Source organism: Hypomesus nipponensis, chromosome 25 (assembly GCF_054491055.1).
Source record: "Hypomesus nipponensis isolate SF chromosome 25, ASM5449105v1, whole genome shotgun sequence".
Taxonomy (NCBI): domain Eukaryota; kingdom Metazoa; phylum Chordata; class Actinopteri; order Osmeriformes; family Osmeridae; genus Hypomesus; species Hypomesus nipponensis.
In genome coordinates, this window is record NC_140385.1 from 3607444 (window position 1) to 3674377 (window position 66934).

A 66934-nucleotide genomic window follows, 5' to 3' on the forward strand; every position below is an offset into this window, starting at 1 on the left:
CAGGATTGCCCTGCTCTGTAGTCATTAGGTTCGTCATTGGCCCAAGATGTGAAGGAGGAGTTGCTCCCATCTGACCACTGCCATGGGTCTCTGTACAGGCCGATCCAGGCATTGACATCTGCAGGTTTGATATCCTCAATCTGCTGGTTCTCAGTCTGGCTCCTCACACTGGCCAGGTCTGTGTGGTGCTGCCTGCAGTAACTCTGAGCTTCTGTCCAGTTCATGTTTTGATCAATGTAGACAAACGTCACTCCTGTAACAGTATAATGTATATTTAGGTGCAAATTAACACTAGAGAACTAGTGAGTGATCGATTAAAAACTTTTGGAAAAGTACAAAATATGCCAGGTTGAACATGGTATAATGTAAGCAACACAAAAACAACTAATTCAATTGGTGTGTCAGATTTATAGTAAGTGTGCAAATGATCAAGCATTGACAATACTCAATGGTATTTAGGGCCCCAAAACAGTCGGGGGACCCAAAATCTAATTTAGCTTAGGGCCCCATAAAGGTATGAATATACCACAACCTCTCTTGTCTTGTTGCCTCAATGTTATTCTACATTAACATTTCAGAACACCTTCTTGTCAAGAATGGAATAGATAATCACTCTACAGAATGTCGGAACTTCCAGCTGTAACTAAATTAAGCAATAAGCCCCAAGAGGCCGTGGTTTACGCTGATTTTAGAACAGGTAAGGGGAGTTGTTGCCGAAAACCCCCTTGTTCTAAAATCAGCGTAAACCACGGACTCGCGGGGCTTATTGCTTTTCTAAAACTTTTACTACAAATATTTTATATGGTTTCATCAATAAAAACAATTAGAAACAAAATTGTTTATTAATAAACCGTCATTCTTTGAAATATTCGATGCGCAGTAATATGGAATGTTAAAGAATGTTATGAGGACAACCTGTGGGGTTATGCTGGATTTTACAACGGCATGGAATGCGATCTAGCCAATCACAATCAAGGATGGGAACAACGCAAGTTTTAGAACAACACAATTAGAACTCTCTCCAGCATCCCTGGCATTCTGATTCTGATTCTCTCATGTGCTTACCTTGGTTGCAGATCGCAGGGGCTCCCAAGCTGCAGTCGTCATCGTACCACTTGCCATCATTGTGATGCCCTACACAGAACTGATTACCTTTGTGGTTATTGGGCTGTCCTTCAGCCCAGTTAGTGAAGACAGTCTCTCCCTCTCTGTAGAACGGACTACGTCCCTGAGACCAGCTCCAGGTGTTGATGCCACCATACAGACCAATCCAGGCCATTCCTGTGTAACCACTGGAAGCTCCATAGACTCTATTCATGTCCTCCATGTTGTCTATGGTGGCCAGGTCAGTGTATTTCTCTCTGCAGTATCTCTGGGCTTCAGTCCAGGTCTTTGGTTCGTTAACAAGGCGGTACTGATGAGGAAGGCATGAGGGGAGGGTACACAGTCCTGTTGACGTGATACAATGAAAGCGCACAAGCAAAAGGTGTATTTTGAGTTAGACCAAGGTAAACATAATCTAGTTGTTTTCCTATGACAACATTTCCAATGCATCTGCCAAACTGTATGTGTCACACCAAAAGCAATTCTTTACATTTTCAAATGTAAGCTTGAATTTTCCCATTAGCTAATGAGATGAGTCCATTTGTGATATTTTAACCAGGATGGCATTATGACCCAGCCTCCCTAAAGTGCTTTAGGCCTAATCTAAGAAAACACACTCTTTGCCTCATTCTTCCCACACACTTCCACGCTGTGTTATTATTTGACACAAACATTTGCAAGCTGGTGTGGAAGAAGTTGGGATTTCCTGTGTGCTTACATTCACTAATCAATAGAACTAGTCATTGGATACTAGTTGGTATGTTCTCATGTAACTTAAGCTTGCTATTAAAATAGTAGATTGTGTCTATGTGTTAGACTGTTGTAACGTCATTACTGCCTGACTGTCACTATCTATGTTTACATTCTTGTGCCCTATAAAAGATGGTCCTCCGGCCTTCAGAGCGGAGAGAGACTTGATTGAGACCTAAACCTGGTGTTGTGTTGTCATTTATTGTCAGAGGTCTGGTTTTCTCTCCCAATCTGCAGATTGATAATACTTATTAAAATCCAGAACTCAACTGAACTTAATCACTCCGTTTATGGAGACGGACAAAACACTTTCTTCATCACTGGCTTGCATGGGTGAATTTTCTTGGTCATGTAATGGAGTCGTTTGGACGAAGTAATTCAGACAAATTAAGGATCTAGTTTGTTGGATGTTGGTTTTGCTCTTAGGCAAACCCTTTAGGTCTTCCATGGTTTTATGACGTTTAAGTTCCTCACTGAGCCATAAACACGTAGCTACTGACCTGAGAGGAGAAGGATGCAGAATGTTCCCCCCTCCATATCTGTCCACAAAGAGGAGATTTGTTGGCAAAATAGTATCATGGATGCTTAGTCAACATGTATTTGCACGTAAGAAATTAAAGTAATCTGTAGATAGCAATGTATGTACAGCGTTTGGTCTTACCTGGACAGAAGAAAGATGATTTGTTATGTCCTCTCTCTCTCCCTCTGTTTCTTTCGATCTGATCTGTCTTTCTCTCTCCCTCTCTAAAAATCTGGTTCTGACTATTTTTGTTTCCTATGAACTAGATTTTCTTTTCTACAATCGGACATGCAAAATGTAGGACTTTAGAAACCAGACTTTTGCATATTTCTCAAATCACATATGGAAATGACCAGAATTGCATCATACCGCACTGCTCACCCTTGTCTTAGAATGACATGGAGGTCGTAGGTGACTTAATTGTGTCTGCGGTAGATCAGTGACCCGTGTGATATTCTGAATACAATAAAAAACGTTACCTAGATAAGTTTTAATTGTATTATTGGTTCAAAGATTAGACATAGAAACATACTGTTATGACAGTTTGTAACTGTGGTGTTTTGAATATCCATCATAGTATGGCAAAAGACCAGCATGTGGTTAACCAATGCTGTGGTGAAAATGCGTTCCCTTTGGTCATGGGTTACAGGTAAATGGTAAAGAATAAAGTCTGAAAGTAAATCATATAAGGTAAAGTGTCACATTCCTAAATAATTGCTGGAACTGAGCTTGACATACAGAAAGAGCTTACAGTAACTACAGTTTTTAACTTTTGTGTTTCACATCTCTTGGAGTATGACATTATCAGACAAGCATGTGGTTCAGCGATGGTACAGTGAGAATATGTTCACTGAGGTCATAGACTGGAGCAGAATGCAAACGACATGGAAACGAACTGTTTTCACTGATGCAAACGATGTTAAACACAGCATGGAAAGTCCACAAATCGATCAATAAGTCAGCAAATCAATACGTATGTATCTTGTGAATACATTCTTCCTTTCCTCCTTTTCAATAATTTTCTCATAATACTCTAGAATATTACAGCATTTTAAAGACAGAACAACTTTATATGCGTTGTTAAGTCTAAAATCTCCTTGTGTCTCAATGGTGGTCATTAATTGTTAGACTTAATGCAACAGTTTGGGAATTGAAGTGAACATTGAAAATACACTGGCCCAAATTCCAAAGGATTAAATTGATTTTATTTGTCAGATATTAACTGAAACAAAATAGGAAAATTAATATGAGTAATAAAAAAGTTTTTTAGAATGACGGTTTCTGACAAATGTACTATTCTGTGGCTGCTCAGCCTCTCTCCCACAACAACACATTACAACGTTATCTGTCCTCTTCCTACAAATTTAGAGCTCCCTCTTGGTCAGAACTGGTTTCCTGTCCCGTTTCTTCCTCTTCCTCTGAGAACTCTCTTCTTCCTCCTTGTGGAAGACCTTTCCATCTAGCTGCTTTTTCCACCTCAGCTGGAAGTCTTCAGTCAGCCCCTTCTCTCTCAGCTTCACCTGGACCTGAGGAGGAGAGAAAGTCTGTACTAAGAATATGTACTCTCCTCTTTAAAGTGAAGATCAACATGAATCAACAAGTCTCACCCGTTGTAAGATGGCCTCCATCACAGCAGGATCCTCTAGGTCCACACCAGAGTTCTCTCTGGTCAGACTCATTCTCACCACCTGCTGCTGCACTGGGACTTGAGACACACAGACAACTGATTATTTTTGACAACATATTGGAACATTTAACAGCACAACTTCACATTCAAATACTTAACCACAGTGTAAAAGAAGGACATAGGCCTACAAGAAAAAAACAGTTGGTGTCATATTTACTTAAAAGAAAAAATTGAACTCACTATTGCAGATAAAGGGTAATGTCTTTTCACAGGGCCAGTCTGCGGATTTGCCAGCGTTAACAATCTCTGATGCTACACAGAATTCATTCCCTAAGTTATTATTAGGTTCAGTAATTTTCCAGTATCTGAAGGTGGATTTGCTACCATCTGACCACTTCCAGGAATCTCTGTACAGGCCGATCCAGGCATTGACATCTGCAGGTTTGATATCCTCAATCTGCTGGTTCTCAGTCTGGCTCCTCACACTGGCCAGGTCTGTGTGGTGCTGCCTGCAGTAACTCTGAGCTTCTGTCCAGGTCATTAATTGATTGATGTAGACAAAAGCTGCACCTGTGTGAAATATTGAGGTTTTGATGAGAATTTACAGACGACACAAGTTGTGTCTCTTTTTGGTTGCAGTGTTTTCCTCAATATTGCTTCTGGGTGGCAGTTCCTTCCTGCAATGCTACACAGAGTCAATAGTTATGTGGGTGAGAGGCCCACAACCTCTGCAGATTCTGTGCACTTTGTCACACTGGACAGCCTCTGTTAAATCAATAAAAACACGTTAATAACACAGATGTGCTTACCTTGGTTACAGAGGAAGGGTCTTCTAACCGAACAGGAAGAGTCAAACCACTTGGAAAGACTTCCAATCCCAGCACACAATTCTGAAGCTATATTTGTGGGTTCATTAACCTCCCAGTTCCTGAAGTCAGCCTGTCCCTCTCCATAGTACTGACTGTCTTCCAGAGACCACCTCCAGCTGTTGATGTCATTATACAGACCTATCCAGACTTCCCTCAGAGGACTAGCTATATTGACTAGCTTGTTCTTGTCCTGCATGTTGTCTATGGTGGCCAGGTCAGTGTATTTCTCTCTGCAGTATCTTTGGGCTTCAGTCCAGGTCTTTGGGATGTTAACAAGGTGGTACTGATGAGGAAGGCATGAGGAGAGGGCACACAGTCCTGTTGATGTATAGTAACAGTGCATTACTAAATAGTCGTAATTAAAAAACGTGCGGTTTAATTATAATAGCACATTTTCCTATAGATGTTGGAGTTTCACCAAACATAATAGATTGACTTTCAAAAAATGTGAACCAATGGAAGGAAACTGATGTTGTTTGTAATCTGTAGCACATCACAAAAGCACATGATATGATCGAATGTAATATCTTTGTACTTGCTACAAATGGTCAATAAACCCTTAACGTAATAAATGACCAGCGTGAAAGGCAGATCTTTTTCTATTTTCACATGATACACACACCCCCCCACACACGCACACACACACACACGCACACACACACACGCACACACACACGCACACACACACACACACACAGATACTAACCTGAGAGTAGAATGATGTGAAATGTGTTTGCTTCCATACCTGTCTATAAAAAGTGGATGTGTTTTTAAATGTATTTGTATTCAGCATTTGATTGGATGATTAATAAACCAGTACTGTACTTGTAGGAATAATCAATAAGATTGAATTCAGAGTGTCTTACTGTACAAGGATTCAATCATAATAATCTAAACAATTATCATTACATTACCAGACAAGATTTGTTGGATTAAGAAATCAAATCAAAAGTAATTTCAAGATAATGTGCAGATTTAAAATTCTCTGTTTTAAATAATTCATAAAGTATCCAGAAGTTCATATCTATAACAACATATTCACCAGTATGAATCCTACCTGGACTGAACAATGTTGAATCTTTCAAATGTTTTCTCTTTCTGTCTTGCTCTTTATCTTCCTCTTTCAATGTCTGGTTCTGATTGTCTGGTTTGCGCTTCACTGCATTTTCTTTTCTACAAATGGAAATGCAAATCCCATACATTAATCCCCTTTACTTCCAACTCTGTCTCTCTCTCTCTCTCTCTCTCTCTCTCTCTCTCTCTCTCTCTCTCTCTCTCTCTCTCTCTATCTTTTCCTCTCACTAACATCGAAGTTTTCCTTGATCCTTTATTCTTTTCAGCCAAAATGTCATACATAAAGTGTAATAACATTGCTTTCATCAAAAGCACAGCTGACAGATGGTACATATCTAGTGCTTCTCTGTAGTACGCCAAACAATTTTGGCGGTGTTGTCTCTTACGAGAGGAGACAGTTGTACAACAGAAACTTAACAACAACAAACACAGAAAATACACATTAGCAGGTGTCACTCAGAACTGATACGTGCTTTCGGTGCCCTCAGGCCAGACGAACAGGCCAAGCTTGAAGAAGTATGAGAGACATCCTCGGATGGACGGCAGGGGTCAGGAGGTGTTGATGAATGCGGAGGTCGAAGACGGGTATTCTATTGAATTTTTTCATTGTAATGTTGTTGTATTCTTTATTTTTCTGCTGCTTTTAATGTTTTTTTGTACCTCTGTACAGTGTCCTTGAGTGCCGACAAAGGTAAAATGCATTATTATTATTGTTGAGTAGCAAGGTTTGAATGGTAGCCTAAATCATATATTTAAAGGTACAGTGGTAAAGAAATGGTAAAGAAATGGTACAGTGAGAATATGTTCACTGAGGTCACGGACTGCAGCAGAATGCAAACCACATGGAAACAACGTGTCTAAGCTGATGCAAACTGGATGCTAAACACTGTAAAGGGTTGTTTCTTTAGGAGAACATAAACAAACATCGTCACCACCTCTGTTCTTGACAGAAACGTGTTTATTCTGGACTCTAAACAGTCTTTCTTCTTCTTAATCCTTTCATCTTTTTGAAGAATTCTATTAGTGACTACCTCCAGGTGTAGATATTCTCAGAGATCCTGAGATGCTGTCTCTTTCTCTCTCTCTCCCTCCCCTGTCTCTCTCTCTCCCTGTTTCTCTCTCCTTCCCCTGTCTCTCTCTCTCCCTGTTTCTCTCTCCTTCCCCTGTCTCTCTCTCTCCCTGTTTCTCTCTCTCTCCCTGTCTCTCTCTCTCACATCCCCCCCTCTCTCTCTCCACTTCACTCTCTCTCCCTCTCTCTCCCCCCTCTCCCCCACTCTCTCCCTGTCTCTCTCTCCCCCCACTCTCTCTCTCCCTCCCCTCTCTCTCTCTCTCTCTCTCTCTCTCTCTCTGTCTCTCCCCCCCTCTCCCCCACTCTCTCCCTGTCTCTCTCTCCCCCCACTCTCTCTCTCTCTCTCTCTCTCTCCCCCCTCTCCCCAGGAGGCGTCTCTCTGCCTCCACACCCACACCAGGGAGGTGTCTGAGGAGAACCAGCGTCTGCGGTCCAGTACCACCTGCAGACACAAGGTGGCGCCAAGACATACAGGCACTGACTCCTGAAGGGGGATCGTTTCATACGGTTTGGGATGCTTGTCCTCTTGTGAAGATCAGCCCTGGGTTCAAAGAGCAGAAATAGCAGGAAGTCATTAAACTGGTTAAAGCTGGTCCACTTCTCTGACTCTCCTTCTTACCCTCTCGTTATCTGTCTCCACTTCTCCTTGTCCTCCTTGTCCACTTACAAAAGTGTCACTCGCTACTGCTTTTCATATATTAACATGAACATAAAAATCTAAAACTGATGTCAAAATCCTGATAGTCATTTAGGTTGGGTTATGGTTACGCTAAACCGAAACTCTTACATACCATGAATGGATGTCTTGAGGGCCAGAATAGTATGTTGAGAAGCAGAGAAATGAAAGGAATAAAACACTCTGTTTGGTTGATTTTTTTCTTTCCTCTAATGTGTGATTCACCATGACAGGATTATAGGACACTTTATAAAACTTGGGGCAGGAAATGTAGGTGTTGCAGCAATGGAAAAGACAGGTAGAGATAGTAAAATCACTTATGAAAGCAAGGATTCAGAAACACAAATACAAAAAAAATTATAATAAAAATGTTTACTTTTGTTACAGTATTTTACAATACTTTATTTTCAATGTTTTAGTTTCAATACTGTAACAAGTTTCCTAAACTCTTGACACAGTTAGTACAACATCCGTCGTTGGCTATACAGTTAACACATTTCTTGTTGCTTTGACACAAAATGCAGAGTAAACACACATTTAAAATACTTAAACTTATTTTACACACAAGCTCAACCAAGACCAAAACAATTTACTGCCCAATTTACCAATGCTGTCACACTGTATATCCGAACAGATATCATCGTGTTCTAAACCTAACTTATCGGCTAAAGTCTGGTAACATCGTGTTCTAAACCTAACTTATCGGCTAAAGTCTTGGTTGCACTGCCTCTAGTGGTGAATGTGCAGCATTGCATTGAGAGAGAAAGAAAAAAACAGAGAGTGGGTGAGTTGGAGAGAGGGGGAGGAGGAGAGAGGGGGGGAGAGGGAGGGGACACTAAAAGAGGGATAGAAGGAAGAACCGGAGAAAGACAAAAAACTATAGAAGTGAGTCATTTGCAACCAAACGGAGGGGAGACAGCTGTCTCACATTGTAATTTTGGGTTAAGAGATCTGGACCGGCTAACCGTATTATATTCTGGGGGGGGGGGGGGGGGGGGGGGGGGGAGGGGGAATGATTGAATGTTTTATGATAATTTCGGACAGCGTGCGTGGTTACCTGCCGTAGCGTAGCACATTTATATTTAATTTATATTTTTGTATCAACATATTGGTGGGGACATTTTGACCAGATTTGAATATTGGTCGGATGTGTCAAATACATTAAAAACTGCAACACCTGAGCTGGAAAGGGTGGCAAAACACGTGAAAACTAACCAACCTTCAATTATAACCACCCTATAATAACATATATTATAAATATACAATATTATAGTAATTCCAAAATTCCAAAAAAGTAATTCCATAAATACATATATGTACTCTAAACTGTAAGTGTGTAGCAAATAAGTTATTAAGGATATTCAGTAAGAAATTAACCATAAAGTGTAATGGTCAATCATTAGTGTTTCCCAGAGAAGTTTTAACTAAACGGTTGGAACTGAGTTTAGACACAAGTACATACAGTCTTTACAGTATATTAATGTTTTGTAAATATTCTTTTTAGTATGTCCTTACACAAGCATGAGGTTAACCACTGCTAGGTTCAGAGAATATGTTCATATTAAAATCCTTGAAGTATGACATTGTACAATCAGTGGTTAACCAATGAGAACATGTTTGGTTTTGTTTGCTTGGTTTTGGGTCTGCAGAACAATGCAAACGAATGGAAATAAACTCTTGCACTGATGCAAACTACTGTAGAGTCTAGTATCTTAATGAGCGCACAAAGGTAATACTTGCTGTCCTTCACTCAGCCTTGTTTATTCAAGAATTGTACAAGTAACATGCGAACTTTCTTCAAATCCAATCAATCAACCAACCAATCATTTAATCAAGCAATCGATTAATCAAAATGTAAATGAATCAAGGAGTGACAAATTTAACAGTTTAATACAGACATTTGTTGCAAAGCTTATCAGTGTGTATACTCTCTGTAAAACAAAACAGGTAAAAAATAAAAATAAAAAATGCGTTGAAAAACTGTAAATAACAATCCTGACGTAACTGGATTCAGGATGTGTGTTCGACTTCATGCAGCGGCGGCTGAAGCTGAGAATGCCATTGGCTGCTTCAAGTCAGCCGGGCTGCATGAAGTCAAACACACCAAAAGTTCCCCTATCTAGGGACGTCACATGACATCCCATCTGTCTATCACATGTGTCACTTCACTCTTGTCAGCTGACCGGTGAGATGACCAATGGGGCTGTGTTTTTACCGTCGTCGCTCACGCTGGGGCTGAGAAAGGGGTGGAGCTTCTCCCCCCTGAAGGAGTAGCCGTCGTAAGAGTAGATGTGAGCCCCGGCCTCCACGTCGTAGAAGGACACCAGCCCCTCCTCATAGTCCACAAACACCCCCACCTTCTGGGGCTTCTCCTTCAGACTGAGGAGCACCGATGGAGACTCCAGCGCCCGGTACTCATCCCCGCTCCTCAGCCTCACCGTCCAGTAGCCGTTATCTGGAGTGGACGTGATCATCCCTTTCCGTTTGACGGACTCGCGTACGACGCCCAGGTCCCAGAAGGTCTTCCCGCCCACGTCGACCTGGAAGTAAAACCTTCCGGACAGGAAGCCCTGCGTTCCCAGGACGCAGAGGACGGGGTCGAACCTCTGCGGGTTGTCGGGAAGAATCTGGAGTAGGTCCCCGCGTCCCACCTGCTTCCCATCTGCTGATAGGACGAGGTTGGGGTGGGCGGTGTTCGGGTCCAATCTCACGTCCACTGGAGAGGCAGAGGACGATTGACGTTGAAATCGGTCTCAAATCAACGAATAGATCGACGGATAGATCGATACAGTGATTAATAAATCGAGACCTTTGCAGGACGACATTACCTGAATACTTCTGAACGCTCTTCAACTCTAGTTAGACGAGAGGAGGGAACAGACATCAGCATGATATCTTCAAGAATACACAGAGTAGTAATAACATGCAGGTCTAAATTGTCCTATGTCAAATATAGTTACAAATTATATATATTATATATAATTATCCAAATTATAGTCACACCACAACAGTAGTAGTCTTACAGCTGAGAAACAAACATCACAATTCTCCAGTGAAGATGGATACTCAGAACATCTTCAAACTACATACATGATCAAACTAATATTATACATGTTCATACTTTCCACGTGTGCTAAATGCACGTTGACGTCAATAAAAGCAGCCACTGAGAGTCTAAAATGCAAACGTAACCAAAAACACAACACTCCAAACAGAGAGAACAAGTCTTACCTTTCTTTCTCAGGGTCTCCAACTGCTTTTTCACCACCTCCTCCAACTGAGTCACCTTTTTCCGCATCATCCCCACAAACTGGTGGGAGTGGACGCTGACCTCAGACCAGTCCTTGGTGGGTGGACGGCTGGAGAGAGACGGGAATCTCTAACATCAGGAAAGGAAAGAAACACACTTAGTCAGACAGAGAATGTACGTGAACCCATTTCATTCAGCGTCTTTCCTCGACAAACGAGACGCATGGTGGGTCCAGACCCGGAGTAGGAGGAGGTGGTCCTCAGTGTGTGAGAGCTCCTCCAGCTCAGACTTCCTCCTCCGAAGCTCAGCGATCTCCTGCTCCAGGTCTTGGACGAGGCCTCTGGCCTTTGTCTCCGCTGCGCTCTGCTTCTCCTCCACCTCCCGATTGAGCTCCGCCTGGCCTTTCCCCGTCTCGTTGATCAGAGCGGCGAAAAGACGGGCGCCTTCCGTCATCTCTTCCTTCGCGCTTTTCTGACGAGGGAGAAGAAACGCTTCAGGAGGACTCAAACGCTTCAGAAATGTGCCTCTTCGACTTGGCGAGAAGGTGAAAAAGCCTGTGTCGAGCCTGAATCTACGTTCAACTCAACTGCCGCTTTGAAATTTGAGGAGGTTTCTCAACGCGTGTTAGACTGCAAAGTTAAACAAAGATCCACTGTGTGTTTAAAAACAGGAGGAGAACTCACCCTGCTGGTCTCCATTGAGGATTTGATCTCCTCCACCTTCATGACTCTGGTGTGAATCATCTGCTGAATTCCTTCCTCAGTCTCCTTCATCTGGATCTGAATAGCATTACAGAGCAGTTAGATTACAGAGCAGTTAGATTACAGAGCAGTTAGATTATAGAGCAGTTCTCTGCAGCCTCTTGATCTGTATTCAAATGTTCCAACCCTGAGCTGCACCACTCCCCATAATTATGACGGTATCATGGAGGACCACTGGGGTTAAATGGATGCTAACAATACGTAAATCCAGTTGTGACTTCAATCAAGTCACCAGTTGCCATGTCGAGACCTTATCGCAATTATGCTTTAACCGATAACAATTTAATTTCAAGTGTCTCCTACACAGTAACTCCAATTTGATACAGGTGCAGCTGTGTTGTTACATGCTAATTTATGTAAATATTTAAGCAGGTTAGTTGTACCAGGTGAATAAGGTTGTGTCGATTTGAATCGGGGTTAAATGACAAGCAGAACCCTACCTTCCTCCTCCCACACTCTTCCTCCAGAGAGACGGCCTGGTGGTCCCGGTGGTTCGTCTCCGTGCAGAAACGACACACGCTCGTCTGGTCGCTCGTGCAGAACATCTCCAGGAGCCTCTGGTGCTTCTTACACATCCTGTCCTCCAGGTCCTCCACAGGGTCGACCAGCTGGTGAACCTTCAGCGTGGCCACTCTCTGGTGAGGCTCCAGGTGGGTCTCACAGTAGGAGATCAGACACACCAGGCAGGACTTCAGGGCTCGGAGCTTCGTCCCGGTGCAGACGTCACACGCCACCTCCCCCGGTTCGGCGGCAGCGGCGGCGGGAGCAGCCAGCTCTGAGGTGCTGCCTCTCATCCTCTTGAACTGGTCGCTGATTTCCTTGAAGGCGTCGTTGACGCTGATCTCAGGCCTGGATGGAAAGGTTCTCTCGCAGCTGGGGCATTTCCACGTCTCACAGTCGTCCCACACACTGTTAACGCAGGCCAGGCAGAAGTTGTGTCCGCAGGGGGTGGTGACCGGGTCTGTGAACACCTCCAGGCAGATGGAACACTGGAACTGTTTCACTGACAGCAGGCCGATGGGGGAAGTCATTTTCTGTAACACAGGAAGATGGGGGAGAAGATGACAGTCAGTATAGCGGAAGTTCTTGTAGGTCCTGAATGTCGGTTTGGATATAAACTTCTGCTAAATCAATGTGTTTCGTTGTTAGAGGAAGTAGCTTGTGAGAGAGAGCACGCTTAACGTAAACGATCTGACAAGGGGATTTTACATGTATTTTTACATGGTTGTAATAATGTACATAAAGCGGTCAGATTTGTCAAACACACTGTCTGAATTGCATTGCCCTGGTAGCTCACCTGTTAAGTGCATGTATTGTACAAGCTCAGGCCTAACCACGGGGCAACATGATCGAATCTAGCCTAGGCCATTTCCCGAACAATCAATCTCTCTCTCAATAGCTTCAATGACCTCAATTACATAAACTTTCTATCACCCCTCTTGTCTTTCTTGTACTGCTAATCTGGCTGACCAGGCACACCCTTCCTCACCACTGGAATAGAACCAGAACAGCCTTAACCTAACATTCCAAATTAGAACTCCTTTGTGAGTCACCCAGAAGCTCAATGTTCTACAGGTGTTTCCTAGCTCAGTTAAACACAACCTCGCGGGCTGTACAAAAAGACTGTGTTGTGACTTGACAGTTACACAAGCTACTGTCGAGGCACTTTGGCTTAGCTTACATTCAAGGAAGTTTTCTCAAAGACTTGGTTGAAAGATTGGGTGTTGTCATCGTAAATGCTTTAAGACTACATCTGCCATACAACTGAAGAACTGATCTTCCGTCTATCTTCGAGAACCTTTCGAGTAACGTTAAGGACAAAGGACAATATTTTACATTACTGTTACATTCACAACGTCTTTACAACGACACTTTACATTACTGTTACATTTTGTGTTAATGTTGGTGTCCTTTGCACTAACAACCTTGTTACTGTAGGTATTGTTGTGTGGTTACATGGTAGTTAATGTAATCTTAATGTGTTTCTATGACTGCCACCTTTGGTTTTCCACCTTTGGTCTGACACTTCTTACAGAGTAACAGCTCATAATAACTGAATATTAGTGCTGTCAGTTTAACGCGTTATTAACGGCGTTAACGCAAACCCAAATTGACGGCGTCAATTATTTTATCGCGCGATTAACGCTCTTTTTGGCCTAGCAAACGTTGTAGTTTTTTTCACATGCTGTTGCAACAACTACCGACGTTAGAAAAACTACAACACCACACCGGATCTAGCTAGACCGGAAACAAAACAACAGGCACGCCAAACACTCGTTTGGCTTGCGAGCTGGCTAAAGAGTGGTAGCAGAGCCCGTTTACGGATATTAGACATTCTCTGGTAGTAGGCTAACGTTACGTTTTGAGTGGATGACGAGCGCGAGATGCCGAAATGGATGCCAATAAGATTCTGAATGGAAAGTTTGCTTTTAAAAAGTTGCCAAATGGTTCTATTGACAAGACCAGTGATCTGTGTGTTTTGTCGTTGTAAACTGAGCTATCATCGCAGCACGTCCAGTCTGAAATACCACTTGATAGCCAAGCACACAGCTGATGCGAATTCTCTGCCACCTCTTCAGAGCCATGCGATTGCAATGTTGTTTTCAATAAAAAAAATATTTGCACAAAGCAATCCAAACCACTTTTCTATGTTGATAAGAGCATTAACATTTGAAAAAAGATTGGGACAAAAAGAATTCAGGGACATTTAGAATAGATAAAAATGTGCGATTAATTGTGATTAATCGCGAGTTAACTATGACATTAATGCGATTAATCGCGATTAAATATTTTAATCGTTTGACAGCACTACTGAATATCCTATGGTCCTATGGTATTTCCTGTGAGAAATCTATGCATTATAACAACTGTACATCTAACTGTTTTGTGATCAAAAACAAAATGTAATCAATCTTAGTGATAGTTTCTCACCATACTGGCAGGCAAATGGACTTGTTTTAAGCATAAGCAAGCTCATAAATAATATTCTGGCACTTAAATCTGACAGGGCATTTTGGCAGTGTGAGTATCAATGCTGTACGCTGTAAAAGTATCTGTTACTCACGTTGTGTGGTTAGGTGGTGGGCGCCAGGGTCTTCGTCAAACAAGCCTTTCCTGGTTCGCTGCCGGGCAGACGGCTGTCTCTGTCATGGACCAGGTGGAACTATTACCTGGTAGAGCTGTACGACTAGTGATACAGGAAAGGGAGGGTGTGTTTGGTGAGGCTAGCTGTCAAACAGGTCAGTGTCCTGTCACCATGGTTAATCATTACTGTTAGTTGTTACGGTTGTTAGACAGTTAGCCCCGCCCCCCTTATCTGTGTCGTGGGTCTCTGAGCTGCATGGGAGTCTGTCTCCAGCTAAATGACTGAACTAAATGACTGAACTAAATGACTAAGCTAAATGATAGAGCTAAATGACTGAGCTAAATGGCAGAGCTAAATGGCAGAGCTAAATGACTGAGCTAAATGACTGAGCTAAATGACTGAGCTAAATGACTGAGCTAAATGACTGAGCTAAATGACTGAGCTAAATGACTGAATGACTAAGTGTCTCCATGCACACCTGTGCACCGGTCTCAATGGGGCAGTGTTCAACACCTGGTGCGCAGTTATCATGCAAAACTTTTATGAGTCATGAGTGTGTGTGTGGGTGTGTCTGTGTGTGTCTGTGTGTGCGTGTACAGTTGCGACCTGAGTAATCTTGTGTATCAGCATTCCTTGGGTCAGGTGACTGTTGATTTACACCTGGAAGCCAAGGTTACATCCTGGATGGAAGGGACGCACCCTCGTAAGAATCACAAGCTATTCTATCGCATGTCATGTGACATGCGTGTGACTACAGGGTGCCTCTGGGAACTAACCAGAGAAACACCTAGTAACTGTTTTCATGAAACATTTCAAGTTTCCAACCACATAATCAAACTTGAGATCGTCAAACGTAATCAGGCCGATGTTAAGCTTGTGGTCTTTGGATAATGGTAATAAAAATGTAATAATCTGTCAGAGCCAATCACAGCATGTGCCAGGTTAAGGAACATATAAACAACCAATGAGATTCATGAGATCACATATGCTCATCTCATAGGCCACCACTAGAGGGCAAAATCAGTTCAGGTCATTTGTCTTGCAACCACATCCCTGTTCACCCAACCTTCCTCACACATTCTCAACCAACCAGTTGAAAATGACAAGGAAGAGTGGATTAAAAAGCAGGTTTGGAAAAAGGTTTAGCAAAATTTAGATCTAGCTTTTATTTTCTCTCGCACCTTGTGTGGTTCCTCAAGTGTCCCCAATGATGAGAACAACTTCCTCATCCCGTGTTGGTTACAAGCACATAACCACTAGTTTGAATGTCGGTTCTGGAGGTTAGCAGGGTAACTGAGGATGCATGGGCGCTTGAACAGATGGAACAGTTGGCTGTAATGAATCGTACTGTAAAGAATCATACTGTAATGAATCATACTGTAATGAATCATACTGTAATGAATCATACTGTAAAGAATCATACTGTATGTTCTCTGTGGTCCATATTCTCAGGAATCATGTCGAACTACATCGTTTTTGTTCATTGTTGTATTTTGCATTTATGCCGTGTAGAGTATAGCTCAGTGGTTAGAGCACGACTCAGTATCAAGATATCGCAGGTTCACATGACACTTCGGATAAAAGCGTCTGCTAAATGAATTCACGATTATGCCGTAGTAGGCTATCGAGTTTCGAATATTTTCAAAAACATACAGGCCGTTAGGCTACAGAGAGCACAGGAGGTCATGCAGGCTTTGTTTGGCGATCAACGTCCTCGGATGTTCTCACAGGAGGGTAAACACCCCGAGTCAGGAGGTGCTTCTCTGATTTGTTATTCAAAATCCATCCGGAGCTTCTGTCTGTCTGCAGCCTCTGGGCTCCGAGGGAGGAAGTGTGTTAAGGGTCAGGGTTAAAGGGTCGCGCGACTGAAGAGTGTTTAGCCTCTAAGGACATCAGTTTGTCTCGAGAGACGTCGCAGTCCTATTTATGGGTGAAATTGATTGATCAGATTGTATGACAATTAAAATGGACAGGTTGCGGTAATACTGTAACTAGATGTGGTATCGAAATGAACTTAATTGGAATAAGGTAACAAATATTTGATTGACTGCAAATAAATCTGGATGGTTTATTGTGTGATGTACATTAGTAGGCCTAATTTATTTTGGGGAGCATAATATCACCCATGTCATTATTACATCAATTATTTTATTGTGAAGGTATTTGGTGCGTCATTCCTTTTTAAAATGTGCATTTGTTTCTTAGGAACCCTTGAGAAACATACTAACAAAATGCTGTGTCGTCTTAATAGCTACATTTTAGCATTAAAGAATAATTTAACAATTATTCAGTTTTATGAAATGCTAATCCACCACCATGATGGACATGCTGACTTGTGACAATGCTCTTGACTAGCATACAAAGGTTAACCTTGATAGGCCAGTCAAGCAAAGAGACTTTACTTACAGTTTGCATGGATAGGGGGAGAGGGATGAATGGAAAGAAAGAGAGAAAGAGAGTGAGAGAGCGAGGAGTGATCATAGTTCTGAGTACTTATATGTTATGTTATGCCATGTTGCTTTGTGTTGTCTTGTCCTAAGAATTTCAGTGCCCAGTCTGACCCTGTGTTGTTCTGTGCATCTGCCAATAAAATACTTGAACTTGAACTTAAACCTGATTAAAACAAAACTGACTAATGAGCATTGGAAAAAAAGAAGCCCAAAACAGCTATTTACATTCCAAATCAGCACAGACGTACATTACACCTTCGTTTAAGTGTGTTCACATCAGTGTTTATATATAAACGTATATTTCGTATACAAATATTTCTCTCTATAAATATGAATTTTACAAAGACAAAAACCACACATATATACTCCCTGGAACACAAGTTTTATTTTTACAAACCCCATTATTAGCCGTGTCCTACCTGGACAGGTGTGATGTTTTGCATGCAAGAGAGCGTGTTGACTCTTCCCCCCTTCACAGCAGCATAGAGAAGAGGAGCAGAAGAGGAGAAAGAACAGGAAAGACAAGAAGAGAATTTAAGAGAAGAGGATTTAAGAGAAAACTGTGTAAGAGGATGAATAATCTCACACATACACACTCTCAGATATGTTTTGTATAAGGTATTGTTATTTTCCCTCAATGGCGCGATTGTAAATCATTTTTCAATTGTTTTCGCCATCATGACTGTGAACCAGGAGGCTCAAGGAGGATCTACACAAACCTACCATGAAGCAGAAAGGGATTCAGTATTTTCTCATCTCAGGTAACTAACTATCTATCCATCCATCCACCCATCCACCCACTCATCCATCCACCCATCCATCAGCTTGTCTGTCTGTCTGCAGAGCGAAGAAATAGCTTTGACATAAAATGCCTCCAATAACAGCCTCCGACGCCAAACAAACATCCCCGTTTGTCCACAGGACTGTGTGCTCTCTGCTCGTGCCTTCCGCACGAGTACCACCTTGTCACTGAGCCCAAGACCTGGTCCGAGGCCCAGAGATACTGCAGAGACAGGCACACCGACCTGGCCACTGTGGAGAGCACGGCAGACACCGGGAGTCTTCTCTCCGCCCTGGGCCTCTCCTCCGACAGCAGGGCCTGGATCGGCCTGGTGATGGGAGGGGTTCCGAAGTGGAAGTGGTCCCTCTACCGGGAGGGTGATACCATTCTGTGGAGCACAGGGGAATTCCCTGGCTTTGAACACTGTGTTGTGTTGCACAGTGACGGAAAGGCACACAGCTACTATTGCGATGCCAGATTCCCCTCTGTTTGCTACAATGGTAAGCCAACCTGTTCCAAATCAACAGTTCTGTTCTAGAATCCTCTAGAAGCACATTCTAATTATTTTACAGATTGATTGAGTCAGCCTGGAGGTCCTTCATGGGCATGATTCCATTTGAAATTGTGTTAGCTATTACTGCAGGCAAGCTCAATCAAACCCAGACCCTAATTGTAATCACTGATTCTTTTCCATGTGTGTTCACCGGATCTGCAGAAGCCAGCAAGAGCTACACTCTAGTCTCAACAGTGATGTCGTGGTGGGAAGCCCAGCGTTACTGCAGGGATCACCACACAGACCTAGCCAGCGTCGCTAACGACGCTCAGCACAGTGCGGTTGTGGTAGGTCCCTCGTTCTCTGCTGGGTTCATTCTGTCACTTCCTGTAAGAAGTGTTTCATTTTGTTTCACATTATTTTGTTTCATGGCATTCGTTTTCCTGTTTTTAATCCCTGCATGTCAATCAATCATGGATCATCAGAGAATCCAACCAATTAAATACTCTGTCAATCAATTAACCAATTATTGACATTGTCAACCCATCAATCCCAGGATGCAGCGCAGGGTCACTATGTGTGGACGGGCCTGTTCAGAGACTCCTGGGCGTGGTCTAACCAGAGCACCTCCTCCTTCAGACAATGGGCGGAGCCTCAAGTCCTCGGGGAACCAAACACCTGCGCTGCCACGTCCGTGGTGCATTCTGGGAAATGGGAGCCGTGGCCCTGTTCCACCAGCCTTCCCTTTCTGTGTTACGGAGGTGAGTTCAGTTTCTGTGTTACGGAGGTGAGTTCAGTTTCTGTGTTACGGAGGTGAGTTCAGTTTCTGTGTTACGGAGGTGAGTTCAGTTTCTGTGTTACGGAGGTGAGTTCAGTTTCTGTGTTACGGAGGTGAGTTCAGTTTCTCCATTTCTTGTTGGGAGGCTGTGGCGTTGTCCCTCCTTTCGCACCAATTCGCTCTGAATGGAACACATTAGCTCACGTCATCAAGGTCCGTTAAAGAAAATTGTGATGCGATGCGTGACTCTGTGAGGAAGAGGAATGCAATATGTAAACTCCTCGATTTGACTTTCCAGTTGTTGTTTTATTGTTTGTTTGTTTGTTTTAGCCCCTCGAGGAAAACTGTTTCTCGGGAAGATGAAGATTCTCACAGATAGTGACCTGACCGACCATGTGGTTTCTGACCGTCTGTTACAACAGGTGAGAGAAAGATGTGTGTGTGTGTATGTGAGAGAGAGACAAAGACTTTTTCTGCTGCTTGTGGTTGGCTGCAGTATTTGCTTTTTGTATGGACCTAAAATGCAAAAGATTCAGTCCTCATTCTTAAACGTTGACTGTAACTTGAAAAGGGATAGCAAACAACCACTAAATCCCCTAGTGAAATATACACCGATACATAGTAAGATGGTGGCAAAGAGTGTCTTTCTTCTAGATGAACCAGATCATGGCGACCCATGGTCTGTCTGATTATAAACTGCGCTGTAGCGTTCAACCCAAGATATCCCTGGAAAAAGAGGAGGTGAAGAAGGAGGAGCCAGGTACCTTCACACTTGTTCCTCTCTGAAGTATGCTACTGATGTGGAAACACCATACTGTTGTAATTGTGAAGATGGGTAATGATTATGGATTTAATGAAACTTGTAATCACTTTTCTAGAATATGCTATTTTACCCGAAACCATATTAGCATAAGCTATATTATTGGAAACCAGATGCAAAGCTGTTGACTGATTATTGTTATCCCTAGACAATGGTCGAAGAAATAAAGGCCAAAATATGAAGATCTAAATAATTAGGGGCTGAGTGGGGGAAGACATTGTGTGCTTCCATAAAGAACCAGAAAGGCCCAGCTATAGCATATTTGTGGTGTTATGCCCAGGAGCCTAGTGCAGCTGGCTGTTCAAGGTCAGAGTGGGTCTACATTGAATTGTCTATGAAGGAAAGTACCTGTAATTTGAATCCCCTAGAACAAGGGACCAGTGGGTTAAGAATGCATAATGTCTATGTAACCAACAAGTACCATATGATCATACAATGGGGAGAAGACTATACAAGTGAAACAGACCAGGCCTCAGTGTGTGTCTCTGAGCTGAGTGACTCCTGATGTGGTCTGTCTGTGGTGTGTCTGCAGGTTTCTGTGGGGCTTGAGGTCTTAAAGGCTCCCTGGTCCCCCACGCTCCTGACCATCCAGACGGTGGGGATGGTTGTGATGACGATGGTTGTGATGGCGATGGTTGTGATGGTGATGTCTACGGAAGTGATGTTGTGATGACGGTGGTGATGAATATGATGATGAGGATGACACTGTTGTGATTATGGTGTGACTAAAGATGATGGCTTTAATGGCCCTGTCATTATTGTGATGATTATGATCAGGAGACATCACTGCATTAGCATCAGAATCCTAACCGTAACCCTGTAACCCATAAACACATCTGTTATTACATTTATAGCACTGTTTTAATGGAAAAACTTGTTTTAACACATTTCTTAACAGATTTTGTCTTATTTTATGGTTTAACTTAAAAGTTAAACCTGTTAAACTACTCTGCCCCCCCCCCCCCCCCCAGAATGTAGACCAGAGGTTATGAAATGTTCTCACGTAGTGAAACCTTGTGTGTTACTACTTCTCATCCCTCTCTTTCTGCAAAATAACGCTCCCCCCTTCTCCCTCTCCCATCCCCTCCTCTCTGTCCCCCCCCATCCCCTCCTCTCTGTCCCCTCCTCTCTCCCTCCCTCATCCCCACCCTCTCCCTCCCTTATCCCCTCCCTCCCTCATCCCCACCCTCTCCCTCCCCCATCCCCTCCTCTCTCTCTCCCTCATCCCCACCCTCTCCCTCCCCCATCCCCTCCTCTCTCTCCCTCCCTCATCCCCTCCTCTCTCTCCCTCCCTCATCCCCTCCTCTCTCTCTCTCCCTCATCCCCTCCTCTCTCTCTCCCTCATCCCCTCCTCTCTCCCTCCCTCTTCCCCTCCACTCTCTCCCTCCCTCATCCCCTCCTCTCTCCCTCCCTCATCCCCTCCTCTCTCCCTCCCTCATCCCCTCCTCTCTCCCTCCCTCATCCCCTCCTCTCTCCCTCCCTCATCCCCTCCTCTCTCTGTCCTCCAGGGGACCTATGTTCACACCCCCTGAAACCCTGAAGTGTAGTACACTCCCTTTATGTTCAGACTTCCCGTTCATTGTTCATGTTCAAAATCGGAACAAACATGAGTCATCTGAATGTCCCAGTCTGCAGAACAATATAACAAATGTACAAATCAGTCACCTTGGTGACACATTCTGGAATTTCAAACCAGACAGAAGCTTTTCTCAGACAACAATGAATCGGGGCCTCCATAACTGTCTCATCGCTTTATCCTAGTCCACAGTCGTGTTTATGCAACTACTTATTAATAAAACGATCAGGCTCACTCTGAGGTGAAATTCATATGTGAAACATCACTTGGTTTACTTGAGGTTTTGCACTCAATGTATACATGTGCATGGCGAATAACCAATAGGAGAACAATGCATAGTGGATAGGGGAGTGCTTACACATCAAATAAATAGATCCTTATTAAACACTGCATCCATCAATCAAGATGCAGCTAAAGTGGTTGTTAAAAAGGGTTAGGAATCATAGTTGCTGGGATTTTGTGTTTTTTATTTACTCTTTAAGGCTGAGGGGAGGAGAGGTTTGGAAGGCGGCCAACATACATTTAGCCTCGGGCCTCTGAATGGCAACAACCAGTCCTTTGGACAAAGGGGCATACCAGAAAACAATGGCTGAGGATGAAGCAACTGGTTTAGTCACACATGTTTCATTGTACCTGATGCAGGTGAATTGTCATCATGCTAACTCCACCCCCAAACACCCCCGCTAACTCCTGCTAACTCCACCCCCCCAAACCCCTTCCACATTACAAACCCTCAACTGAGTCACAACAGGCATCTATTCAACACACCTGTGCAGAAAACCTAGTTTGTGATCGCGTTTGCAGCACTTCAACAGGTGAGTTCCTCATCTTTTTAAACCAGTAAAATAACCTGTGCACCTAGCCGGCAAGAACCGAGCCTGTTCCGGAGACGCATTCGATCCTGTGCAAACTGTGATGTGCTGCTGGGCTCTTGCCTGACACTGTGACCCTGTGCAACAGCAAATCTGTCAGATGTCATTACTAATTATTTAACTTTAGCTGGCTATTACGTTGCTACATAACACATGATTTGATGTTGGCGGAGCTGCAGTGTCTAGACAGTTGAGCTACAGTGTCTAGAATGTTGTTTTTTATCATTGTTGATTTCGTTTTTTAACTATGCCCTGTAAGGTGACCTTGGGTGCTTTGAAAGGCGCCCTCAAATAAAATGAATTATTATTATTAGACGTTGCCCTTGCCCCATCCCTGCCAGCTAAACAGCATTCCTGAGCGGTAGAAGGCTGAAACGAAACTTAGTGTGCCTCGTTTAATCAGTAACCAAACTAAATCTGAAGTCAGGACAGAGAGGAATTGTCTTTGTTTTGTGCACCAACGACATCATTTGTCATGACCCTCTCAGTAGTGACCAACACATGCACGTTCTGTACACCGTGGGTTATTTCGTACAATAACGGCTTAGTAAATAGATACATGTACATATTTCATTTTCATTTCAGTAAATAGTTATTTCAGTTATGGAACGATCATACTGCATTCCTCAACTCCCCAGCACCAGCACCCATGGCTCCCCCTGCCCTGTCGGAGGACCAGTTCCGTTGCTGCATCTGCCTGGACGTCTTCACTGACCCCGTCTCCATCCCCTGCGGCCACAACTTCTGCCTGGCCTGCATCAACCGCTTCTGGGACGTGCAGAACCGGAGTCAGTGTCCCCTGTGCAAGGAGAGCTTCCAGCGTCGCCCGGAGCTCCGCGTCAACCGGGGCTTCGCCGACATCGTCGAACACTTCAAGAGGTCGCTGAACGAGCGCGAGGCCGACGACGACGTTGCGGCGGCCGAGAGCGTTCCCCCGGGTGCCGTCGCCTGTGACGCGTGCCCCGGGGGAAACGCCCAGGCTGTGAGGTCGTGTCTGGAGTGTCGGGCGTCCTACTGCCAGGCTCACCTGGAGCCCCATCGGAGGGACCCGGCCCTGCGGGAACACAGGCTGGGCGAGCCGGTCTCCTTCCCCCCGCGGGGGCTGTGCCGCCAGCATAGCCTCCCCCTGCTGCTGTTCTGCAGGGTGGACCAGACCGCCCTCTGTGTGAGGTGCACGGAGACGGAGCACCGGGCCCACGGCGCTGTCCCTGTGGAGAGGGCGAGCCACAACATGAGGGTAGGGCAGGCTTGGTACTTTTTTTTCCGTTTTTTGACATGTACATTTAGTCGTTTAGCAGACGCTCTTATCCAGAGCGACTTACAGTAATTACAGGGACATTGCCCCCCCCCCCCTCGAGGCAAGTGGGTTGAAGTGCCTTGCCCAAGGACACAACGTCATATGGCACTGCCGTGAATAGAACCGGCAACCTAATGATTAATAGCCCGATTCCCTAACCGCTCAGCCATCTGACTCCCGACTCTTTTTTGCTTTCCCTCAGCTGTCACCTGAAGTGACGCGGAGGCGGAGCTTACTGTTGTCCTTGGAAGATTGGAATGTGGGGATCTAACAGTGGACGGGTTTGTTTTTCTGTCGTTCTGCTCCTGAACAGATACACGTGGACAGGATTGAGGCAGAGGTGCAGAAGATGATCCAGACCAGACAGAAGAAGGTGGAGGAGATCCAGCACTCGGTGGAGATCAGCAGGGTGAGTCGCGCATCCCGAAAATCTCGATCGTTGCTGGACCACAATTCCGCTGAGTGACAAACATCTCCCAAAAAAACATGAACGTGTCTGAATATTTGCTTCCCCGTGTTGCCACTCGCAGAGAAGTGCTGAGAAAGAGATAAAAGTGAGAGTTCAGTTGCTGAATGAACTGGTCAGCTCCATCGAGCAAAGCCAGGCTGGAATGGTGGAGGATATCCAGGTCAAACAGGCCGCGACTGAGAGGAGAGCCGAAGGCCTCGTTCAAGATCTGGAACGGGAGATCTCTGAGCTCCAGTGGAGGAGAGCCGAGCTGGAGCAGCTCTCACACACCGACGACCCCCTGCTCCTCCTAGAGGTCAGCCCCTTCCTCACCTCTCGAGTCCCATCGATTGACCGTACGATGTGGCAACTGTGATTCTCCACGATTCTTTTTCTCACTGTGCTTTCTTTCTGGGTGGTGGTCGTCTGTCTTAGAGCTTCCCCTCTCTGGCCTCCCTTCCTCCCACCAAGGACTGGTCTGAGGTCAGCGTGCACTCTGACCTGTGTGTGGGTACCATACGGAAAGCCATGTCCAAGCTGGCAAACATCTGCCAGAAACTGGAGAGGGATTTGTCCAACATTGGTTTGTACTGTTCCGCTGTAAATATAATCGATGACACAGTGAAGGGGAAAGGGGTAAAGAGGAGGGATTGACTGCTAACACTTCTGCATTCACCTTTTTCAGAGCTACGGAGGGCCCAGCAGTATGCAGGTGTGTTCCTACAGCGCCGCCACATCGATTCTTGATCTCTTCTCGGTCTCAAACCGTTTACCAAACACACGTTCATGGATGGGGTGGGGGGGGGGGGGGGGTGAAAACTATCGTTTAAACGTGGTGTGTTCTGTTTCCTGTCGACCCGCTTGCGTGATAGCGGTCTAATCTCTGCGTCCATTCAACTGCATCTCTCCTCTCCTCTCACCCCCCCACTCCCCTCCCAGTGGACGTGACTCTGGACCCAGCCACAGCAGCTGCCTGGCTGGTTCTGTCAGCAGACGGAAAGAAGGTGAGTCTGAGCCAGCAGAAGAAGCAGGTGAAGGTCCGGGACAGCCCACTGAGGTTCGACTCCTGCGTCTGCGTGCTGGGCAAGCAAGGGTCTGCCACCGGGAGGCGCTACTGGGTGATCCAGGCGAGTTCTGCGTCGGAATGGAATGATTCAAGTCATACGTAGTGATTGGTTAATTGGCTGAGTAACGATTTGTTGATTGGTTGCTTGATTTCAGGTATCAAATAAATGAATGAAGTATAATTAGAAGTGTACAATGAAGTGATTGAATGAATTTCCCTCCCTCCCAGGTGGGCAACAAGACAGACTGGGATGTGGGCGTGGCCCTGGAATCTATCAACAGGAAGGGGAGTGTCCTGGTTCGACCTGATCAGGGTTTCTGGGCGCTGTGTCGGCGGAAAGGCGGGGACCTATATGCTTGCACGGGATCCCCCACCCCCCCTTGCCTGAAGGACAAGCCCCAGAAGGTGGGGGTGTTTGTGGACTACGACGAGGGGCTGGTGTCCTTCTACGACGTGGAGGCCAGGGCTCACATCTACTCCTACGACGACTGCTCCTTCAGGGGGGAGAAGCTCCACCCCTACCTCAACCCATGTCTCCATCACAACGGGAGGAACATCGCCCCGTTGGTCATCTGTGACGTGAAGGGGGCAGGGTTTGTGCAGGAAGTGTCCACCGAGACCCTCCTGCCCCTTCAGTCTGTCCTGTGACCCAGCTGCCGATCACTCGTTTGTCCCGCCTCTATCCTGTACTGACACAATGCTCCTTGGTGCCTTTGCTCATGAAGGAGACCCTGAAAGACCCTGAAATAAGGAGGGATCCGATTCTGTTTCAGGGATAAAAGCTTGAAGGTGGAGAGAGCAGGGGGAGGGAAGGAGAGCGGTCGGGCGTGGCCGCTGGTGATGTGAACACGAGTCTGCTGGAACAGACTGGTTCCCTCAAGAAAGAGAGAGAGAGAGAGGAGAGGAGAGGAAAGGAGAGGGAGAGAGAACAGGATCCAGAGGGGTAGAGAGTAGGGGGGAGAGTTTCAGAGAGAGAGAGGGAGAGGGAAAGAGAGGGGAGGTACTGTATAAAAAGGAGAGAGAAGGAGAGAGAGACATTTTTTGAGCGTAAGGGAAAGAGAGAACGTAGGAGGGGCAAAGAGAGAGAGACAGAGAGAGAGAGAGAGAGAGAGAGAGAGAGAGAGAGAGAGAGAGAGAGAGAGAGAGAGAGAGAGAAAGAAAGAGAGAGAGAGAGAGAGAGAGTATTTAAGTATTAAAAGGGAAAAATGCCCTCAGGGACACACCAACTTCTCCATTGTTAAATATAAATAAGGAAACACTTGTAAAAGGTAAGCATATATTGATGCTCTTTAAATGTAGCCGGATGTTGACAGTTGTGATTGCACGTTTTTTTAAAGTCTGCATTATCCAAGGTGAATGTTTTGTCAAAGATGTGGCCAATGCTCTATGACTTGTCTAGTGTATGTCTGATTCAACAAATTGTTGCAATATTTGTTTTACTAACTGTCTGTTTTAAACAAATTAATAAAGAAAAACCCATTTGTATGTCCTTTGTTGATAGTGGAGTGAATTTAAGTATTTTTTCCCCCAAAACAATAATTTATTAAACAGGTAGTTTAAACCAATGGAATAAGTCTGTAGACTTTACCTGTATAATAATATATTTATGTATGCCATAACTGGCATGGAGATTTGTGCATGATTTCATTATGCATGAATATATGTTTTTGCTCAACGGTGTGTGTGTGTGATTGTGAGTGTGTGCGCATACCTTTTGTGTCTCTGTGTGCGTGTGTGTGCGAGTGTGTGTGCGTGTGTGTGTGTGTGTGTGGGTATGTGTGTGTGCGTGTGTGTGCGTGTGTGTGTGTGTGTGTGTGTGTGTGCGTGTGCGTGCGTGTGTGTGTGTGTGTGTGTGTGAAGGAATGTGAGCACAGAAAAAGAGTGTTCATGTACAGATGGTGTCTCAGTGGGTTGATACAGTTCTTACCACCCATACTGTGTCCAGCTGGCCTTCATCATCCTCTCCCTCCATCCTTCTCTACTTCCATCCTCCTCTCCCTCCATCCTTCTCTACTTCCATCCTTCTCTACCTCCATCCTTTTCTCAATTCCTTCCAAGGCCACTAGCTCATAACTTCTTCATCCTCTCTGTGCACCCTTATTGTTTTTCAGCCACACAAAGTGAATATTGCTAAGTTTAGTCTCTCTCTCTCTCTCTCTCTCTCTCTCTCTCTCTCTCTCTCTGTCTCTCTCTCTCTCTCTCTCTCTCTCTCTCTCTCTCTCTCTCTCTCTCTCTCTCTCTCTCTCTCTCTCTCTCTCTCTCTCTCTCTCTCTCTCTCTCTCTCTCTCTCTCTCTCTCTCTCTCTCTCTCTCTCTCTCTCTCTCTCTCTCTCTCTCTCTCTCTCTCTTTCTTTCTCTCCCCTACTGTATGCCAGTACAGGACAAATCTGAACACTACAGAACACTCAAACACCGGGCTCTCAGCCAATGGAATGATCGTGTTGGCATCACCTGACGCTCGGAGAAGGCCTCGGGTTCAGAGCTAACTGCAGATTGGCTGAGGAACGACATGTACTTCGAGTTTCTGCGCGACCCCTGTGGATCATAGAATTCTCTCCAGGTTACGGCTGTGCGTCCATTTTGTGCTTTTTGCCCGAAAAGGACAAACCTGAAAAGACGTGGTCTTGGTGGAGGTCAGGGGGGTCAGCAAAACTACTCATCCAATCAGAGCAATGCCTCGAGGTCTTCACTATTCCCAGACCCTCCCTAAAATGGCTTCTGGCCCCGCGCTTTTTCTTGGACTTGTCATGCTTCTCCAATGGGGGCCCTTGGGGGTCAGGGGTCAGAACGACACAGAGCCAATTGTATTAGAGGGGAAGTGTCTAGTGGTGTGTGACTCCACCCCCTCCTCTGAGCCGTCCGGTAACGCTCTGGGCATGTCCGTACGCTCCGGCACTGGACGAGTGGCGTTCTCCGCGATCCGCAACACCAACCACGAACCTTCAGAGATGAGCAACCGCACAATGACCATCTACTTCGACCAGGTGTGTGTGTCTGTGTATATGTCTGTGCCTGTGTGTGTGTGTCTATGTGTCTATGTGTATGTGTGTGTCTATGTGTTTGTGTCTGTGTGTTAGCTAGCTCATAGCCACTTGTTCTCCTGGTCACTATGACACTCCTGGCCCCTGACCTCTCTCTCTCTCAGATTCTTGTGAACGTAGGCAGCCATTTTGACCCGGCACGGAGCGTCTTTGTGGCTCCCAGAAAAGGCGTTTACAGTTTCTGCTTCCATGTGGTCAAGGTCTATAACCGTCAGACGATACAGGTGACCGGGTGCCTGTTACCTCTCCTGATATCCCCTACACTCACCCATCTCTCTCTTGCTTTCTCTCTCTCTCTCCCGCCCACTCTCTCTCTCTCCCTCTCTCTCGCTCTCCAACTCCTTCTGACTTGGTGTCTCTCTCTTCATCTCCTCTCTTTCTCTCTCTGCGTATTTCTCTCTCACTCCCTCCATCTCACACCCTCCTCTCTCTCACTCCCTCCATCTCTCTCCCTCCTCTCTCTCACTCCCTCCATCTCTCTCCCTCCTTTTCTCTCTCACTCTCTCTGTCTCTCTCTCTGTCTCTCCCTCCATCTCTCTCCCTCCTTCTCTCTTCCTCTCTCTGTCTCTTCCTCCTTCTCTCTCTCACTCTCTCTGTCTCTCTCTCTGTCTCTCCCTCCATCTCTCTCCCTCCTTCTCTCTCTCACTCTCTGTCTATCCCTCCTCCTCTCTCTCACTCCTTCTGTCTCTCCCTCCTCTCTCTCACTCCCTCCATCTCTCTCCCTTCTCTCTCTCACTCTCTCTGTCTCTCCCTTCTTCTCTCTCACTCCGTCCATCTCTCTCCCTCCTTCTCTCTCTCACTCCCTCCGTCTCCCTCCCTCCTTCTCTCTCTCACTCTCTCTGTCTCTCCCTCCATCTCTCTCCCTCCTTCTCTCTCTCACTCTCTCCGTCTCTCCCTCCATCTCTCTCCCTCCTTCTCTCTCTCACTCCCTCCGTCTCTCTCCCTCCTTCTCTCTCTCACTCCCTCCATCTCTCTCCCTCCTCTCTCTCACTCTCTCTGTCTCTCCCTCCGTCCCTCAGGTGAGCCTGGTGCTGAACGGTTGGCCGGTCATCTCGGCGTTCGCAGGTGACCAGGACGTGACCCGGGAGGCCGCCACCAACGCCGGGCTGATTACCATGGAGAGAGGAGACAAGGCCTCTCTCAAGCTGGAGAGAGGAAATCTGATGGGGGGATGGAAGTACTCCACCTTCTCCGGCTTCCTGGTGTTCCCCTTGTAGGGATGGAGCGAGGGAGGGTGGGGGAGAGAGGGGGACTGGAGGGTGGGAGAAGGGGGGTGGAGGAAGAAGGGGGATGGTGGGTGGGTGGGGGGGTAGTGGAGGGATGGAGAGATGGTGGTGAGGGAGGGAGTGGGGGAAAGGAGGGAGGGGTGGGGAGAGAGTGGGGGTGAGGGAGAGAGGGGGAACGGAGGGAGAGAGAGACGTGTGGAAGAGGGATTGAGCAGAAGGGAGATGTGGGAGGGATGAAGGAGAGACCTATAGGGGGTGGACATAGTCTACATTCAGCCACTCCTGGTCCTGGTCCCTGCTGATGATAGGGGGATCGGAGGGAAGAGAGGGGAGAGGTGGAACAGAGAAAGAGAGAGGCGTAGAGACAGACAATGTTTATTACAAATCACTGCTTGCATATTCCATGTTTCGTAGACTGTTTAGCTTTTATGCATGTAACGCTTAAAACGAATGCTCAACAACAAAATAAAAACAAACAAAACGAAAGAAAAAAAAAAAAATGCTGTGGTGTCGTTCATTCCACCCGCCGTTCTCTTCCGAGAGTCCCGAGAGAGCGAGAGGAGGATTCTGGGTAAAGTGTTGGTTCTGCGACAGGGAGCGTCCGGTAACAGATGGAGCGTTGGCGAGTGCCCGGAGTGTTCCGCGCCAGGTCCCCGTGGCGACCGCTCTGCACACTGTCACAACCGATTTGTCAGCAAGCTCCGGTTGCCGACACCGCGCTTGGGGCGGGAGGAGGGGGTAGAGGGGGGGGCAAATGAGAAAATCGAAGAATCAAAGAATTACAAAAGAAGGAGAAGCAGGACGGGTGTTCAAGGCCGGTCCTTGGGTTGCGCAGGCTGCTCTGCCGGGAGGTGAACACTAGAGGGCGCTGTGGGGTTTCGGTGCCTTTGTCTCTGCCGCTGAACGCCAGCTGGGGCAGCTGGGTGGGATACGTTCATGACGTTGTTGTGGCCGATCTGTACCCAGTTCACATGGCTCATGGTGATGGACCCTGGTGATTTCCAGGGATTAGGAGGGGAACATGAGGAAGATAAGTCAAAGATTAGCAGGGATGCACAGAACTAGCCAAATGTGAGAGAAGAAATATTTGTCGTTTTTTTTTTTTTTTACCAGACGCACCACCTGTCCTGGGCACCTCTACAGGAGTCGAATTCCATCTCTGTGGAGAACACAGAAAAAGAGACAATCCTTATCATTACATGACATTCATTCATTCATAACATGAGAACTAGTGGAGAGACTAACTCACCTGGTACTGGTGGGCTTGCTTGCTGCCTGTGTTCTGTAGACGGTTCGGCAGGGGAGAGGGTGTCACCTGCACAGGATTGGACACACACGGCTGCGGGGATGGTTCACGATTAGCCTCAAAGGGGGCGGGAGCTGCAGGCGAGGATTTGACTGGTTGACGCTGCTGCCTGTCTGTAAAGGGGGAAACGGTGTGGTGAGTGTTGTCTAGCAACGAGAAGTCCCTTCCAGTTTCCCCTTTGACTTTGGTGGCATCGAAGCAAAACGTTTGACATAACTTCCTGCCTCACCTTGGTAGAGCTGTCTGTTTTGCTCTTTTGAGGTCAAACCACTGGCTGTTTCCTGCAACAAAAAATAAATACAAATTGTGGCACATCAACATTCAGCTGCTCAGAGTGCTCAGGGTGTTGAATAAAAACCATGGCGACGTGTCTCTGTCTGACTACAGAGAGGACATTACTGACTAATGAGATCCCAGATTAGACACTTCCCTCGATCAATGCCCCTTTGGCTTGAAGAGTGATGTCAGGCCATATTCGTTGATTAAATGAATACAGCTCATCGTGTTCCTCTGTGGCCTTACTCTTACCTGTTTGGGGGAGGGTCCAGTCTTCACGTGGTGTGAAGGTTTGGGGCTTCCTGTTGAAGGTCCGGAAAATGAGAAGGACAATGTAAGATCTCCTGACTTGAAAGATGTATGGGATGCTGGATTTATTGTCCTTTTCTATCAAAACAGCGTGGTGTATACATGGGTATTACCACACCTGGTGGCTTTGGGGAGTCAGAAAGTTGGAGATCTGCAACAATTTGTTCTATCTTAGTAGGCGAGTCCTGAGAGAGAGAGAGAGAGAGAGAGAGAGAGAGAGAGAGAGAGAGAGAGAGAGAGAGAGAGAGAGAGAGAGAGAGAGAGAGAGAGAGAGAGAGAGAGAGAGAGAGAGAAGAGAGAGAGAGAGAGAGAGAGAGAGAGAGAGAGAGAGAGAGAGAGAGAGAGAGAGAGAGAGAGAGAGAGAGAGAGAGAGAGAGAGAGAGAGAGAGCAACACAGCAAAAGGAAGATTTGCAGCACAAAGGGTGCGATTCTTTGTTAACGTATTAGGCTGAGATGCACTACAGGAAGCATGGATTTATTGGCCAGTTCATTACCAACTCATTCTGGACTTGAAGGACAGCCCTGCAGATCCCCTGCTTGTGTTGTTGAAATAGACCCTCCGTCACAACCACACAATCTGAACACAACACAAGACAAAGGAAGGAACAGTAGTCACAAAACAAAACGAGGTGACATGCTACATATCACACATGTCACGTGTCACAAAAACAAATTATGTAGCCACGCCCACTTCAGTTCCACTCTGTTCTATTCAGTTCCAGTGGGCAGCGAGAAGACAAACGTTGACCCAGCCAGACGATGTGATAACCACCCCCTAGAGGCCTTGGTCTTACCCAGGAACTGGGGTCTCTTCAGAGGGTCTGTGTCCCAGCACGTCTTCATGAGCTCCACCAGATTCCCCAGCCCCGGTGCCTGTTTTGGGTCTACCGTCTCCAGGCAGGGCCTGTCCCCCTGGGGGATGCGGAACTTCACCACGCTGCGCAGGGCGTCTAAAGAGGAGGAAGGAGGGTAAGGGTTAGAGAAGGAACAGGATGAGGGGGAGAGGGAGGAGGAAGAGCAAGGAGTGGTGGGAGAGAGGGGGGGAAAGGGGAAGAGAAACAGAGAGAGGAAAGGAAGAGGAGTCAACAGTTGAGAAAGAGGCTGTGTGTGTGTGTGTGTGTGTGTGTGTGTGTGTGTGTGTGTGTGTGTGTGTGTTAGTGAATGTGTGTACTGACTAGTCACTTACTAGAATATGGCTGTTCACCAGTGATAATGGACCACAGAAGAATACCATAGCTAGAGAGAGAGAGAGACAGAGAGAGAGAGAGAGAGAGAGAGAGAGAGAGAGAGAGAGAGAGAGAGAGAGAGAGAGAGAGAGAGAGAGAGAGAGAGAGAGAGAGAGAGAGAGAGAGAGAGAGAGAGAGAGAGAGAGAGAGAGAGAGAAAGGGAGGGAGAGACACACAATCACATTTGCTTCTAAAATAAAATAAAAGACAGTTTTGCATGTTGAAGATTGTTTTGGAAAAGGTTAGATCAGTGATGTACCTGTATATGTCGGATGCTTTGGTGGGTTTATAGGACAATTTGAAAGCCTCAGGGGGCATATAATTAATTGTACCCCCCTCCTCCCAATCATTCTTTTCGGTCTCCTTGGAAACACTGTGGTACACCTTCGCCAAGCCAAAATCTGCTAACTGTCCAGAGAAAGAGGGATATGGAGGGATGGAAAGAGAGATAGATGAAAGAAGCGAAAGAGAGACTTGTGTCTGTACATAAGCAATAATACTGTAATAATATCTCAATAATCAGGCACTGATTTTACAACAGAATCAGCCTCCTGCAGAGGCCTAGCGTGAACCGGGAGCCTGGGCCTTGCCTTGACTGTGAGGCCGTCATCCAGAAGCACGTTGCTGGGCTTCAGATCCAAGTGCAGCAGAGGTTTGGGGAGGTGGTGGAGGAAGTTCATGCCGAGGGCGATCTGGTGGGCCATACGGAAGACCAGGGGCCAAGGTGGGGGGCAAGAGAGCTTATCCTGGAGGTCCGCCAGGGATCCCCTCTCTATGAACTCCATGACCACACCCAGCTGGGTGGAGGAGCTGGAGGGAGGACAGCCCTGAAACACCCCCATAACCCTCAGCACATAAGGACTGTTCCCCTGCCGCATGAGGTCTGCCTCTCTTAACAGGAGGGTCGGAGAGCTGGAGGAGGGGGGAAGGGGGAAGTGGAAGGGGAGGGGGAGGAGAAGAGAGGAAAGGAGAGGAGAGGAGAGGAGAGGAGAGGAGAGGAGAGGAGAGGAGAGGAGAGGAGAGGAGAGGGGAGGGGAGGAAAGGAGAGGAGAGGAAAGGGGAGCGGAGGAGAAGAGAGAGTTTACAGTACGTGTGTATACATGTGTTTAGGCAGCACAGTTTTACTGTAAGATGACAAACATTTGCTAGCATGTCTTATGCTAGTGTACACTACAAAGTTCAATGGCCACAAAGAACACTTGAACTGAACCCTTGTACACCCAAACTTACCCGTTGCCTTGGTGCAAAAGTTTGATAGCCACATCCATCCCTAATTGCTTGTGTCTGGCCTTGTAGATTTGGCCAAAGCCACCAGAACCAATCAACTGCCAGCTTTGCAGACTGTGATCAGAAACCACCACAGTAGATGGACCACAGGTCAAGTCCATCATTTACTAAATACGGGGGGAGAGAGTGTGTAAGAGAGATAGTGTGTAAAAGAGAGAGAGAGAGAGAGAGAGAGAGAGAGAGAGAGAGAGAGAGAGAGAGCACAGGATCAAATATCAGAAAATGTAAGAGATTATCGATTATTCTATCCCAGAAATGAATCCCTTTCTCTCTCTATCATACTTGCTGTTTTATTTGCTCTTCGACCGACTTCCCCAATTAAAATATTAAACAAGATCAGTTCGCTGTAGGATATTGCGGAAATTAGACTTACCGGTGTATTTAACATAGAGGTTACTACTACTAGCCTAGGCTACGACAGCTCGTCCCCAAGACCAAAACTAAAACGACGCACACAAACTCATTAAAAAATTGTCTGTAAAAAAAACAGTATAATCTTCATAAGATCATCGTGTCGAACCGAAAACAAGAAGTGGCATTCTATTGCTATAAAGTTCTACGTCGAAACTTCAGATAGAAATTACGCGCAGGCGGCAACTGCGTTGACAGAACGTCACGAGCACGCGCGTTTACAGAAGGACACTGCACCTGGATATCACTGTCCAGCCTCATCCATAACTTCATCAGGGTGTGCATTGAAACATTTTAATGAAGTTTGAAGGGAAAAGTCAATGTACTCTGTCAATCTGGCATCAAATACTGACTCATAGGACAATTGTGATTTTTGTACATAATTTTTTATACATTATTTTGAATAAATATCTCTATTAAACGTATCTCAGTCTATTGTTTGTCTTTTTTCTCGCTGGTTTAAAACAGCGACGTTTGTGTGTTGTAGCTATGGACATTTTCAGCATGCGAAAGAAGTCTACAAAATAATATTTACAGCTGCAGCGTGCTGCGCGTGGAAACGAAAGTTTTTCTCGTGACGTCAGTGGAATTACCCTTATCACTACGTGTACGCCGCGTGTTTTGTATTAGTGATCGTTTATTATTGTGGCTTGATAGCCTACATTCTAGACTATCAATATTTCGAAGAAGGGAGACGCTTGAGACGCGCCCAATGTCAACTGTAACCGAGGCGTCTCTTTCAGACAAAGTCGACGTACATTTGTATTTCTAGATACTCCCGGTGACGCTTCTGTTTACAGTTTCGTTTTCGTTAAATTGGTAGCACGTAGCTCTAGTTTAATCTTGAGCATCCTAAGAATATTTGTCGCATTTTCTTGATGACTGCACTAACATAGCCTATGTAGTATGTGTGAACTTTGGACTAACATTTCATTGCGGAAGACTGAGTACGCCTATTCACACTGAGAATCGAAACTTGCCGAAGACGTGAACATATAGAAGGGGAATGAGGTTAGTCTTTTTGTTAATTGGACAATATCGCTATTATATTCTATTTCGATGAACTGTATTATGAAACATGTTGTAATGTGGTCTGTCTCTTTCTCTTTCTCCGTATCTCTCTCCCTCTTTCTCGCTATCCCTTGGTCTCTCTCTCTCTCTCTCTCTCTCTCTCTCTCTCTCTCTCTCTCTCTCTCTCTCTCAGTGACTTGTAGTTGATTCCTGTGATGGCCTGTACTGGCCTCCTTCCCTGCGTGGCCGGAGGAGGGATGGAAAAAGGATGGAGGGGCAAAGGTGGGGAGGAGCAGGTGGAGGATGAGTTTGCGTGTGCGGGGGCTCTGAGGGGTGCCCTCCTATCCCTCCACCCAAACGTGAGGAGGGTGTTTGGCGTTACAATGGAGATCGGGGCCGAGGAGGACCCTGGGATGCCCCACAGCGGGCAGATCTGGCTGAAGCTGAGAGGGACGAGAAGAGACGTGACTGCTGCCAAGGTAACATAGCTTGTGTGCCCGTGTTTGAAATGAGCATGTTGAGGCAGTTACTGGAAGACGTTGTCCACAGGCCTGCCGTGTGCGGGAAAATGATTCAGAAAGAACCAGATGTAGTAGGTGTACGTTTGAGGCATTTTATAAATAAACCAGATTAGGTTCTTATGAAACTCGCACTGCTCAGAGAACAGCCTGTTTTGTTGTCTCACACGAGAAGCCCTAGTCCCTTTCTCAGGGTCAAATAACGATAATATTATTGTTATTTATCTCAAGGATATCACGTTCTAAGTTATCTCTTGCAGCTGTTTGTGAGGGGTGTTGTGAATCAGGAGGAACAGCAGGAGGTTCCGTACCCTGGGGTTCTCCATTGTGTCTTCTGCGGCGCCCGAGGCCTGTTCCTAGACTCCCTGATGAAAAACACCTCAGCCCATTTAGTGGTAAGTCTTATAGTTCTGAACTGAACTGTTCTGAACTGTTCAGTCGGAGACATACAGCGATTGGATGGAAAGATGGGGTTGGCGGAAGGAAAGAATAACTGACATTAGAAGAGTGGAGAGAGCATTATGATTTAGGGTGTTTTTAATGTTTAGGTCATGTTGGTTTAGGGTGTTTTTAATGTTTTGGTCATGTTGGTTTAGGGTGTTTTTAATGTTTTGGTCATGTTGGTTTAGGGTGTTTTTAATGTTTAGGTCATGTTGGTTTAGGGTGTTTTTAATGTTTAGGTCATGTTGGTTTAGGGTGTTTTTAATGTTTAGGTCATGTTGGTTTAAAGTGTTTTGGTAATGTTTATAGCCGTGTCCGTTCCCTCCCTCCCGACGCAGGTGGGGTCCCCAGGGTTCCTTCTGATATCTGGGCTTACGGAACCAGTGGTGAAGGCCTACTCTCTAATCACAGACCTGGTTGAGCGCTACAAGGCTACCCAGGGACGGCGCACCGACAGTGGGGAAAGGGGCTCAGGCGAGTCCCTGGATTCACGTCGGGCCTTCAAGTCCTTGGTGGAGATATGGGAGGACAGACACATTCTGGACCTGCTGGTGCTGCCCGGGGCTGTGAAGGAGAACCTTCTGGACCTTGTCAGGGAGTCCGGGCTGGGTTCGGACCCAGTCGTGGTGGTGTCGGAGGAGAACTCGGTCCTCAGAGACGCTGAGCACCCAAAGGGGCTCTGTGAAAGCCAGGACGGTTTTAGATTACTGAAAACAGACCTGGAGCAAAGACCTGGACCCCTCGTAGGAGATCCCCTAACGCAGGGACTTCCCCTGGTCCAACTTTCCGAACGTCCTGAGCGCGACATTGAGCCGTTTTCACGACCGTCGCCCTTTTCATCCAGCACAAGTGGCAGTGTGGGGGAGACGGGGAGCGACGGCCCTCCCCTCGATGGCTTCTTTCGCTCTTTCATGTTGAGAGATGACCCTCGCGGCAAGGCGGAGGGACGACGGACACGCTCCCCGCAGGAGGTGGGGGAGCAGGGGTCAGACGAGGAGGAGGAGGAGGGGGGAGAGCGGCTGTTGTCGGCGGGGAGCAGGAAAGAGTTTGGCCTCCTGCTCAAGTTTTTCACCACCATGGGCTACGCGGAGCGGGTGGTGAGGAGGGTGGTGTCCAGGACGGCGCCCAGGGAGGCCTCGGAGATCCTGGACCTGGTCCAGCAGGAGCAGGACCGCAGCGACCGCCAGGCGAGGGAGCGGAACCGGCCGAGCGAGACGGAGCACCGGGGGGTCGACGGCGGGGGAGGGGGGGGGCGGCGGGGGAGGGGCGGCGGGGAGGAGGAGGAGGTGGGCTTCCCGGCGAAAGCGGACGAGGCGGAGCGGGGGCGGGGGGAGAGAAGGCTGGGAGAGTGCCCGACTTGGGGGACGTGGCGCCCCTGGAGGGGCTTCAGGGCCGGGGGGAGGGGGTCGAGGGCGAGGACTTTGTCCTCGGGGTGCTGACGAAGGCCGCCGTGAGCTGCGGCTACGCGGAGGAGAAGGTGGTGGAGGTCTACGGCTCCCTGCCCCAACTCTCCACCCACCAGCTCCTCCTGCAGCTGCAGCGAGACGAGGGCGGAGCCAGGGAGACGGAAGCGTGTGGGGTGGCGGGGAGAGGGAGGGAGGGACCGAGGGAGGTGGACGAGTCTGGCCTTGAGGTGCCAGGAGCGGGGGATTCTCGGAAAGGGGGAGTTAGAGAGGTGGAGAAAAACAGCGGGGAGGAGGAGATGGCAGAGCTGTTTGCTTCCACTGGTGTGGAAAAGGGAGGGGCGAGGAGGAATGTGAACAGACAAGCACTCGTGGAGGGAGGAGGAGGAGGAGGAGACCTAACCACAGCTGTGTCACTCATCCGACCGGATCAAGCCCAGTTGAATGTCTCAAACCGTCTCGGCCTGTCTCCACCCCCGCCAAACCGCTCTCCTCTGACGACACTCCCCGCACACCCTAACCAGGCGCACCCTCCCTTCAACGCCAGCCCCAAGAGGGTCAGAGGCCCCCCCCAAAGCACCTACCCCCCCACCCTGCACTTCCCCCCAGCCAGCCCCCCCAAGCATGGTCCCCGACCCACCTACCCCCCGACGCAAACTCCCCAGCCCCCCTTCCTCCTTCCTCCACCCACTGGCCCACTTCCCTCCGTCCAAACCCCCTATTTCTCCACCATCAGCAACCCCCCTGCCCCCACTGGGAGGGACCGACGGGGTCTCCCGGCCGTGCCGTCAGGGGCTGTAGTGACGGGAGAGCAGCGCTTCCTGGAGGGGCTGCAGACGACCTTTGACCTCCAGTTGACTGGTGACCCCGGTGACCCGGGCCTGAGGACGATCATCATCGACGGGAGCAACGTGGCCATGAGGTGAGAACATGTGGAGGAAAAGAGAGAGAGAGAGAGAGAGAGAGAGAGAGAGAGACAGAGAGAGAGAGAGGATGCAGATATAGAACAGGCGATATTGTGTCACAATACATACACACTGTTATTGTTATGTTATTAGCAACAACTAATACGCGAATGTCCTCGATACGATAACCTCTTGTGGCAACCAAAGGGGCGCATTTCGGACCGCACAGCACAGCACGGGTTGTGATCTGCCCAAACCAGGCGTTTATTTTCGGAACCGACCAACAAAAATACAAAAAGAAATGAGGTTCTTCCTCGGTCGAGGGCATGGTCAGGACTGATCTCCTGGCCTGTCTGGATTCCCCACGCCTCACTGCAACGACACACAGAAACGTTATGGTCACGGTTAACAAACGTGTGTTGGGTTCCAGCTGCTACCCACTTCTAGCCTTTTACAGTGGGGCCATCCTCGTTCCTGCTCATGACCTGCAGCTGTGTGGCTCGTTGTCTCTGGTGGGGGCGGATCCCGGAGATATCTTCCCCCGGTCGCCTGACCCCGGGCTTACTGCGCCTTTGGGTTGCCACACTCTGTTTCTAAGAGTTGTCTATGAATAAAAGGCCGACCTGTCCCTTTAACCCCTTGCAGTCATGGGCTGGGCCAGTTCTTCTCCTGCCGAGGCATAGCCCTGGCCGTGCAGCACTTCTGGAACCGAGGTCATCGCCGAATCACCACCTTCGTTCCACAGTGGAGAGCCAAGAGAGACTCCAGGGTCAAAGGTAACACTTCCTGTGCAGCTGGACAAGAAGCTGTGTCAAAGTATTTAGCAGAGATCCCACATGGGAACTCTTGGTCTTGAACGTCTTCTGGTTGGTTGCTTCATGTGTAACACAGGGCACATGTGTAACCTTTTTTTTTTTACAATAATTTGTGAAATGTTAAAAGCTACAACATCACATTTTTAAGTAGAATATATATTTCTTATATGTATATCATATATAACAGTAACATGGTGTTTGTGAGAGAATTTGTATGGGATTGCATGCTCTTCCGTGTGGAAACCCAGAGTGTGTGTTTGTGTTTCCTCCAGAACAGCACTATTTAACACCAGAGTGTGTGTTTGTGTGTTTCCTCCAGAACAGCACTATTTAACGGAGTTGCAGAGCCTCGGTCTTCTGGCCTATACTCCGTCCAGAGAGGTGCAGGGGAAGAGGATCAACTCTTACGACGACAGGTCAGAGCATGGGCGTATTTAGCCCTATTTTGGGCTGGAGCCCCCCACAAAAGTTTCATTCGCATTATTTGCTGGGTCACAGGAAAAATCAAAGTCTTATCTAGGGGCTTACCCCCCCCAAAAGTGGGAACCTAGATTCACCCCTGGGTCAGAGGTCGTTTCACTTTGTGTAATAACCTGCTTGCGCAGCACGTGGTACGGAAATGTCTGAAAGCTGCTTGGAAACACTTCAACTGTACGATTTCGGTGTAAGAGGTGAAGAGGATTTCTGCGTTGCTCTCTTCGTCTCCCTCGATCTTCGTCTCTGTTTCCCTTCATCCGAAAAATCATCCCTCTTTCTGCGCTCCTCTCTCGCTCGCTCGCTCTACTCATCCCCTCTCTCCTTAGTTCTTATGTTCCTGGTTCCTCTCTGCATCGCCCCCCAGGTTCATGCTGCAGCTGGCCCACAAGACAGCAGGGGTGATCGTGACCAACGACAACCTCCGAGACCTCCTGGATGAGTCGCTGGAATGGATAGATATCATCAAGAAAAGGTAGAGGAAGAGAGACAGGGGATTTAAGGACGGAGTCAAAATGAATAGAATAATGTGGTTGTTCTGTGCAGTCGATTCCTCACATCTCATTTCTGTTGTGGTTTATTGCTTTTTGTGTAAGTCAGCTGTGTTTACAATTGGGGTTAGTCGGTGTACTTCGACATCGACGTTGACTCCATAGGTTTTATGTTGACTCTCGACTTCCTGTTTCCATGCCCCGCCTCTTGACTTGGTTCCCACCCAGACTGCTTCAGTACACGTTCGTGGGGGATCACTTCATGGTGCCGGATGATCCGCTCGGCCGGGGAGGGCCACACCTGGATCATTTCCTGCGCTCCCAGCACAGGTATCACACTCTCTCACACACACACACACACACACACACTCATCTACCTTTGCGCATGGATGTGAACATTGTGAGCTCACTGAATCTCGCACTCCCTTGTTTTTCCTCTCTCTCTCTCTCTCTCTCTCTCTCTCTCTCTCTCTCTCTCTCTCTCTCTCTCTCTCTCTCTCTCTCTCTCTCTCTCTCTCTCTCTCTCTCTCTCTCTCTCTCTCTCTCTCTCTCTCTCTCTCTCTCTCTCTCTCTCTCTCTCTCTCTCTCTCTCTCTCTCTCTCTCTCTCTCTCTCTCTCTCTCTCTCTCTCTCTCTCTCTCTCTCTCTCTCTCTCTCTCTCTCTCTCTCTCTCTCTCTCTCTCTCTCTCTCTCTCTCTCTCTCTCTCTCTCTCTCACACACACACACACACACACACACACACACACACACACACACACACACACACACACACACACACACACACACACTCTCTCTCTCTCTCTCTCTCTCTCTCTATCTATCTATCTATCTTTCTCTCTCTCTCTCTCTCTCTCTCTCATCGTCCCCGCCTCCTTCCTCCAGCCACCCTCGGCCTCACACAGAGGGCCTGCAGTTCCGTGATCGGACAGCAGGGGTCCCCACCGGCCCAGAGTTCAGCTCTGGCCCAGGGCAGGGGAAGAAAGGAGGCAAGGACAGGGCAGAGCCCTGTGGGCAGGGCAGGGGCCAGGGTCCCTGGGCAGAGAGGAGTCCCGCAGACACAGCCAGGCTGAGGGAGGGCCTGTCTCAGGTGTTCCCGGATCAAGACAGCATGGTGACCCTGGTCCTCCAGAGCAATCCCACAGTGACTGACATCAACTCGCTGTCTCACCTCATACTGGAGCAGCAGGGGGAGCCAGAGTAAAGGCAGGCGAGAGGACGTCGGGAAGGGGGCGTCATCTGAGAGCAGGAGGGGGGAGAAGGGTGGATGCGTTTGTAGAGGGTTCATTGGGGACCTTTGGGAAGCACGTTTACCACAGAATACCGGTGGATTCTCCTCATGAAATTATGATTTAAAAAAAAGAACTTTGGAAATAATTCACTCTGTTCTTATAACTAGAGTGCTGGATCATACGTGTGGTATTAATAAAATGGCAGATTATTGTTTATGACCAGTTTTGTGTTGTTTCAAATCAAATCCTTTTTAATGCTGTTTTTTTTTTTTTTTTTTTACTGTAACTTTGACAAGTTATAACAACAAAAGTTATGAAATGTTTCAGGACATAAATAGAGATTGGGTATGTTGAGATTTTTCTCTTTACATGATGTCATTTAGCAGACGCTCTTATACAGGGCGGCTTACAGAAAGTACAGGGACATTCCCCCCGAGGCAACAAGTGCCTTGCCCAAGGACACAACGTCAGTTGTGAAAAGACTCCCTTTGTGAAAGATGGGAGAAAATATTGATTTTATTACCATTTGAGTAACAGTTGTGCTGATTCTCTACTGAAAGAAACTTTCAGATAACCTGTGTCATTGTACAAAGATACTATGAAATTATTTTATTTTACAAATAGTTTATTAATAAATCGGAGATTTCACAATATCCTGATTGCTCAGTTGTTATCTGCTTACAGCCACACAGAACAATTTTATGTTATGTACAAATGGATAGAATACGCACATACAGTAGAGTATATCCATATACATCTCTGGAAAACATAAGACTACTGCTCCTTTTTCTATACCTTTAAAAAAAGTTGAGATGGACAATTTTAAGAGAGGAACAGAAGGGTAAAATTCAAGAAGCAAATTTTACTTTTCTGTTCCTCACTCAAAATTGTACTTCCTAAAAAATCTATGTGGTGTCCACTCTGCTCTGCTCCGACTAAGTTAGTCTAGATTAGGGAAATGAAGCATGTGTATTACCAAGAGGAAGAGAAAGAAAGTGAGACAGACAGATAGAAAGAGAGAGAGAAAGAGGGAGAGAGTAACACACACAAAAGAGAAATGATTTCTTCAGAGTGAATCAGAGTCAGAATGAGAGAGAAACACAGATTCAGGCAGTGTCAGTTGAACTGCCATCTCAATGGAGGCGGTGTAAAGATACGTTATTCTGTGAGAAAAAGAAAATAAATATCAACATAAAACACAGGCAAAAAAATAAAAATAATCATAAAATGGCACAACGCTAGAAAAACGAACAAATAGGCCAAGAATAAAATTAGACAATACAGCAGAAAGATCAAGGATCATTAGTAAAAAGATGTAATAATAATTTTGTGTTCAGGTTCAAGGAACAGCCTATAGTCTGCCTTTCCTTGACTCTCTCTTTCTATCTCTGTCTCTTTTTCTCTCTCTGTCTGTCTTCCGTATAGTTTGCATCTAATGTTCTGTTTTCTTAGTCCCCTCTCGTTTGCAAATCTTGAGATGGGAATGAGTTAAGGATTTCTTGCAAATACTGCTCGGCCATTAAACTAGTTTGTATACAACAAACTTTATGTAAAACAGTGCAACTCATCTCAGTGTGTTTCTTTTGAGCCTACACTCTAGTATGGTGTCCATGACACACCCACAAACACAATATGAAGATATAATGTTGTGGAAAAAAACATCACACTGTTATAATTATGAAGATGGATAATGATTATGGATTATATGATTGAAAACAAACCTCTTAATCACAAGGGATCACAATGACTCTTTCTTAGAGACATGTTGCTCTTGTTGGTTAGTGGTAACTGATTTAAACTGTTGTACTCGCTACAAAATATTGTATTTTATCTTATTTTTTTACTGTTGCTTGCTTTTCTACAGGTACACTTGCACTTATAGCGATTCATGTTGTTTAATTGTAACTTGCTTAGCTACATGCTCTTATGGTTCTTCCATTTGGCACTTATTTTTGGTTGTTCACAATATGTGCTTCATGTTTTGGCTACCCGCAATGTTTTGTGGCTATCTTGTTGTTATTATCAGTGACCTATGCACTTTGTAAAGCTCTCTCTTGGAAGCCGCTTTGGATAAAAGTGTCTGCTAAATGAATAAATGTTAAATGAATAAATGTGATCAACTTTTTTTACTTTGATATGCTATATTACTGAAAACCAGATGCGAAGCTGTTGACTGATTAGTATTGCCACTAATATGTAGAAAATATGAAGCCCAAAGTGTAAATCTGGATAATTAGGGGCTGAGTGCGAGAGAAGACTATAGTGTATATGCTTCTTCAATAGAAAACTACAAGGCCCAGCTACTATGAGGCATATTTACGACCCCATGCCCAGAAACCTAGTGAAGCTGGCCTACAAGGCTAAAAATGGGAGTGTTTTCTATGCAAAAAAGCACCTGTAATCTGAGTCCCCTATGATGAGGGACCAGCTGGGTAAGAATGCATAATGCATCTATGACAAACAATATTGTTCAATAATAAGGTTTTGATATATAAGAGGAATGTTCAGAGAAATATTTCCGTCTGATCCTGGACAGGCTGAGGGTCGCCATGACAACCTCAGTCACTCTGGATTCTAATAAAAACTTTGCATTAAACTTTGCAGAGTTCCAGTGCTGTTCGTAAAATTTGGATATTGGTTGAAAACAGAATATTTTTTACGTCAGTGTGTGCCTTTAGGGCACATAAAGGCCTTTTTTTGCCTTTAAACAACATGAACAAAATTCACAGAGTGAACGCACACTGTATATTTATTACAGCTTAAGTTACAAGGTTGTGATGACGTTGATTACAAGAGGTTTTATTAGTCAGAAGGCACACAGAAAATGTTAAATATCTTGAGGAGTCGTCAAAGATCCTGGACATGAATAATTTCTGTAACATTGTGACAAGAAATCTCAAATACATGTATTAATTTGGTCAAAGCATTCGTTACGAATAACATTTTGAGAAAGTAAAAAAAGAGTACAAAAGAATTATGCTCTGAATGTATTTAGCAGTCAAAAATAATCTCTACTAGTTGAAAGGGAAAATAATATTAAAATATAGTATCTGATTCAACGGGGAAAATTATATTTTCTATCACAAAACAGGTAAGATATGTGCATATCTTCAAAATGTAGGTTTCTTTTAGTCAGATCTGGTTTCCTCTTCTATTCCTCGTCTTCCTCCTTGTGGAAGACCTTTCCATCTGGCTGCTTTTTCTTCCACCTCAGCTGGAAGTCTTCAGTCAGCCCCTTCTCTCTCAGCTTCACCTGGACCTGAGGAGGAGAGAAAGTCTGTACTAAGAATATGTACTCTCCTCTTTAAAGTGAAGATCAACATGAATCAACAAGTCTCACCTGTTGTAAGATGGCCTCCATCACAGCAGGATCCTCTAGGTCCACACCGGAGTTCTCTCTGGTCAGACTCATTCTCACCACCTGCTGCTGCACTGGGACTTGAGACACACAGACAACTGAACAACTTACAATGTCAGTCAAATGTCATCCTGTTACAGAACAAGCTTCTTTACATCGTTAGTTTGTGTCATTTCTATGGCCAAAGTGTAACATTTGTACGTGCAGAAAGTGTAACACTAGTGATCATAATGTAATCAGTCACTTTTAAACACAAAAGACTCACCACTGTAGCAGATGAACGGAAGGGTATCATAATTACATGGCCAGTCATTGCACACCATTTCACTATATAGCACTAATGCCACACATTCATCAAGCAATCCATTCTCATTGGGTTGACTCCCACTCCAGCATGTGAAGGAGGAGTTGCTTCTGTCTGACCACTTCCAGGGATCTTTGAACAGGCCGATCCAGACATTCGTGTTTCCAGGTAACATCTCCTGTATCTGCTGGTTCTCAGTCTGGCTCCTCACACTGGCCAGGTCTGTGTGGTGCTGCCTGCAGTAACTCTGAGCCTTCGTCCAGGTCATTGCTTCATTGACGTATACAAAAGTGTCTCCTGCAAATCATTTTTCTTGTCAGTGCTCAAGGCTACACTTGAATGTGTTTAATTTAAAAAGGTATTTTAAGTTTGAATTTGTGAACACATATTTTCACGTATTTTTCTTTTTCTATGGTGAAAAATCAACAAAAAAAAAACGTATTATGTGGTATTGTATTGGATATATTTATGAACATCCTAACACATTTGCAATACTTAATGCGACAATAACCTAAACTAGAGGTTAGAGACATGAAGAAGTGCTCACGATGGTGTCAGAACAAATAAAAATGTAAATGCTTTTAATGAGAATATATTCATTAGGAAGACTGTGCTGTGTACAATATGAATCTGTCTAAAACTGACACATTTTAATATCGAGATGTAAAACCTTTTACTGAATGTTTTATTTTTTTTTGTTCTAAAAGTATTGTTTAAACCCCTGGACGCTCACCTTGGCAGACAAACTTCAATGTTGTGGAACACAGTTGGTCTTCCCATGAGCCTGTGAGGCCATCCAACGAAGCACAGAGAGGTGGTTCTCCAGTTATGCTGGGTATTTCATCTTTCCAGTTCCTGAACTCTGCCTGTCCCTGTCTGTCATCCGGACTGTCTGCCAGGGACCAGCTCCAGGCTCCAGTGGAATACAGACCTGTCCAAACTGCAGTAACCATCTCATTGGAGGCAAACAAGTTTGCCATGTTTTCAAAGTCCTCCATGTTGTCTATGGTGGCCAGGTCAGTGTATTTCTCTCTGCAGTAGCTCTGGGCTTCCGTCCAGTACTTTGGGATGTTAACAAGGTGGTACTGATGAGGAAGGCATGAGGAGAGGGCACACAGTCCTGTGGTCAATACACAGTCGTGTGGTCAATACACAGTAGGTTTTTGTGTACCTGTTTTATGGCTTTTCATTAACATTTGTTCTTGCACATAACAAGATAGTCCAGCCCAATCCTAAAGCTTAGTTAAAAAAAATACATGAGAGGAGGACTACAAAAAAATAAACTACAAGAACCAAAATGCCACTGGCCTGAGAGAAGTGTCATCATCAAAGCCAGACCATTCATGATGGACCCAGATGAGCCTGGTCGTCACAGCAACAACATTAATACAAACATCATCATCATCATCATCATCATCACTCTCCTCACTGTCATTCCTTTCCATACAATCATCATCATCACATCCATCCTTTCCAATCTGCACATTCATTGTCAAAGTCATAGACATTTACTATCAAGTGTGTACTGTACAATACCAGGTCATTCTAGACAATTAAATTATTATGACATGGGCACCAACAGCTACATAGTAGCATGGACAAAACAAATTATATTGATACAAAACATTAACAGCAAAAATTGCAAAAATTGCGCAGATGGCATAAAAATACGTGGAAACGAACAAATGGACCAGGAATGAAACTAGACAGTGTAGCAGAAATGTCAAGGATCAGAAGTGCAGAATATGCACTATTTGATCTAATAGTTTTTTGGTGGTCAGAGTCACAGAACGGTCTGTATTTTAACAGTTCAACAATAACGTGGTAATTACCAACAAAAGCAGATGTAATCATGTCATGCAGTGGTGTACAAATGTAACTTACCTTTCAGAAGTTAGATTCAGTTTGTCTTTCCTTCTCTTGCTCTTCTCTCTATATGTCTCTCTGTCTCTTTAGCTCTCTGTCTTGTGAATGGTTTGGATAGGGCTAATGTTTCTGTTTTAGTCTTACTCCCCTCTTTCTCTCTCCTTTGCAAAGTGTTGAGATGGTTAAATGGGATTTTTGCAAATGCTGCTCGGCCATTAAACTAGTTTGTATTTAACAAACTTTATGTAAAACAGTGCAACTCATCTCAGTGTGTGTCTTTTGAGCCTACACTCAGTATGGTGTCCATGACACACCCACAAACACAATATGAAGATATAATGTGGAAAAAAACATCGCACTGTTGTAATTCTGAAGATGGATAATGATTATGGATTATATGATTGAAAATAAACCTCTTAATCACCTTTTTTTACTTTTATATGCTATATTACTGAAAACCAGATGCAAAGATGTTGACTCTTCTTTGGCTCTCGACGAAGACAGTCGCATTTTCTCCCTGTCCTGCCCTAACCTTCCCTGCTTGGCTTCTATCGTATCGTCTAGTCCTGTGTCTTGTGTCTTGTACTGAGAGACTCTCTCCGCACCGCTCTCCGAACTAAAAATCATGGATTTGATCAGCTGGTCTCTTAATGCAATTGACACCATATTGGGTTTGGGGGAACCTGACTGTCCTGACGGCACGTTCGCAGCTGTCTACTCGATGGATGCGTTGGGTCTACCTATTTGGATCCACGATTACAGGCTTTTGCTGATTGGATTAGGCGCTGCCCTGGCATATCGAAAAATAAAGGAAACGGCTACAGCTGTAAAAAAAATCCCCCTAAGGCTGGCCGACACGATTCTAACTAACTTTCACTTGTAGATTACGTCTCTGTCTTGGGTCATGACCAAGGATGTCTCCATGGCAATACTATCTGCGAACTGAGAATCTGACTGATTGTGGCCTATGCGAAGGCGCCAACCCAGGCACACTCATACACACCCCTTCCCCCATCCAACGCCTTCGCCTAGTATTGCCACTAATAAATTGAAGATATTAAGCCCAAAGTGCAAATCTGGATAATTAAGGGCTGAGTGCTAGAGAAGACTATAGTGTATATGCTTCTTCAATAGAAAACATCAAGGCCCAGCTACTATGAGGCATATTTACGACCCCATGCCCAGAAACCTAGTGAAGCTGGCCTACAAGGCTAAAAATGGGAGTGTTTTCTATGCAAAAAAGCACCTGTAATCTGAGTCCCCTATGATGAGGGACCAGCTGGGTAAGAATGCATAATGCATCTGTGACAAACGATATTGTTCAATAATAAGGTTTTGATATATAAGAGGAATGTCCGGAGAAATATTTCCGTCTGATCCCGGGATCACGTTTGTTTGGAATCTCTGTCGTCATGACAACCTCTGTCACTCTGGAATAAACACTTTGCATTAAACTTTGCTGAGTTCCAGTGCTGTTCTTAAATTTGGACATTGGTTGAAAACGTAGAAAATTCACAGAGTAAATGCACACTTTGTACATTTACTACACAAGTGACAAGGTTGTGATTACGTCGATTTTAAGAGGTTTTATTAGTCAGAAGGCACACAGAAAATGCTAAATATCTTGAGGAGTCGTCAAAGATCCTGGACATGAATCACTTCTGTAACATTGTGACAAAAATCTCAAAAACATGTATTAATTCGGTTAAAGCATTTCTTACGGATAACATTTTGAGAAAGTGACACGAAAGAATTTGCATGAATTATGTTCTGAATGTATTTAGCAGTCAAAAATAATCTCTACTAGTTGAAAGGGAAAATAATACTAAAATATAGTATCTGATTCAACAGGGAAAATTCAATTTTCTATCACAAGACAGGTATTGAATATGTGCATATCTTCAAAATGTAGGTTTCTTTTAGTCTGATCTGGTTGCCTCTTCCTTCTATTCCTCGTTTTTCTCCTTGTGGAAGACCTTTCCATCTGGCTGCTTTCTCCACCTCAGCTTGAAGTCTTCAGTCAGCCCCTTCTCTCTCAGCTTCATCTGGACCTGAGGAGGAGAGCGAGTCTGTTCTTAGAATTTGTACTCTCCTCTTTAACGTGAAGATCAACATGAATCAACAAGTCTCACCTGTTGTAAGATGGCCTCCATCACAGTATGATCCTCTAGCTCCACACCGGAGTTCTCTCTGGTCAGACTCATTCTCACAAAATGCTCTCTGGGGACTTGAGACACACTGACAACTGAACAACTCACCATGTCAGTCAAATGTCATCCTGTTACAGAACAAGCTTCTCTACGTCGTTAGTTTGTGTTATTTCTTTCACCAAAGTATAACATTTTTACGTGCAGAAAGTATAACATTTGTGATCGTAATGTGATCTGTCACTTTTAAACACAAAAGACTCACCACTGTAGCAGAAGAAGGGAAGTGTATAATCACATGGCCAGTCATTGCACTGCATGTTTGCATATATTAGCGATGCCACACATTCATCAAGCAATCCATTCTCATCAGGTTGATTGTCACCCCAGCACGTGAAGGAGGACTTGCTTCTATCTGACCACTTCCAGGGATTTTTTAACAAGCCAATCCAGACATTCGTGTTTCCAGGTAACATCTCCTGTATCTGGTCATTCTCAGTCTGGTTCCTCACACTGGCCAGGTCTGTGTAGTGCTGCCTGCAGTAAATCTTAGCCTCCGACCAGGTCATTGTTTCATTGACGTGTACAAAAGTGTCTCCTGTAAATTATTTTTGTTATCAGGGCTCAAGGCTTTACTTGAATGTGTTTAATTTAAAAGGCGTATTTTAAGTTTGAATTTGTGAACACATATTTTAATGTATTTCTCTTTTTCTATGATGAAAAATCAAAACAAAAAACAAACGTATTATGTGGTATTGTATTGGATATAATTATGAACATCCTAGCACATTTGCAATACCTAATGCGACAATAACCTAAACTAGCATTAGAGTCATGAAGATGTGCTCACGATGGTGTCAGAACAAATACAAATTTAAATACTTTTAATGAGAATATATTAATAGGAAGAATTTGCTGTGTACAATATGAATCTGTTTAAAACTGACACTAAAACATTTTATTATCGAGATGTAAAACCTTTTTACTGGATGTTTAAAAAAAAAAGTTCTTAAAGTAACGTTTGAACCCCTGGACGCTTACCTTGGCAGACGAACTTCAATGTTGTGGTACAAAGTTGGTCTTCCCATGAGCCTGTGATACTGTCCAACGAAGCACAGAGAGGTGGTTCTCCAGTTATGTTGGGTTTTCCATCTTTCCAGTTCCTGAACTTTGCCTGTCCCTGTACGTGACTGTCTACCAAGACCCATCTCCAGGTTCCAGTGGAATACAGACCTGTCCAAACTCCAGAACTGATATTATTGGCGGCCAAAATGTTTCCCAGGTTTTCAAAGTCCTCCATGTTGTCTATGGTGGCCAGGTCAGTGTATTTCTCTCTGCAGTATCTCTGGGCTTCAGTCCAGGTCTTTGGGATGTTAACAAGGTGGTACTGATGAGGAAGGCATGAGGGGAGGGTACACAGTCCTGTTGACGTGATACAAGAGCAAACGTTCATAATTTGTTGTGCCCCTGTCCCTGTTGCTATACAACACTTGCACCAAAATAAATGGACAGTCTAGCCCAAAGCTTAGTTCAGTTCATACTGCAGAGGGAAACTAAATTTGTCAATATACAGTCCTGTAGTCAACACTCAGTAGGATTTTCGTGTGATGGCATAACATTAACATTTGTTCTTACACATAAAAAGATAGTCCAGCCCAATCCTAAAGCTTAGTTAACATAATACATCAGAGGAGAACTACAAAAAATAAATAAACTACAAGAACCGAAATGCCACTGGCCTGAGAGAAGTGTCGTCATCAAGGCCAGACCATTCATGATGGACGATAACCCAGATGAGCCTGGTTGTCACAGCAACAACATCAATACATCATCACCATCATCATCCTCATCATCATCACTCTCCTCACTGTCATTCCTTTCCATGCAATCCTCACATCATCACATCTATCATTTTTCATGTTGTTAAATTTGATCGAATTCCATTCGGGGAGTGAATGTTCACTTTCGTTCCTCTTTTTCGGCCCAAAACTGCCCCAGTAATGACAAAGAATGACTCCCTTCCATCCCATGGGCTCATGTTAATCAAAATCAGTAAATCAGCTACTGTATCTGTTCATATATTAAGTCTTACTATCCATTCATATATATGTGTTCCCACGGTAACCTACTGCGTGTTCCTACGGTAACCTGCTGTGTTCTGATGGCAGTTACAGTTCTATGATGTTGTGTCCGCCTGCCTTCAAAAACGAACACCTACTGACTGTGCATCTTCTTAGTTTTTCTCTATTCACTGTAAACAGCATCCTCTGACCCGAATGCAGCAGAGAGACTTTGCTTGGACTGTTTTGGCTGAACTGGTCTTTTTAATTTTGAGGTGTTTGATCAACTCTGTTTCCAATCTGCACATTCATCGTCAAAGTCAAAGAGATGTATTATCAAGTGTGTACTGTACAATACTAGGTCATTCTAGACAATTAAATTATCATGACATGGGAGCAACAGCTATATAAAATTTAGTAGCATGGACAAAACAAATTATATTGATACAAAACATTAACAGCAAAAATAGCTAAATTGCTCAAATGGCATAAAAGTATGTTGAAACAAACAAATGGACCAGGAATGAAACTAGACCGTGTAGCAGAAATGTCAAGGATCAGAAGTACAGAATATGCACTATTTGATCTAATAGTTTTTTGGTGGTCAGAGTCACGGAACGGTCTGTGATTTAACAGTTCAACAATAACGTGGTAATTACCAACAAAAGCAGATCTGATATGTCATGCAGTGGTGTACAAATGTAACTTACCTTTCAGAAGTTAGATTTAGTTTGTCTTTTCTTCTCTTGCTCTTCTCTCTATCTGTCTCTCTCTGTCTCTTTAGCTCTCTGTCTTGTGAATGGTTTGGATAGGGCTAATGTTTCTGTCTTACTCCCCTCCTTCTCTCTCCTTTGCAAATCTTGATAGTTAAATTGGATTTCTTGCAAATGCAGGCCATTAAACTATTTTGTGTACAACAAACTTAATGTAAAACAGTGCAACTCATCTCAGTGTGTTTCTTTTGAGCCTACACTGTGGTATGGTGTCCATGACACACCCACAAACACAATATGAGAATATATGTGCCTTTAAACAACATGAACAGACTATAAACATGACTCCATAACGCAACACATCATCAGCATGCGTGGAAGTCAAATCTGTTCAGAGTGACCAACTCCATGTTGAGAGTCTCATCATGTGCAAGGACTGTATTTTCCAGACTATAAGTCACACTTTTTTTAATAGTTTGGCTGGAAATTCCAGATTAAATGTTTGTTCTTGGATCTTGTGAAAGAGCTTGTGAAATACATTTTGAAATAAATGCGATTTATAGTCCAGTGCGATTTATGTATGTTTTATTCTTCTTCATGACGCATTTTTTGACAAATGCGATTTATAATCTGGCGTGATTTATAGTCCGGAAAATACGGTAAACAGAAGAGTGCTCTGCCTGGGAGGAGCAGACAGCCAGGCTGAGAGAGAGACTGTCCTCCCTGGTCCTCCAGCCAGGCTGAGAGAGAGACTGTCCTCCCTGGTCCTTCAGCCAGGCTGAGAGAGACTGTCCACCCTGGTCCTCCAGGACAATCCTACAATGACAGACCATCAACTCGCTATCAGAAGTTCCTCAAACAGCCCAACCACCCTGGATACTCACTCTTCTCCCTGCTGCCATCAGACCAGAGTTTACGTTGCCGGATGAGGAGGTTGTCTGAGAGCAGCACAGAGAGGATGAGGAGTTTCTTCCTTCAGGCCATCTGTCTGCCCAATCTTAAGCGTTGAAATACTGCTGTGTGCTATTTTACTCTATTTTATTTATTGTAATTTATCTATTTCTATTTTTATGTCTCCTTTAGTATCTTTTATGTCTCTTTTAGTATCTTTTATGTCTCTTTTAGTATCCTTTTATTTATTTACGTAGTTGCAGGTACAACATCACTGCATATTGTACCATGTATAATCATGTATGTGACAAAAAATAATAAATCCTAAATCTTGAAATAAATCTTGATCTTGTCTCGACTCATACTGGAGCAGCAGGTGGAGCTAGAATGAACGCACTCCGTGTGTGAAATTATGGATGTGATGACGTTGATTTCAAGAGGTTTCATTAGTCTGAAGGCACACAGAACATTTCTTTGCAGAATATCAGGAGTACTCAACAAACATACGTGAATCATTTCTGTTAACATTGTGACAAGAAATCGTGAATACATTTATTACTGTAGTCTGTAAAAGCGTTTGTTACAAATGACATGTTGCATTAAATTACCGAAAGAACTAGCATGGATTTTATACCTTATATATTCTGCCTTCAAAAATCATCTCTACTAAAAAAGGAAAAAGAGCATTAAATTATGTAATCTGATTCAACAGGGAAAATCAGTTTTATTCATGTTTTCTGTCACAAACAGGTATTGAATATGTGCATATCTTCCAAATGTAGAGTTTCTTTTAGTCAGATCCGGTTTCTTCTTCCTGTTATTCCTCGCCTTCCTCCTTTTGGAAGACCTTTCCATCTGGCTGCTTTCTCCACCTCAGTTGGAAGTCTTCAGTCAGCCCCTTCTCTCTCAGCTTCACCTGGACCTGAGGAAGAGAGAAAGTCTGGACTAAGAATGTGTACTCTCCTCTTTAAAGTGAAGATCAACATGAATCAACAAGTCTCACCCGTTGTAAGATGGCCTCCATCACAGCAGGATCCTCTAGGTCCACACCAGAGTTCTCTCTGGTCAGACTCATTCTCACCACCTGCTGCTGCACTGGGACTTGAGACACACAGACAAATTATTTCTGACAACATATTGGAACATTTAACAGCACAACTTCACATTCAAATACTTAACCACAGTGTAAAAGAAGGACATAGGCCTACAAGAAAAAAACAGTTGGTGTCATATTTACTTAAAAGAAAAAAGGTAACTCACTATTGCAGAAAAAAGGGAATGTCCAATTACAGGGCCAGTCTGCCCATATGCCACCGTTAGCAAACTCTGATGCTACGCAGAATTCATTCCCTAAGTTATTATTAGGTTCATTAATTCTCCAGTATCTGAAGGTGGATTTGCTACCATCTGACCACTTCCATGGGTCTCTGTACAGGCCGATCCAGGCATTGACATCTGCAGGTTTGATGTCCTCAATCTGCTGGTTCTCAGTCTGGCTCCTCACTCTGGCCAGGTCTGTGTGGTGCTGCCTGCAGTAACTCTGAGCTTCTGTCCAGGTCATTTGTTGATTGATGTAGACAAAAGTTACACCTGCAAAAACAATTATGGTTTTGAAGAGTATTTACAGATGACAAAAATGATGTTTATTTTCGGTTGTAGTATTTTGTCTTTTTTGTGCTCCCCAAATACAATATTAAGAGGAACCTTAGGGAGTCAGGGAATCATGAAGCTGAACAGTTAGGGAATCGGGCTGGAAATCAGAAGGTTGATGGATCGATTCCCAGCCGAGATGTGTGTCCTTGGGCAAGACACTTCACCCTACTTGCCTCGGAGGGTAATGTCCCTGTACTTACTGTAAGTCGATGGGCGATAAAAGCGTCTGCTAAATGACTAAATTGAACCTAACTCCATATTTATTTTATTTATTTATAAGGATCCTCATTACCTCTACCCTAAGACAGAGCTACTTTTATTGGGGTCCACATACTGTGGGGACTTACATACTAACAACAAACATTTGAAACATACATTACAATACCAATATCTAACATTTAAAACATATTACATTACAAGTATCAAAAGTTAAAATACATAAAATAATGATTATACAATTTTACATTACATATATAAAAAAATGTACCTAGTGGTTATGCAATTTTCCCTTTGTCATGACATAAAACGCTGACATATCCAATTCCATAGAAGCGTAAACTGCAAACCATGTAAGAGAGTACTACACATTTCTGTACAGTATATCACCATCTGGTGTCACAAGTACGCTGTACCCAAATGTTTCGTTATTTGCTTTTTGAACAGACATTTACGTGTCATGTTTAAAATTTTGGTTGGTAGTAGGTTACATGACTTCATGGCCCTGTATCCCACAGTTTGAATAAGAAAATTGGTATTAGCTCTGGGGAGTGAAAACCTACCTTCTTTTGCTCGTGTAGTGGCATAGCTATGTGAGGCAACTTTTTCATTTAGTTGCCTATACTGATCAGCTGGTGTTTTAGACTGCAAGAGGCGCCATGTTGACAAAATAAGTGCAGCTATCATCCTGTTTTCAACTTTTAGCCAGTGGAGACGGGCCTTATATGTAACCTTAAAATATTAATGACCTGAAATGTTAATCAATATTGCTTCTAGTTAGCAGTTTCTTCCTGCAATGGTGCCCAGTATAAATAGTATCATTTGTAGTCACACACCTCTGCAGATTCTGTGCACTTTGTCACATTGGACAGCCTCTGTTAAATCAATAAAAACACGTTAATAACACAGATGTGCTTACCTTGGTAACAGACGAAGGGTCTTCTAACTGAACAGGAAGAGTCATACCACTTGGAAAGACTTCCAATACAAGCACATAAATCTGAAGCTCCATTTGAGGGTTCATTAACCTCCCAGTTCCTAAACTCAGCCTGTTCCTCTCTATAGTACTGACAGTCTTCCAGAGACCACCTCCAGCCTTTGTGCAGACCTATCCAGACTGCCCTATAACTACTTGTTAGATGATTCATATTTGCTATATTGACTAGCTTGTTCATGTCCTCCATGTTGTCCATGGTGGCCAGGTCAGTGTATTTCTCTCTGCAGTATCTCTGGGCTTCAGTCCAGGTCTTTGGGATGTTAACAAGGCGGTACTGACGAAGAAGGCATGAGGAGAGGGCACACAGTCCTGTGGTCAATATAAAAGAACACATGTTGAGTTTGTTTGGTGCACCTGTTTCTAATTTCTAATATGTGTCTGTGAATTTGTAAATAAAAGAACAGTCAAGCCCAAAGCTTAGTTCAGTTCATTCTGCAGGGGAAAACTACATAAATTTGTCATTAAGAACTACAAGAACCAAAAGGCCACTGGCCTGATAGAAGTGTAGTCATCAGGAACAGCATCTTGATGGATGATGAATCAGCACTGCAAAACACTCTAAAACAGTTCAAAACCTTTAGAAGGGTTTTTACTCTTGTTTGCAGCAAGTCTAACAAAACCATTACACAACACTGTCATTCTGAAGGGACGTCAAGTTCCTGTTTTAGAAGGTTCAGTGGTAATGATACGATTCAGGTAAGAGGAACAATAGTAAGTCAGGGAACAAGCAAATATGTATTTCTATCATGATGATTATCAATGAAATCATTCGCAAGACGGTGTTTTATCAATGGACAAAGATAAAATACAGCAGAAGATCAAGGATCAGAAGTGTGTAGTTCATAATCAACTGTAACCATCAATGTTATAAGGACAAACAACCATTATGAAACAATTCTTACACCTTCCTCTTTAAAAATAGCTTAAAAAGTCTTGCCACAATTAAGCAAACCAGGCCTACATACCTATCGTTGGATGTTTCAGCAATTTTTCACTTGTTTATCGTTCAATTTTCACTGCCTCTTTGCTGTTACAGTATTACTGTAGTAAAGGAAAACACTTGTGTGTAGCAACATCCAGGACTTCTCTTGTATTTCTCTCTGGCTTAAGATGATTCCAGGTAATAAGCTACTTTATGTAAAAGAAGTATAATACAGTATTCAAAATACACTGGCTTTTGATAGTTTGCATTCAAGCACAAGCTCTAACACATGACATGATGGAATGCATCTATTTATGCCTGTACGATCACTTGCAGTGTGTGTAAAATATCTACACTAAGGTATCAACTTCAAACCTGTGAACCAAATACTAACACAGCTCTCTTCCCTTGTCTCTCTTTGTATCTACCTTTTGTTTCTATGCCTTCATTTAACACAAAACCAAACAACAGGGAAATCATTTGCCTGAAACCACAATGATGTTATCCTATTGTGGAACTGCTTACATTGAAACAGTCAAATATCCTTAGCCTGTGGTAGGCTATACATCACATTATCAACCAAATATCAACATCACACGCCATACCGTTAACACCATGAACAGCATAAACCAGGATGGAACCAGCACATAAGGAGATTCAAAACTTTAGGCCTTAAGATCACAGTGGTCGTCATTCCAGAAATCCTTCATACGTTTATTAATCAGTAAAAGCATTTGTAATAAAGAATTATTTGCATTCAAGAATGTCATAGAATATGAACAGTTCTGACATAAAAGTTCTGGACAAATGAGGCCTAAACTAGTAGATAAGTGAAACAAAACTTAACATTTCCTCTACAGGTCTCTAATACCTGTAAATATTGCTACAGGATGTCAAACGATTGATAGATGTATTCATTAATAAACACATTGGCTATGAACATTTTGTATGAAAGAAGGTAATACAGAGAAGAACATAGGATATACAGTATGTGTGTCTGTACTCTGCAGTCCAAGAGAATCTCCACACTCATTTGACACTACCATTAGATTATTAACAGCGAGTATTTGAACATAAGTATATCAAGGGAGTACAGCGCTGTACTGAGGGAGGGCACGTTGTGTGACGGTGCTTGGACAGGGGGGCGTTGAGGGACGCGTGTATGTCTGTGGGCCCCGCTACGTGCCCCGACACCCCACGGGCCTGGGTGCAACCGCACCTGCTGCACCCCCACCTGCTCCACCCCCACCTGCTGCACCCCCACCTGCTCCACCCTCACCTGCTCCACCCCCACCTGCTGCACCCCCACCTGCTCTACCCCCACCTGCTGCACCCCACCTGCTCCACCCCACCTGCTCCACCCTTACCTGCTCCACCCCCACCTGCTCCACCCCACCTGCTCCACCCTCACCTGCTCCACCCCCACCTGCTCCACCCCCACCTGCTGCACTGTTAACACCATGACCGGCATAAACCAGGATGGAACTCTAAGGAAATAAGGAGATTCAAAATATGAAATTTAAAATTAATTGAAATTAAATGTTGACAAATGTCAAAATCCAAGATAATACATAGGCTATCATTAGGCTATTGTTTAACTACAATAATAATCATAATCGAATCCAAACAAGAGTTTTTTTGAAGAAGGATTCAAAGACCAAAATAGAAAAACTAATAGAAATGATCAGTTATCGTTTTTTTTTTTTCATGGGGCCCAAAATTTCTGGCGGCGCCCCTGCCCCCTCACCCCCTGCTCGGTTCCGAAATCCTCCGAGTTTGGCCGGAATTACTGTAAACTGGCAGGTGTTTCCTCGTGTTGCTCCGACTGTAGGGAGTTTTTGAATGGTTTCAAAAAAGCCAAATTGTGATCATCATGATATTTTTCAGAATGTTGCTAATATACTGTATTTCTAAAGATTGTTTCCAATTACTTCTGTCTTTCTCGCTAGCTGGAACGACTTTTAGTTTTAATGTCTGGTTTGTTTGCTCTATGATAGAAAATGCATCCGGTCTCTAGGCCTACTGCTACATGACCGGTTAGTTGAGTTTGGCGGAAAAAAAGTATTTCAGGAACGTTCCAACAGAACAGACAACACGCGCATACACTCACATACTGACACAAATAAACGATAGAGCACAGCGTAGCTTACGTTTCACATTTTCTATTTGAGTGACTTGTTGGCTTACAATTTTACCTGCGCTGTTATTTGAGCGAGTTGTCGCTCCGCAGTCATAATAGATAACGATAAAGTGGCATTAAAGAAATACTGCGGAAGGTGCTCGAATGAAATTTACAACTGATGGTACTACTAAGGATGAATCATTCGCATTTTGTGATTAAACTGGATCGATATCTGTGACTGCAGTTGATGAGAAGAGCGAGAGACCCACGCGCCAACGAGTTGGAAGTTTCCCTTCAGATCTAAACAGTAGCCCACGTCACAGATGGACGTATTTGAGCAAAGCAAGGTAAGAAAATGTGCGGCTTGGTGGTATTTCAGATGAACAAAATCACGATTACGTGTGGATGCTAATGCTATAGCATTCAAGGGCTGTAGAGGAACTGCATCACGTCATATTAGTTGCATGGAAACGGAAAATGTCCTCTATAGCCCCCCCCCCCTTCCCCGTCTTTCTGTTCTGCCCTTTATCCGTTTACCACTGTGTATTTGCATAGCTGGCCTATACTAGACACATAGACACAAACACACACACACACACACACACAATCACAAACATACAGTACCATTCACATTTCATGTTATTCATAACATATATGTTGACGAGGATGGAGCTGGACTGTGAGCTGTGGTCCACCGTGATTGTGCTGTTGATCGGTCAGACAGAATGGATCAACAAACGGAGGCGAGAAGAGGTAGGATGAGGAAAAAGATAAAGGTCATAAAAGCAGGGAAGGGTAGGGAAATCAGGTATGTAACGGCTACACACACACAGAGAGAGAGAGAGAGAGAGAGAGAGAGAGAGAGAGAGAGAGAGAGAGAGAGAGATGAAAGAGAGGGAGAGAGAGAGAGAGAGAGCAAAAAAAGAGAGGAAACAAGACTTTGAGGGACCAAGAGGGTGGAGAGAGAGAGAGCGAGTACGAGAGTGAGCTAGTGTGTGAGAGAGAGACGGAGAGAACGTGAGGAAGGAAGAGAGTCAGGAGTGTGTCGGTGGAAGAGAGCAGGTAGGCTCCCACAACTCTACTCTGCACCTGCACCTCATTCTCCCACCACCATACGGTCATTATTCTCCGGATTTGTCTTCTGTTTCATCGTTTTCTGTTAGGTATCGCTGTTGGTTATACAGTGTGATTATCTGTCTTTCAAGTGTGTGTGCTCTAACCAGAACTGTAAGCAACTCTGTCAGATGCTGTTACAGTAATATGATAACAGACTTTTTTTTGACAACGATCAAAGATAAAAACATTGTGCAGGAATTATATCACAAAATCACACTTGAGTTGTGGAACCTTGTTTAGGATTATGTGGAATCACATGTTACTAATATGGTTTTGTGGCTGATTTAGTCAAAGTTTGAAATGGTGTCAGCAACGGGAGTTTTAAAAGAGAGAGAGAGAGAGAGAGAGAGAGAGAGAGAGAGAGAGAGAGAGAGAGACAGAGAGAGAGACAATGAGAGAGAGAGACAGAGACATTGAGAGAGAGAGAGAGAGAGAGAGAGAGAGAGAGAGAGAGAGAGACAGAGACAATGAGAGAGAGAGAGACAGAGAGAGACAAAGAGACAGAGAGAGACAGAGAGAGAGACAAAGAGAGAGACAGAGAGAGACAGAGAGAGAGACATAGAGAGACAGAGAGAGAGAGTAGAGGACAACAGAGAGAGAGTGAGAGTAGAGGAGGACAGGATGAGAGTGAGTCTGGGTGCGTCACAGGGCTGTCACTGTTAATATTAGAGTAGCTCAGTTATTTCAGTCATGGACCGAAACAGCAAGACAAACCAGTTTCTCTAACAAAGAGGAAATCACAGGGACGAGTGTGTCATCACGCTGGATTCATTAATACATGAACCGATTCAGATGCAGAATACATAAACCGATTCAGATGCAGAATACATGAACCGATTCAGATGCAGAATACATGAACCGATTCAGATGCAGAATACATGAACCGATTAAGATGCAGAATACATGAACCAATTCAGATGCAGAATTATCTCAGGCATGTTTCACTTCACAGGGGAGTGGTCACACTCTTGTGAACACAACAGATAAATGTTCCTTTTTTTGTCAACTTCCCTTTGAATAGGAAAATCGCTTACTTTTAACTCTTTACAATTTGTTTGTTTTGACAGGAATCCTCCCAAGGGTTACTTGGGCAACAGAGGACATAATGGACTAGTATTCCACCATTGACATTTATTTATTTACATTCAATTATTTTTTAAGCTGTTATGGAAGAACATTCTCTGGGATATTTGACGGTTGGAGCCAAAGGTGAGGGGCTCTATGACTCACAGAGCCATGTGTCTCATGGTGGAGCAGGGGTTGCCTTGGACACATGTCTGGAGCTGAGGGACGTCACCAAGCGACAGCCAATCCCAAAGGGAGTGGACGGTGACAGGTTCCGCCTCGAAGGAAGTGAAGCACAAACTCTCGCTGATGACCTCACAGTCAGTGTGGATCCTGCCAGCCAACCAGATCGGATGTACATTGAGGTGGGTGTGGCCAAGACGGCACTGGCACCGGAGCCCTTAAAGACCCAAACCTCCCTCAGAGAACCTCAGGTGACTCCGCCCACTGTGGAACCTACTCCCTGCCTCGCCTCTGATTGGATAACGCCCACCATGCCTCCGGCCGCCTCAGGAAACACGCTCTCCTCTTGCGACCTCTCAGGACTTAGGTCGCAGGATGGCACGAATGTGAAAGACTCCCTGAAAACCAACTCTGTCAACGAAGGCTCCCAACAGAATGCAGGCTCAAAGTCTGGCCAAACCCCTGCCACCGGATTCAGTGAATTCGGATCAGAGCCGAATCACGACATGGCCAAATCAAAAGCAGACCAGCAGGACAATCGAACTGACCAATCCGCGGTCTCCCCAACACTCCACAACAGCACCAACGCCACGCCAACGGAGAAGCCAACCAATGACAGCGCAGGAGAAGCCCACGTGCCCCACGTGTCTCTCACCCAATCGGGGGCCGTCTCCGAGGTCAGGTGGGACGAGGGCAGCCCGGCGGAGCGGCGCGACGTCTCGGAGGCGGCGGGAGGGGCGTTGGAGCGCGTGTGCTGCTGCTACAGAGTGTTCCACCGGGGCTTCCTGCAGTGCGTTGAGGAGACGCCCGCCATGCTGCCGGGGCTGCTGCTGCTCATGGCCTTCTGCGTGGTCATCATCATTCTCATCCCAGCCACGGACAGGGTGAGGAGGGGGGCGATGGGGGGGGGGGGGATGGATGGGGGGGATGGGGGGGCGGAGGGATGGGTGTGTGATGGATGGGGGTCAGATGGCTGAGCGGTTAGGGAGTCGGGCTATTAACCAGAAGGTTGCCGGTTCGATTCCTGGCGTTGCCAAATGACGTGTCCTTGGGCAAGGCACTTCACCCTACTTGCCTCGGGGGGAATGTCCCTGTACTTACTGTAAGCCGCTCTGGATAAGAGCGTCTGCCAAACGACTAAATGTGTATGTGTGTTATCCTCCCTCCCTCCCCCCCTCCCCAGACCATCAGCCTGCACGTGGGCGCCCTGTCTGTGGTGTGCGTGGTGCTGTCCCTCAGCGCCGCCCTGCTGGTGTGTCTGCCCTGGCTGGCCGTGCTGCGCCGCTGTGGGGGGGCGCTGGCTCTGTTCGCCTGGGCGGCCCTGTACGTCACCGCCGTGGTCTTCATCTTCACAGGGGGACCCGTGTTTGCGTGGGAGCAGGTCAGGACCTGGGCGGGGGTGGGATGGGGTGGGGGGTAGGAAGGGGGAGGAGGGGCAGTGGCAGCGGTGGGGGAAAGTATGGTGGGAGGGAAGTGTGGAGGAGATGAGTGAGGGGAACTGGCAGAGGATAAGGTCAGAATTTTTTTGTTTGTTTATTCTCTGCCCCTCCCTCCCTCCCTTTCTTCCCCTCCCTTTCTTCCCCTCCCTCCCTCCCTCCCTCCCTCCCTCCCTCCCTCCCTCCCTCCCTCCCTCCCTCCCTCCCTCCCTCCCTCCCTCCCTCCCTCCCTCCCTCCCTCCCTCCCTCCCTCCCTCCCTCCCTCTCCAGGTAGCGTTCTTCCTCTTCCTTTCCTTTTCCGTCTACACGGTGCTGCCTCTCTCTCTCACTTGGGCGCTCATGGTTGGCATAGGAACCAGTGTGTCGCACGTCATCATCATCAGTGTCTACGTCCCAGTCACAAGCCCGGACACACCCGACCTGGTTGTGCAGGTAGCAAGAACACACACACATCACACACACATCACACACACATCACACACAAACAAACACATCACACACACACCACACAGACATCACACACACACGCAAACACACCACACACACATCACACACACACGCAAACACATCTACATGCATGCATACACAGGTGTACACACACACACACATATACAGGTACACACCAGCATTCACACGCACACTACGCACGCAAAACACACACACACACAGATACGTATGCACACACATACAGACAGGTGGTTTACTGCATATGAAAAGGTCGAAGGCAAACACAGTCAAATTAGCCATAGGCCGAGAGATCACACAGATATTTGCATCTGCAGAAAACCTGGCTTCTATTCAAATACAGCAATGTGATAGTGCACCGTAATAACAGGGTAGAGGGAGGGAGGCTACTTTATAGTCTCTCCCATTCCACATGTTCATATATCTCTCCCCTCCTACCCCTCTCTCTCTCTCTCTCTCTCTCTCTCTCTCTCTCTCTCTCTCTGTGTGTCTCTCTCTCTCTCTCTCTCTCTCTCTCTGCCTCTCTCTCTGCTCCTCCTTGGTCCAGCTCGTGGCCAATGCCGTCTTGTTAGTGTGTGTTAACGGCGTGGGCGTGTTCCATCGGTGGATGACCGAGCACGCCCACCGCATGTCCAATCAGAAGAAAGAGGAGTTCAGCAAGATGCGCTCCGACAACGAGATCCAGAAACTGCAGCAGGTGAGTCACCTGTGTGCCCTTTGATGCCTCCTGATTCACTTCAGTTTGTCCAGTCCGGGCTTTCTTGAGTTTGTTTGAATGAGGACAGATTCAGTTTATTGGATTCAGTTCGGTTCGATTCACCTAGACTATCCAGCAGAAGCCTTCAACATCAATGGGATTCAACTGAGCTGTTTCCGTGTAAACGAATCGACTCTCCTCATTGGTGTCCCTCAGTGATGTCACAGAGCCCACATTTCCCTAATTCTCACTTGGAACTAGGAGCCCATAGGTCCACGATCCGATCACTGCGCCCAATCAAACGCTCTCTCCCGTATGCCCCGCCCCCTGGCAACAGGAGCATCTCCTGCTGTCGGTGTTGCCGCGGTACATCGCCGTGGAGCTGAAGCAGGAGGTGGTCAAGAGGCTGTCAGAGACCAGCAACCCGCACAACTTCCACAGCTTCTACATCCGCCAGCACAAAGACGTCAGGTACACACACACACACACACAGATCACCAACACATGATACACACAGAGTCATCACACGCACACACACACACACCAAACAGAAAACATGCGTGTGTGTCTGGTTCGTGCAGCATCCTGTACGCAGACATCGTGGGCTTCACCAAGCTGGCCAGCAGCTGCACTCCCGAGGAGCTGGTGAACGTGCTCAATAAGCTCTTCGGAAGGTTCGACGACATCGCCAAGGTGAGCCGTCCATCGCCGCGGTTCCCCTCACGACCCCCCCCCCCCCTCCCCCACTCACACGCCTCACCCCCCCACGTCACCTCAGCTCACCCCTCCCTCCCTCCCTCTCTCCTCCACCTCCTCCCACATCACTACCCTCCCTCCCTCTCTCCTCCCACGTCACCACCCTCCCTCCCTCCCTTCACCTCCCCCCTCCCAGACGAACGAGTGTCTACGTATCAAGATTCTGGGCGACTGCTACTACTGCGTGTCGGGCCTGCCGGATGCCATCCCCACCCACGCCAGGAACTGTGTTCAGATGGGCCTGGACATGTGCACCGCCATCAAGTCAGTCACTGAGTCACGATCCTGTACTGTATACTGTCTCTATCCTCCTCTGTCCTTCTCTCCTCCTATGCTCCACTGCTTGTCTCTCCTCCTCTGCACCTCTTCTCTGCTCCCTCTCTTCACTGTGTGTCCTCTTCCTTTTCCTCTTCCTGTAGGAACTAAATATAGTTTTAAGCATGTTTATTCCTTGTTGTAAATATGTTGTTGTTGTTGTTGTGTTCATGCAGTAAACTTCGAGAGGCAACCAGTGTGGAGATCAGTATGAGAGTGGGCGTGCACACAGGCAACGTTCTCTGCGGTGTGATTGGCTTGCAGAAGTGGCAGTACGACGTGTGGTCACATGACGTCACCCTGGCCAATCACATGGAGTCTGGTGGACTTCCTGGGTAAATGGAGGAAGTAGTTTACGTTTGACCAAGTCGTTTGACATTTTAATGTTGATGATTTTGTTATAAATCGCTACCTTTTAAAATATCTAGGTGATTATTACTGTATCTGGGAAAGGAGATGGTTGGTTTAATGGGCTCCTTATTCCTAGACTTAGGTGAATCTTCTTACCCCCCTCCCCTTCACTATAGACGAGTCCACATCACTGAGGAGACAATGCAGCACCTCGGTGGAGCATACGAAGTGGAGGATGCTGACGGGGGGAGTCGGGATGCCCTGCTGGAGGGCAGGAAGACCTACCTGGTGATAGATCCCCACAAGGAGGAAGATAGCGTTGTCAAGAAGGTGAGGATTGGTTAGCATGGATCTGGATGGAGAGTCGTGTGTGTGTGTGTGTGTGTGTGTGTGTGTCATCCGTGTGTGTGTCTGCATCTGTGTGTGAGTGGGTGGGTGTGTATGTTTGTGTGTGTATGCATCTGTGTTTGTGCGTGTGTGCATAGATGTGTGTGTGTGTCTGCATCTCTGTATGTGTGTGCTTCCTTCTGTGTATGTGTAAGTGTGTGTGCGTGTGTTCACGTCCCCTGTGTGTGTGTGTGTGTGTGCTCCAGCCTCCCACTCTGACAGATTCGGGCCGGAAGCAGCGAGCGTCCATCAGGATGTCTCAGTACCTGCTGTCCTGGAAGACCATCAACCCCTTCTCTGACCTCAACAACCCCGACGCCACGCCCGCCCAGCCCCCTGTCTGCCCCGCCTCCGCCGCCAGCGCCGCCCAATCACAGCTGGCCACGGTAAGCCCCGCCCCACTCTCACTCATACCTCTTGACAAACTACAACTACACAAACCCAGTTCACTGTGAGAGCCCTGTGTGTGTGTGTGTCTTGCAGGAGAGAACACTCACTCTGGACTCTAGCAGGTAATCTGTTACATGCCTCTGATGATACTCAGCGTAATCTGAACCACAATTTAATCTAGATATGAACCACAGGATCGTCTAGGTCTAATGTACTGTATGTCCTCGTTCCTGTTCTCCAGTCTGGCCCCGGGCCTGGACGCCAGCCTCAGGAGGGCCGTGGACCCCAACCTCAGGGGGGCCCTGGACACCGTAGATGCTGATGGGTCAGAAACGGCTCCGAGATGTGAAGCCAAACCGCATGATTTGATATAAAACATATCGGAAAGGATGTGTGTTGTATGATCACTGTTTGATGACTACTTGGAAAACGTTGCGTTCTTTCCTCGTTTTCTCCATGTAGGAAGAGAGCCAAGAAGCTCAACGTCGTGACCCTCTTCTTCAACGACCTCAAGCTGGAGAAGCAGGTGCATGGTGGCGGTTTAATCCGTGTCTGGCAGACTGGGCCCCTTTTGTTTGGATAAAGGCGACTTCTCCATGAATAAAAGTGAATGTGCATGTGTGGTTCTGACGTGTCTGTGTTTCAGTTCCGTCTGTCTGAGGTGAAAGGATTGCATCACTCTGTTGGCTGTTTGGCATCCATCTTTGTAGCTGTGTTCACCGTCCAAATGCTCGTGTCCGACAAGTGAGCCTTTTACATCGCTCTCTGTCTCTTCTCTCTCTATTTGTC

At 45.6% G+C, this 66934-nt stretch overlaps 9 protein-coding genes across 9 annotated transcripts in view; 5 read left to right on the plus strand and 4 right to left on the minus strand.

Moving 5' to 3' along the window:
• Positions 1-3557: 3557 nt before the first annotated feature.
• Positions 3558-5255, minus strand: LOC146221817 (putative C-type lectin domain family 20 member A). Its single transcript, XM_084692077.1, has 4 exons — positions 4782-5255; positions 4230-4599; positions 3982-4079; positions 3558-3900 (listed from the first exon to the last, which is right to left on the minus strand). The coding sequence occupies exons 1-4, from the start codon at positions 5211-5213 to the stop codon at positions 3739-3741; spliced, it is 1062 nt and encodes a 353-aa protein (XP_084548203.1). The 5' UTR covers positions 5214-5255; the 3' UTR covers positions 3558-3738.
• A 4308-nt stretch (positions 5256-9563) lies between these two features.
• Positions 9564-14948, minus strand: LOC146221818 (E3 ubiquitin-protein ligase TRIM39-like). The gene is made up of 7 exons (XM_084691533.1): positions 14765-14948; positions 12141-12734; positions 11623-11718; positions 11177-11410; positions 10921-11068; positions 10518-10544; positions 9564-10405 (listed from the first exon to the last, which is right to left on the minus strand). Exons 2-7 carry the CDS (start codon positions 12729-12731, stop codon positions 9864-9866), a joined length of 1638 nt encoding a protein of 545 aa, XP_084547659.1. The 5' UTR covers positions 12732-12734; positions 14765-14948; the 3' UTR covers positions 9564-9863.
• A 3011-nt stretch (positions 14949-17959) lies between these two features.
• LOC146221819 (putative C-type lectin domain family 20 member A) lies at positions 17960-20656 on the plus strand. Its single transcript, XM_084692078.1, has 7 exons — positions 17960-17996; positions 18157-18516; positions 18732-18856; positions 19066-19270; positions 19618-19709; positions 19942-20047; positions 20640-20656. The coding sequence occupies exons 1-7, from the start codon at positions 17960-17962 to the stop codon at positions 20654-20656; spliced, it is 942 nt and encodes a 313-aa protein (XP_084548204.1).
• A 2548-nt stretch (positions 20657-23204) lies between these two features.
• LOC146221820 (E3 ubiquitin-protein ligase TRIM39-like) lies at positions 23205-26517 on the plus strand. Its single transcript, XM_084691530.1, has 7 exons — positions 23205-23792; positions 24166-24261; positions 24383-24616; positions 24736-24883; positions 24986-25012; positions 25240-25427; positions 25595-26517. Exons 1-7 carry the CDS (start codon positions 23205-23207, stop codon positions 26012-26014), a joined length of 1701 nt encoding a protein of 566 aa, XP_084547656.1. The 3' UTR covers positions 26015-26517.
• Positions 26518-26558: 41 nt separating this feature from the next.
• Positions 26559-29626, plus strand: LOC146221821 (cerebellin-1). The gene is made up of 4 exons (XM_084691544.1): positions 26559-26634; positions 27746-28349; positions 28511-28630; positions 29426-29626. The coding sequence occupies exons 2-4, from the start codon at positions 28038-28040 to the stop codon at positions 29621-29623; spliced, it is 630 nt and encodes a 209-aa protein (XP_084547670.1). The 5' UTR covers positions 26559-26634; positions 27746-28037; the 3' UTR covers positions 29624-29626.
• A 364-nt stretch (positions 29627-29990) lies between these two features.
• Positions 29991-34616, minus strand: ripk3 (receptor-interacting serine-threonine kinase 3). The gene is made up of 13 exons (XM_084691538.1): positions 34411-34616; positions 33981-34144; positions 33341-33662; positions 33010-33158; positions 32711-32760; positions 32319-32474; positions 32019-32101; positions 31642-31708; positions 31467-31516; positions 31168-31219; positions 30882-31051; positions 30743-30791; positions 29991-30623 (listed from the first exon to the last, which is right to left on the minus strand). The coding sequence occupies exons 2-13, from the start codon at positions 34139-34141 to the stop codon at positions 30442-30444; spliced, it is 1491 nt and encodes a 496-aa protein (XP_084547664.1). The 5' UTR covers positions 34142-34144; positions 34411-34616; the 3' UTR covers positions 29991-30441.
• A 421-nt stretch (positions 34617-35037) lies between these two features.
• khnyn (KH and NYN domain containing) lies at positions 35038-42388 on the plus strand. The gene is made up of 10 exons (XM_084692079.1): positions 35038-35459; positions 35653-35938; positions 36238-36372; positions 36757-37647; positions 37800-38743; positions 39372-39502; positions 39861-39957; positions 40383-40490; positions 40735-40836; positions 41389-42388. The coding sequence occupies exons 2-10, from the start codon at positions 35675-35677 to the stop codon at positions 41705-41707; spliced, it is 2991 nt and encodes a 996-aa protein (XP_084548205.1). The 5' UTR covers positions 35038-35459; positions 35653-35674; the 3' UTR covers positions 41708-42388.
• An 11503-nt stretch (positions 42389-53891) lies between these two features.
• On the minus strand, positions 53892-56274 carry LOC146221824 (putative C-type lectin domain family 20 member A). Its single transcript, XM_084692080.1, has 4 exons — positions 55863-56274; positions 54365-54664; positions 54078-54175; positions 53892-53996 (listed from the first exon to the last, which is right to left on the minus strand). The coding sequence occupies exons 1-4, from the start codon at positions 56272-56274 to the stop codon at positions 53892-53894; spliced, it is 915 nt and encodes a 304-aa protein (XP_084548206.1).
• A 4937-nt stretch (positions 56275-61211) lies between these two features.
• Positions 61212-66934, plus strand: part of LOC146221825 (adenylate cyclase type 4) — a 12840-nt gene continuing 7117 nt past the window's right edge. Inside the window, exons 1-14 of the mRNA XM_084691549.1 lie at positions 61212-62232; positions 62532-62729; positions 63055-63216; positions 63797-63946; positions 64284-64417; positions 64528-64639; positions 64839-64966; positions 65194-65352; positions 65545-65698; positions 65962-66141; positions 66239-66267; positions 66387-66470; positions 66608-66671; positions 66792-66889. Of these exons, the coding sequence (XP_084547675.1) occupies positions 61267-62232; positions 62532-62729; positions 63055-63216; positions 63797-63946; positions 64284-64417; positions 64528-64639; positions 64839-64966; positions 65194-65352; positions 65545-65698; positions 65962-66141; positions 66239-66267; positions 66387-66470; positions 66608-66671; positions 66792-66889 (2618 nt within the window). The 5' untranslated portion in view covers positions 61212-61266. The remainder of the gene's footprint in view (positions 62233-62531; positions 62730-63054; positions 63217-63796; positions 63947-64283; positions 64418-64527; positions 64640-64838; positions 64967-65193; positions 65353-65544; positions 65699-65961; positions 66142-66238; positions 66268-66386; positions 66471-66607; positions 66672-66791; positions 66890-66934) is intronic.

What these genes read in the sequence shown, in the direction of transcription:
- LOC146221818 (XM_084691533.1), bottom strand. Translation starts at nt 12,731, where the DNA reads ATGACTTCCCCCATCGGCCTGCTGTCAGTGAAACAGTTCCAGTGTTCC. An exon ending in AAGAGTGTGGGAGGAGGAAG is followed by an intron (nt 11,719 to 12,140) that starts GTAGGGTTCTGC and finishes AATGCTATTCAG; the next exon opens with ATCCAGATGAAGGAGACTGA. An exon ending in GAGCGTTCAGAAGTATTCAG is followed by an intron (nt 10,406 to 10,517) that starts GTAATGTCGTCC and finishes CTGCCTCTCCAG; the next exon opens with TGGACGTGAGATTGGACCCG.
- LOC146221820 (XM_084691530.1), top strand. Translation starts at nt 23,205, where the DNA reads ATGGCTCCCCCTGCCCTGTCGGAGGACCAGTTCCGTTGCTGCATCTGC. An exon ending in GGGCGAGCCACAACATGAGG is followed by an intron (nt 23,793 to 24,165) that starts GTAGGGCAGGCT and finishes GCTCCTGAACAG; the next exon opens with ATACACGTGGACAGGATTGA. An exon ending in GAGGGCCCAGCAGTATGCAG is followed by an intron (nt 25,013 to 25,239) that starts GTGTGTTCCTAC and finishes CTCCCCTCCCAG; the next exon opens with TGGACGTGACTCTGGACCCA.
- LOC146221819 (XM_084692078.1), top strand. Translation starts at nt 17,960, where the DNA reads ATGAAGCAGAAAGGGATTCAGTATTTTCTCATCTCAG. An exon ending in CTCAGCACAGTGCGGTTGTG is followed by an intron (nt 18,857 to 19,065) that starts GTAGGTCCCTCG and finishes CATCAATCCCAG; the next exon opens with GATGCAGCGCAGGGTCACTA. An exon ending in TCCCTTTCTGTGTTACGGAG is followed by an intron (nt 19,271 to 19,617) that starts GTGAGTTCAGTT and finishes TGTTTGTTTTAG; the next exon opens with CCCCTCGAGGAAAACTGTTT.
- LOC146221821 (XM_084691544.1), top strand. Translation starts at nt 28,038, where the DNA reads ATGCCTCGAGGTCTTCACTATTCCCAGACCCTCCCTAAAATGGCTTCT. An exon ending in TGACCATCTACTTCGACCAG is followed by an intron (nt 28,350 to 28,510) that starts GTGTGTGTGTCT and finishes TCTCTCTCTCAG; the next exon opens with ATTCTTGTGAACGTAGGCAG. An exon ending in ATAACCGTCAGACGATACAG is followed by an intron (nt 28,631 to 29,425) that starts GTGACCGGGTGC and finishes TCCGTCCCTCAG; the next exon opens with GTGAGCCTGGTGCTGAACGG.
- khnyn (XM_084692079.1), top strand. Translation starts at nt 35,675, where the DNA reads ATGGCCTGTACTGGCCTCCTTCCCTGCGTGGCCGGAGGAGGGATGGAA. An exon ending in GCGAGACGGAGCACCGGGGG is followed by an intron (nt 37,648 to 37,799) that starts GTCGACGGCGGG and finishes GCGCCCCTGGAG; the next exon opens with GGGCTTCAGGGCCGGGGGGA. An exon ending in ATAGATATCATCAAGAAAAG is followed by an intron (nt 40,491 to 40,734) that starts GTAGAGGAAGAG and finishes GTTCCCACCCAG; the next exon opens with ACTGCTTCAGTACACGTTCG.
- LOC146221817 (XM_084692077.1), bottom strand. Translation starts at nt 5,213, where the DNA reads ATGCACTGTTACTATACATCAACAGGACTGTGTGCCCTCTCCTCATGC. An exon ending in TCTGTGTTATTAACGTGTTT is followed by an intron (nt 4,600 to 4,781) that starts TTATTGATTTAA and finishes CGTCTGTAAATT; the next exon opens with CTCATCAAAACCTCAATATT. An exon ending in CTGCAATAGTGAGTTCAATT is followed by an intron (nt 4,080 to 4,229) that starts TTTTCTTTTAAG and finishes GTGTGTCTCAAG; the next exon opens with TCCCAGTGCAGCAGCAGGTG.
- ripk3 (XM_084691538.1), bottom strand. Translation starts at nt 34,141, where the DNA reads ATGATGGACTTGACCTGTGGTCCATCTACTGTGGTGGTTTCTGATCAC. An exon ending in TTCAAGTCCAGAATGAGTTG is followed by an intron (nt 31,709 to 32,018) that starts GTAATGAACTGG and finishes TCTCTCTCTCAG; the next exon opens with GACTCGCCTACTAAGATAGA. An exon ending in CTGGACCCTCCCCCAAACAG is followed by an intron (nt 31,220 to 31,466) that starts GTAAGAGTAAGG and finishes TTTTTGTTGCAG; the next exon opens with GAAACAGCCAGTGGTTTGAC.
- LOC146221824 (XM_084692080.1), bottom strand. Translation starts at nt 56,274, where the DNA reads ATGTGTTCTTTTATATTGACCACAGGACTGTGTGCCCTCTCCTCATGC. An exon ending in CATATGGGCAGACTGGCCCT is followed by an intron (nt 54,176 to 54,364) that starts GTAATTGGACAT and finishes GTGTGTCTCAAG; the next exon opens with TCCCAGTGCAGCAGCAGGTG. An exon ending in TGGAGGCCATCTTACAACGG is followed by an intron (nt 53,997 to 54,077) that starts GTGAGACTTGTT and finishes TCTCTTCCTCAG; the next exon opens with GTCCAGGTGAAGCTGAGAGA.